General features: G+C 45.6%; 3 protein-coding genes and 2 long non-coding RNA genes across 7 annotated transcripts; 1 reads left to right on the top strand and 4 right to left on the bottom strand.

Annotated features, from left to right (window-relative positions):
- Nucleotides 1–11,306: 11,306 nt before the first annotated feature.
- On the bottom strand, nt 11,307–16,982 carry LOC119266951 (receptor-like protein kinase FERONIA). Of its 2 annotated transcripts, XM_037548236.1 has the most exons (6): nt 16,672–16,982; nt 16,330–16,537; nt 15,475–16,215; nt 14,274–14,685; nt 11,961–14,123; nt 11,307–11,806 (listed from the first exon to the last, which is right to left on the bottom strand). In XM_037548236.1, the coding sequence occupies exons 4-5, from the start codon at nt 14,491–14,493 to the stop codon at nt 11,974–11,976; spliced, it is 2,370 nt and encodes a 789-aa protein (XP_037404133.1). In that variant the 5' UTR covers nt 14,494–14,685; nt 15,475–16,215; nt 16,330–16,537; nt 16,672–16,982; the 3' UTR covers nt 11,307–11,806; nt 11,961–11,973. The 2 variants fall into 2 exon arrangements, with proteins under 2 accessions (XP_037404133.1, XP_037404132.1); XM_037548235.1 differs by having other exon boundaries at nt 11,961–14,685.
- Nucleotides 16,983–19,587: 2,605 nt separating this feature from the next.
- Nucleotides 19,588–25,845, bottom strand: LOC119266950 (E3 ubiquitin-protein ligase PRT6-like). Its single transcript, XM_037548234.1, has 8 exons — nt 25,630–25,845; nt 24,167–25,225; nt 22,521–23,644; nt 22,303–22,443; nt 21,967–22,210; nt 21,141–21,875; nt 20,665–20,850; nt 19,588–20,127 (listed from the first exon to the last, which is right to left on the bottom strand). Exons 1-8 carry the CDS (start codon nt 25,684–25,686, stop codon nt 19,792–19,794), a joined length of 3,882 nt encoding a protein of 1,293 aa, XP_037404131.1. The 5' UTR covers nt 25,687–25,845; the 3' UTR covers nt 19,588–19,791.
- Nucleotides 25,846–37,044: 11,199 nt separating this feature from the next.
- LOC119271148 (probable LRR receptor-like serine/threonine-protein kinase At3g47570) lies at nt 37,045–41,009 on the bottom strand. Its single transcript, XM_037553079.1, has 2 exons — nt 37,759–41,009; nt 37,045–37,634 (listed from the first exon to the last, which is right to left on the bottom strand). Exons 1-2 carry the CDS (start codon nt 40,691–40,693, stop codon nt 37,258–37,260), a joined length of 3,312 nt encoding a protein of 1,103 aa, XP_037408976.1. The 5' UTR covers nt 40,694–41,009; the 3' UTR covers nt 37,045–37,257.
- A 5,028-nt stretch (nt 41,010–46,037) lies between these two features.
- LOC119266948 lies at nt 46,038–47,658 on the top strand. Its single transcript, XR_005132239.1, has 3 exons — nt 46,038–46,461; nt 46,541–46,669; nt 47,388–47,658. It is a non-coding gene; the product is annotated as an uncharacterized LOC119266948 (long non-coding RNA).
- A 45-nt stretch (nt 47,659–47,703) lies between these two features.
- On the bottom strand, nt 47,704–55,624 carry LOC119266949. Of its 2 annotated transcripts, none has more exons than XR_005132241.1 (4): nt 55,506–55,624; nt 55,243–55,396; nt 54,867–54,957; nt 47,704–48,060 (listed from the first exon to the last, which is right to left on the bottom strand). It is a non-coding gene; the product is annotated as an uncharacterized LOC119266949 (long non-coding RNA). The 2 variants fall into 2 exon arrangements; XR_005132240.1 differs by lacking the exon at nt 47,704–48,060 and adding an exon at nt 52,085–52,335.
- Nucleotides 55,625–71,171: the final 15,547 nt, after the last annotated feature.

The following is a 71,171-nucleotide window of genomic DNA, read 5'->3' as shown; positions in this document are numbered from 1 at the left end:
GGGGGGGAATCCTACTCCCAGAGGGAGTAGGACTCTCCTGGCGCGCCCCCCTTGGCCGGCCAGCCCCTCCCCTTGGATCCTTTATATACGGAGGCAGGGGACACCCCTAGACACACAAGTTGATCCTTGAGATCGTTCCTTAGCCGTGTGCGGTGCCCCCTGCCACCATATTCCACCTCGATCATATTGTAGCGGTGCTTAGGCAAAGCCCTGTGACAGTAGAACATCAAGATCGTCACCACGCCGTCGTGCTGACGGAACTCCTCCCCGATGCTTTGCTGGATCGGAGCCCGGGAATCGTCATCGAGCTGTACATGTGCTAAGAACTCGGAGGTGCCGGAGTAACGGTGCTTGGATCGGTCGGATCGGGAAGACGTACGACTACTTCCTCTACGTTGCGTCAACGCTTCCGCAGTCGGTCTGCGTGGGTACGTAGACTACACTCTCCCCTCTCGTTGCTATGCATCACCATGATCTTGCGTGTGCATAGGAAATTTTTTGAAATTACTGCGTTCCCCAACAGTGGCATCCGAGCCTAGGTTTTATGGTTTGATGTTATATGCACGAGTAGAACACAAGTGAGTTGTGGGCGATATAAGTCATACTGCCTACCAGGATGTCATACTTTGGTTCGGCGGTATTGTTGGACGAGACGACCCGGACCGACATTACGCGTACGCTTACGCGAGACCGGTTCTCCCGACGTGCTTTGCACATAGGTGGCTTGCGGGCGACTGTCTCTCCAACTTTAGTTGAACCAAGTGTGGCTACGCCCGGTCCTTGCGAAGGTTAAAACGGAGTCTATTTGACAAACTATCATTGTGGTTTTGATGCGTAGGTGAGATTGGTTCTTGCTTAAGCCCGTAGCAGCCACGTAAAACTTGCAACAACAAAGTAGAGGATGTCTAACTTGTTTTTGCAGGGCATGTTGTGATGTGATATGGTCAAGGCATGATGCTGAATTTTATTGTATGAGATGATCATGTTTTGTAACCGAGTTATCGGCAACTGGCAGGAGCCATATGGTTGTCGCTTTATTGTATGCAATGCAATCGCGATGTAATGCTTTACTTTATCACTAAGCGGTAGTGATAGTCGTGGAAGCATAAGATTGGCGAGACGACAACGATGCTACGATGGAGATCAAGGTGTCGTGCCGGTGACGATGGTGATCATGACGGTGCTTCGGAGATGGAGATCACAGGCACAAGATGATGATGGCCATATCATATCACTTATATTGATTGCATGTGATGTTTATCTTTTATGCATCTTATCTTGCTTTGATTGACGGTAGCATTATAAGATGATCTCTCACTAAATTATCAAGAAGTCTTCTCCCTGAGTATGCACCATTGCGAAAGTTCTTCGTGCTGAGACACCACGTGATGATCGGGTGTGATAGGCTCTACGTTCAAATACAACGGGTGCAAAACAGTTGCACACGCGGAATACTCAGGTTATACTTGACGAGCCAAGCATATACAGATATGGCCTCGGAACACGGAGACCGAAAGGTCGAGCGTGAATCATATAGTAGATATGATCAACATAGTGATGTTCACCAATGAAACTACTCCATCTCACGTGATGATCGGACATGGTTTAGTTGATTTGGATCACGTGATCACTTAGAGGATTAGAGGGATGTCTATCTAAGTGGGAGTTCTTAAGTAATATGATTAATTGAACTTAAATTTATCATGAACATAGTCCCTGATAGTATCTTGCTTGTTTATGTTGATTGTAGATAGATGGCTCGTGATGTTGTTCCGTTGAATTTTAATGCGTTCCTTGAGAAAGCAAAGTTGAAAGATGATGGTAGCAATTACGCGGACTGGGTCCGTAACTTGAGGATTATCCTCATTGCTGCACAGAAGAATTACGTCCTGGAAGCACCACTGGGTGCCAGGCCTGCTGCTGGAGCAACACCAGATGTTATGAACGTCTGGCAGAGCAAAGCTGATGACTACTCGATAGTTCAGTGTGCCATGCTTTACGGCTTAGAATCGGGACTTCAACGACGTTTTGAACGTCATGGAGCATATGAGATGTTTCAGGAGTTGAAGTTAATATTTCAAGCAAATGCCCGAATTGAGAGATATGAAGTCTCCAATAAGTTCTATAGCTGCAAGATGGAGGAGAATAGTTCTGTCAGTGAGCATATACTCAAAATGTCTAGGTATAATAATCACTTGATTCAGATGGGAGTTAATCTTCCAGATGATTGCGTCATTGACAGAATTCTCCAATCACTGCCACCAAGCTACAAGAGCTTCGTGATGAACTATAATATGCAAGGGATGAACAAGACTATTCCTGAGCTCTTCGCAATGCTGAAAGCTGCGGAGGTAGAAATCAAAAAGGAGCATCAAGTGTTGATGGTCAACAAGACCACTAGTTTCAAGAAAAAGGGCAAAGGGAAGAAGAAGGGGAACTTCAAAAAGAATAGCAAACAAGTTGCTGCTCAAGAGAAGAAACCCAAGTCTGGACCTAAGCCTGAAACTGAGTGCTTCTACTGCAAGCAGACTGGTCACTGGAAGCGGAACTGCCCCAAGTATTTGGCGGATAAGAAGGATGGCAAGGTGAACAAAGGTATATGTGATATACATGTTATTGATGTGTACCTTACTAATGCTCGCAGTAGCACCTGGGTATTTGATATTGGTTATGTTGCTAATATTTGCAACTTGAAACAGGGACTACGGATTAAGCGAAGATTGGCTAAGGACGAGGTGACGATGCGCGTGGGAAACGGTTCCAAAGTCGATGTGATCGCGGTCGGCACGCTACCTCTACATCTACCTTCGGGATTAGTATTAGACCTAAATAATTGTTATTTGGTGCCAGCGTTGAGCATGAACATTATATCTGGATCTTGTTTAATGCGAGACGGTTATTCATTTAAATCAGAGAATAATGGTTGTTCTATTTATATGAGTAATATCTTTTATGGTCATGCACCCTTGAAGAGTGGTCTATTCTTATTGAATCTCGATAGTAGTAATACACATATTCATAATGTTGAAGCCAAAAGATGCAGAGTTGATAATGATAGTGCAACTTATTTGTGGCACTGCCGTTTAGGTCATATCGGTGTAAAGCGCATGAAGAAACTCCATACTGATGGACTTTTGGAACCACTTGATTATGAATCACTTGGTACTTGCGAACCGTGCCTCTTGGGCAAGATGACTAAAACACCGTTCTCCGGTACTATGGAGAGAGCAACAGATTTGTTGGAAATCATACATACAGATGTATGTGGTTCGATGAATATTGAGGCTCGTGGCGGATATCGTTATTTTCTCACCTTCACAGATGACTTAAGCAGATATGGGTATATCTACTTAATGAAACATAAGTCTGAAACATTTGAAAAGTTCAAAGAATTTCAGAGTGAAGTTGAAAATCATCGTAACAAGACAATAAAGTTTCTGCGATCTGATCGTGGAGGAGAATATTTGAGTTACGAGTTTGGTGTACATTTGAAAAATTGTGGAATAGTTTCGCAACTCACGCCACCCAGAACACCACAACGTAATGGTGTTTCCGAACGTCGTAATCATACTTTACTAGATATGGTGCGATCTATGATGTCTCTTACTGATTTACCGCTATCGTTTTGGGGTTATGCTTTAGAGACGGCCGCATTCACGTTAAATAGGGCACCATCAAAATCCGTTGAGACGACGCCTTATGAACTGTGGTTTGGCAAGAAACCGAAGTTGTCGTTTCTTAAAGTTTGGGGCTGCGATGCTTATGTGAAAAAGCTTCAACCTGATAAGCTCGAACCCAAATCGGAGAAATGTGTCTTCATAGGATACCCAAAGGAGACTGTTGGGTACACCTTCTATCACAGATCCGAAGGCAAGACATTCGTTGCTAAGAATGGATCCTTTCTAGAGAAGGAGTTTCTCTCGAAAGAAGTGAGTGGGAGGAAAGTAGAACTTGACGAGGTAACTGTACCTGCTCCCTTACTGGAAAGTAGTACATCACAGAAAACTGTTTCTGCGACACCTATACCAATTAGTGAGGAAGCTAATGATGATGATCATGAAACTTCAGGAGAAGATACTACTGAACCTGGTAGATCAACCAGAGCGAGATCCGCACCAGAGTGGTACGGTAATCCTGTTCTGGAAATCATGCTGCTAGATCATGATGAACCTACGAACTATGAAGAAGCGATGGTGAGCCCAGATTCCGAAAAGTGGCTTGAAGCCATGAAATCTGAGATGGGATCCATGTATGAGAACAAAGTATGGACTTTGGTTGACTTGCCCGCTGATCGGCAAGCAATTGAGAATAAATGGATCTTCAAGAAGAAGACTGACGCTGACGGTAATATTACTGTCTACAAAGCTCGACTTATCGCAAAAGGTTTTCGGCAAGTTCAAGGGATTGACTATGATGAGACCTTCTCACCCGTAGCGATGCTTAAGTCTGTCCGAATCATGTTAGCAATTGCCGCATTTTATGATTATGAAATTTGGCAGATGGATGTCAAAACTGCATTCCTGAATGGATTTCTAGAAGAAGAGTTGTATATGATGCAACCAGAAGGTTTTGTCAATCCAAAGGGAGCTAACAAAGTGTGCAAGCTCCAGCGATCCATTTATGGACTGGTGCAAGCCTCTCGGAGTTGGAATAAACGCTTTGATAGTGTGATCAAAGCATTTGGTTTTATACAGACTTTTGGAGAAGCCTGTATTTACAAGAAAGTGAGTGGGAGCTCTGTAGCATTTCTGATATTATATGTGGATGACATATTACTGATTGGAAATGATATAGAATTTCTGGATAGCATAAAGGGATACTTGAATAAAAGTTTTTCAATGAAAGACCTCGATGAAGCTGCTTACATATTAGGCATTAAGATCTCCCACGGCGAACTGCTTGTCTGTCCTGTGCTTATCTGCCTGCTTCTTCATCTTGTCTTGAGCCTGTTTCAGATGTTGCTGTAGCAGCTCGTGCATAACCTCCCTCTCCTTCAGCCATGCTGCTAGGTCCAGCACCGTGCATTCCTCAACTTGGATCACACCAAATTCCCGAGGCAGGTGCCCATAGATCACTTCGAACGGCGTATGCCCCAGTGCCGAGTGGAAACAAGTGTTATACTAGTATTCAGCCAGAAAGAGCCATTTGAACCAGTTTTTCGGACACGCGTGCACTGCACACCTGAGATAGGTCTCCACACATTGGTTGACCCGCTCTGTCTGTCCATCCGTCTGGGGGTGATACGATGAGCTGAGGCGCAACTGTGTTTGTGAGAGTTTGAAGAGTTCTTGCCAAATGTTGCTTGTGAAGATGCGGTCACGGTCAGAGATGATGGCCATGGGTAAGCCATGCAGCTTGTATATGTCCCGCATGAACACTGTTGCGACTTGCAAGGCTGTGAACAGGTGCTTGAGCGGCAGGAAGTGTGCGTACTTCGAGAACTTGTCGACGACGACCAAGATCACATCGAAGGCACCCGACGCTGGCAATCCTTCGATGAAATCCAGTGATATGACTGCCCACGGTTTCTTAGGAATGGGTAAGGGCTGTAGTAGTCCTGCCGGCGATTTGCGCTCTGTCTTGGCTTGTTGGCAAATGAAGCAAGAGCGGACGAAGGTCTTGATCATCTCTTTCATCCCTTTCCATGAGAAGAGTCGTCGGATTCGATTGTATGTAGCGTGGAATCCCGAGTGCCCCCCCCCCACTGCACTGTCGTGCAGCGATTTCATGATAGACTGCTGTGTGTCTTTGTCCTCAGCAATCCACACGCGGTCATGCTCGCGAATCACACCTTCCTGCAAGGTGAAACCACTCTCGACCTCCGGATTTATTGCTAGCTGTGCTAGTTTCTGCCGCGCAATTGGATCTTTCTGATAGCCGGCAACAATAGCGTCCAGCCACACTGGTCTGCACACTGACACGACATTCAGCTCTGAATGTTGCTCATGTTGACGTCTCGATAATGCATCTGCGGCTCGGTTCAGGGGTCCTGCCTTGTACTAAATACGAAATTGTAGCCCCACCAATTTGGTAAACGCGCGCTGTTGAATTGGGGTATTCAAGCGCTGATCAGTGAGATTGACCAGGCTCTTTTGATCGGTGCGGATCAGAAACTCTAGTGTTGGAGGTATGGTCGCCAATGGTCGATTGCCAACAGCAGTGCCAAACATTCCTTCTTGTATGCTGAGAGGCCCAGGTTCTGCGGACAGAGTGCCTTACTCAAGTAAGCGACGGGATGTGCTTCTTGCATTAGGACTGCCCCCACTCCGGTAGCACTTGCGTCAGTCTCCACCACAAACTGCTTCGAGAAGTCCGGTAATGCCAGCACCGGGGCTTGGATGAGAGCGCGTTTGAGTTCTTGGAATGCTTCTCGGTGACGTTCGTCCAGGCGAACAGTGAGTTCTTGCGGAGAAGATCTGTGAGAGGCCGGCTGATGATGCCAAAGTTTCGCACAAATTTACGATAGTACCCGGCTAACTCCGGGAACCCGCGCAACTCCTTTACTGATGCTGGCTGCAGCCAAGTTGTCACTGCCTGAATCTTGTCAGGGAGTGTTGAGACTCCTGTTGGGGAACGTAACAGAAATTCAAAATTTTCTACGCATCACCAAGATCAATCTATGGAGAAGTCTAGCAACGAGGGAAGGAGAGTGCATCTACATACCCTTGTAGATCGCTAAGCGGAAGCGTTCAAGTGAACGGGGTTGATGGAGCCGTACTCGTCGTGATCCAAATCACCGATGATCCTAGTGCCGAACGGACGGCACCTCCGTGTTCAACACACATACATCCCGGTGACGTCTCCTATGCCTTGATCCAGCAAGGGGAGAAGGAGAGGTTGGGGAAGACTCCATCCAGCAGCAGCACGACGGCGTGGTGGTGGAGGAGGAGCGCGGGACTCTAGCAGGGCTTCGCTAAGCACTACGAGAGACGAGGAGGGAGAGGGGTAGGGCTGCGCCAACAGGGAGAGCAAATCGCGTGTTGGGCAGCCCCCATACCTCAAGTATATATAGGGGGAGGGGAGGGGCTGCGCCCCCACCTAGGGTTCCCTCCCTAGGGGTGGCGGCAGCCCCTAGATCCCATCTGGGAGGCGGCCACAAGGGGGAGAGGGGGAGGCGCACCTAGGGTGGGCCTTAGGGCTCATCTGCCCTAGGGTTTGCCCCCTTCCCCTCTTGGAGGCGCCTTGGGCCTTGGTGGGAGGCGCCCCAGCCACCTAGGGGCTGGTCCATTCCCACTATTGGCCCATGTAGGCCTCCGGGGCTGGTGGCCCCACCTAGTGGACCCCCGGACCCCTCCGGTGGTCCCGGTACACTACCGGTGATGCCCGGAACACTTCCGGTGACCAAAACCATACTTCCTATATATAAATCTTTACCTCTGGACCATTCTGGAACTCCTCGTGACGTCCGGGATCTCATCCGAGACTCCGAACAACATTCGGTAACCGCGTACATACTTTCCCTATAACCCTAGCGTCATCGAACCTTAAGTGTGTAGACCCTACAGGTTCGGGAATCATGCAGACATGACCGAGACGTTCTCCGGTCAATAACCAACAGCGGGATCTGGATACCCATGTTGGCTCCCACATGCTTCACGATGATCTCATCAGATGAACCACGATGTCAAGGACTAAATCAATCCCGTATACAATTCCCTTTGTCTAGCGGTACGATACTTGCCCGAGATTCGATCGTCAGTATCCCGATACCTGGTTCAATCTCGTTACCGGCAAGTCTCTTTTACTCGTTCCGTAACACATCATCCCATGATCAACTCCTTGATCACATTGTGCACATTATGATGATGTCCTACCGAGTGGGCCCAGAGATACCTCTCCGTTTACACGGAGTGACAAATCCCAGTCTCGATTCATGCCAACCCAACAGACACTTTCGGAGATACCTGTAGTGTACCTTTATAGCCACCCAGTTACGTTGTGACGTTTGGCACACCCAAAGCACTCCTACGGTATCCGGGAGTTGCACAATCTCATGGTCTAAGGAAATGATACTTGACATTAGAAAAGCTTTAGCATACGAACTACATGATCTTGTGCTAGGCTTAGGATTGGGTCTTGTCCATCACATCATTCTCCTAATGATGTGATCCCGTTATCAACGACATCCAATGTCCATGGTCAGGAAACCGTAACCATCTATTGATCAACGAGCTAGTCAACTAGAGGCTTACTAGGGACATGGTGTTGTCTATGTATCCACACATGTATCTGAGTTTCCTATCAATACAATTCTAGCATGGATAATAAACGATTATCATGAACAAGGAAATATAATAATAACCAATTTATTATTGCCTCTAGGGCATATTTCCAACAACTCCTGCCTCGCTAATCTGGTGCCCCAAGTATGAGATACTGTTCTGTGCGAATGTGCATTTGGAGAGTTTGGCTCGTAGGTCATTTGCCTTCAGTATGGAGAGCACTTGGCGCAACAGCAGAAGATGGCCAGAGAAGGTGGCTGAGTGCATCAGGATATCGTCCATGAAAACTAAAACCCCCTTGCGCAGCAGTGGTCCAAACATTGTGTTCATGCCTCCTTGAAACGTGGTTGGTCCACCTGTCACTCCGTAAGGAAGCACACGGAACTGAAAGTGCCCTTGATGCGTTTTAAACGCTGTCTTTTCTTCATCTTCAGGTTGCAGTCTGATCTGGTGGTATCCTGCTCGCAGGTCCAGCTTCGAGAACCACTTGGATCCTACTAGCTCGTCGAGCAATGCGTCGATTATTGGCAAGGGATATGTGTTCTTGACTGTAATGGCATTTAGATGTCTAAAATCAACGCAGAACCACCGGGTCAAATCTTTCTTCTTGACTAATAGCACTGGCGATGAGAAGGGACTGATGCTTGGGGTGATTAATCCAGCCTTCAACATTTCTTTAACCTGGGTTTCGATCTTTGTCTTCTGCTCCGGAGTGTAATGGTATGGCCGGATGTTAACTGGTTTGGCCCCTGGCAACAGTGTGATAGAGTGATCCCAATCCCGATGCTGAGGAAGCCATGTTGGTTCTGTAAAGATCACTTGAAAGTCATCGAGCACTGCCTATACTTCAGTTGGAAGTTTTCCCTTGTCGATCTCCTCTTGCGCCATTGCACACAAAGTCACGAAATGGAGAATATCGCCTTCAGCTTCCGTAGCTCTGAGCTGAGCAGGTGACACCTCGGGAACTGACTGCAGTCAAGATTGAATCCCTGTTAACAACACCTCTTTGCCCTCATGGATGAACTGCAGTGTTTTGTTAGTCCAGTCCACCCACATAGGTCCACATTGCTCTAACCAATCCATTCCAAGGACCATGTCATAGCACCCTAGAGATAGCACTCGCAGATCAGACTGAAAAACTTGCCCCTGTGTCTTCCACTTGCATCGCGGCAGTATGCCTGTGCATGATAGTGTGCCCCCATCGGCTATCTTCACCGGTACTGGAGCCAGCGGCTGCACTGCAGCTTGCATTCTCGCAGCGCTTTGCTCACTTAGGAAGCTATGCGAGCTGCCTGAGTCGACGAGAATCAGCACCTCAACGCCCTCGATTCGCCCCAGCAACCGCACTGTGCATGGTGTGGTTTGACCTGTCGTGGCCAGCTTGGAGATAGACATCAACACCTCCTCCTGGCCTTCGTCGTCATGCTGCTGCTCTGGGTACTCTACTTGTAGTAGCTCCAAGAGCTCTTCGGCGACGTGGAGCTGGACTGTGGGCGCACATTGGTGGCCTTGCCCCTACCGCTCGCCGCACTTGAAGCAGAGCCCGCGGGCGCGGCGATAATTCCTGAGCGCCGCCACACGATCGTCTCCGCGGCCTGCCCGCTCTGGAGCATTTGCTGCTTCCTGGCCCTGGCGATCCTCTGCGGCCACCGGCACGCCTGGTGGTTGCTGGCGTGGCTGCGGCACGTCGACGACCCCGATGGGACGAGGTGATATGCGCGGCCCCCCGCCCTCTTGTCGCCGATGATCTCGACGGGGAATCGCTTCCAGCACCTCCTCCTACAAGGAAGCCAACAAGAAGGCGGAGTCCAAGTCCTTTGGCTAATGTAATAACACACCCACACGAATCTCATGTTTAAGCCCTTCTAAGAATTATGTGGTAAAAAACACAGGATCAAAAGCAGGGTTATGCGCCAACAAGTGATGCATGATTTCCTCAAATTGCAACATGTACTCGTGCATTGTGCCAGTTTGTTTCAGCAGATGGAACTGCCGAAGGTGCACCTGATACTGCTCTCTCCCAAATTCCGTGCCTAAGGCTGCACAGAGTTCATCCCAGTGCATCGATCCACTCCTAGACTCCTGAAGTTGCAGCCAGCGTAGCACTACCCGTGAAGTGTAAGGTAGCGACGCGGACCCACAGATCTGGCTGCACACCATACACATCAAAGTATTTCTCGCATCTGGTCCTCCAGAATTGCGGATTTTCCCCGTCAAACGCCGAAAAATCAAGTTTAGGCAACGACCGGTTGGGGAAATGTGGCATGGGCGGGTCGATCTGATGCAGTATGGGCGAATCAGATGCACGAACAACAACTAGAGCATGGGGATCGGCCAAGGACTTACCCTTGACCGGAGGCGGCAACCGGGTGGTGACCACCCCGTGTGTCACGCCCCCAGTGGTGTCGATCTCGTCGTGGCCTAAAGGCCCGTGGTGCTCGGCGGTGTCGGACGCCGAAGCTGGTCGCACCACCGCGTCGCCCTCCGGGATCGGATCCGGAGGCGCCGCCAGGATCGGGTGTAGCGCGATGCGCCCCACTTGCGTGCGCAGCTCGTCGACTTGTTGCTGAAGATGAGTGACTGCAGGCTTCCACAACTCCAACGACTGCTGGATCGCGTCGAGGCGGGCCTCGTTGGCCAACCGCCCGTCGTGGACGGCCTTGGCGAGGGCCGCAATTTGCTCCTCCATCGCCGCCGCTTGCTGCGCCTGCTTCGTATGGTAACGTGGCTTGGGGTAGGCGGTCTCCAGATCGACGGGCTGGACCTCTGATACCAGATGTAAGGGAACCGATCTAGGCTACGGATCTGAGGAGGGGAGCGAGCAGGGGAGGTAGATGAGACGAGGAAGAGGAAGGGGATAAGGAGGAGGAAGATCAGCTTCTCTCCGTTCAGTTCGATTAACTCATATCATGCCTTACAACTGGCCACACTTGGCCCTTAAGTACACCCACACGACTCGACTACTCCTCCTGGCTCGGTCCCGCCTCGGCTGGTTCGACTCCTGTCTGGTCTGGGTCGCTGACCATGGACCCCACCGTTACACCGGGTCACATGAATAAAATCCTAACGATAAAGAAGAACACGTGAACATGAAATGTTTGGTTGAATGTGAAAAGTTCTGAGTGTAGGTGGGCATTCAATTCAACAATTCTTAGGAATTTTGTGGGATAAGCATACTATCTAAAAGAACGTATGCCTAGCTTTCACTCTGTAATTATGGCCCCACTAGCTCCATATATCTGGCGTCCCGTTGCATCGATGAGGCTGCGGGTGCCTCCGTGGCGTCATCGACTTCTGGTCCATGCCATCACAATCGCGGCCTCTGAAAAACCTGGATAAGACGCTAAGAATCACAATGGATGACACTGGATATCCACTGGGCACCCTCCTAACCCCAATTAGATTGATTACACTGTTGGTGAGTTCTTCATTGACTCGGAGAAGGGAGAATGCTTAAAAATCAGGTAATATGTCTAATTCAGATCCCCCGTTTATCCTTGATAGCTTGGTATAATATTGCATCAAGATTACTGAAGCACCAGACAACCTTGGCGATCACATATGTAGAAAAATATCAAAGCAACCTGGGACGTATTTTGAGATGTCACTATTCAGTGGCCAGTAGAGAAATCTAATATGAGGAAACTAAATTATCTGATAGTATTGTGCATGGTCACCAGCTAACAGAATAGCAGTTGTAAGGTAACTACAAAAAGATCATACAAAAAAAATACTGACCTGTGTTTTGCTTTTATCGGCCTTCTGGATGTGCAATATCTGAAAATATGGCTTCCTGTGCTGCAACGCTAATTGTTGAGTTGGTTGATGGTTTGCCTGAATGCACTCCGCTGATCTGAAGAGATGATGCACCCTCAGCACAGCTGGTGTTGTAGCTTGCACTATCCTGAAGCTGGAGTGCGACCTCAAGGTTCCAAAGTACATCACCCATTGATGGCCTATCTATGCTACGATCAGCAACACATTTCTCCGCTATCTCTGCAAATATCCTGAAGCACTCAAGGGTGATTTCCTCCTTAACACAGGGGTCAACAATCTCCTCGAGTACACCTTTCTTTCGGCAAGATACCACCCAGTCACGCAAGCTCACTTGCTCATAAGGGAGCTCAGTATTTATCACAGGGCGCGCACACAGGGTCTCAAACAACACAACCCCGAAGGAGTACACATCTGATTTTTTGGTGAGACGCTGCTGCCGGAAGTACTCCGGATCAAGATATCCAAAGGTGCCCTTAACAGCAGTGCTCATGTGGGTGTTGCCAATGTCTGGACTAGCCTTAAACAAACCGAAGTCGGAAACCTTTGCCATTAACCTATCATCCAGTAGGATGTTGGTGGTCTTGACGTCACAGTGGATGATTCCTTGCTCTACGCCGGTGTGGAGGTAATGCAGTCCTCGGGCTGCACCGATGCAAATCTCAAGGCGCTGCTGCCACGGCAGTGGTGGGTTCCTGGTGTTGTACAAATGCTCACGCAGTGTTCCATGAGCCATGTAGTCATACACCAGAATCATCTCATTCTTCTCCTCACAATAGCCAATCAGAGACACAAGGTGGCGATGGCGGAAATTGCACAGCATCTCGATTTCAGTCTGGAACTCATGAAAGCCTTGTTGGGATTTCTGGTCACATCGCTTGATCGCCACCTTTGTCCCTCCATCTATATCGCCGATGTAGACATTCCCGAAACCGCCTCTGCCGATGATAAGTGCTTCATCAAAGTCTTTGGTGGCAACTTGAATTTTAGCAAATGAGAAATGACGTACAAGATCACATGTAGACTTTATGCATTTAGTTGGATGCTTCACATGTCCATAGTCGGTCTTGCCGGGACTCTTCGCTGCCTTCTTCCGTCTGTAGATAACACACATGCTGAAAAGGGCAATCAACAATAAAGCAAAACCACCAGCAGTACCACCGATGGTTGCTTGTATGCCACCTTTGGTTTTTCTTTCACCGCTAGATAGCCTATTAGGATTCACATCAGGCTTTTGCGGAAGTGGAGGATTGAGCCCAGCAAGATTGCTCGGTCCGTAATTCTGTAGCTTGAAGACCTCGAGACCATTCAGTATTGCATCAGAATACTGTGGTTTACTTGAAAGATCAGGGTGAAGTGCAATCCACATGTCCACCTGACCAGAACCAATAGCCATGATAACATATTCAGTGTACGTTGGTCTACCGATTCCTCCGCTCCGGAAGATGACATCCATTTGCTCCTGCGCTGTCTGGTTGTTGATGTAGATGAAGAACGACCTCTGATTCACCTTGGTAATAGGATACTTAATCTCACAGAAATGAAACCTTAGGAGGTAAAAGAAACCCGCATCAACCGGTAAAATCCATGTAAGGTTGTAGTTCAGGTTGATCTGTGCAGTTGGCCCCATGGACCGAGCTGTACCATAGACATCAACTGGGGCGGTGTAATTCGGCACTCTAGATGTATAACTGATAGTCAAATTATCATTTTTCCAAAAGGTCAACCCAAAGCCACCAAGTATGTATGGGGCATCATTGGCCCATGAGCGGTAAAAGCCCGAGTCACCTTTCGGGGAAATGGCTGGGCCCCTGACATTGAGCCGGTACATAGTCTGGAGGCTCATGTCAGCGTCGAATGTGAATGGAGATGTGTTATCACCGCTGACAAATCTTATGTCAGGTGTTGCAAAGATGTCAGGCGTGGGCACAATCTCAATGCCATTCACAAATGCATAAGACCCATACTGATGTGCTGATGGTGCAAAGGTGAGGTCCAAGCTGCCTGAAGAAACATTCACCGAGAATTCACGCACAAGGTAGGCAGAAGTGATCGCCTGAGCTGTTTGCAAAGCATTGAAGTCTTTTAAGAGGACAAGATTCCGTGCCGTGACTCCGAAGACGGCATCTGAGACAGCATAGTATTCGTAAGCAGTTGAAAGGAAGTATAGGCGTAAGAACATTCGGCCTGGACTGACAGGGAAGGAATAGGTGTAATTTGAAGTAAAGATGCGTGCAGTTGTATAAGGAACCCTGGGGGTGAGTGAAGGGGGTTGACCTAAAGCAATGGCTGCATCTCCTTTCATTGATGGCGCGAATATGGAGCCGGTGTCCCCATCCCAAGAACGACCACCATCATCATCGTCTTGGGTAGATTCTCCGCAATTTAGGAGGATGAGGCCAGAGGTTGTGGAGTTGTTATCAGCCGCCTTGGCAATCGACAAGAGGGCTAACAGTGTGAGGAATGTGAGGGTAACCGGTAAGGTTGGGAGCACCATTGCGGTGATTGGTGTACCAGGATAAAATAATTGGGGACTCCCTTACATCAATGTGCTACAGGGGGGCAGTTGTATAGAGCAAGAACATTGTTATTTTCTTGGACTTTGGGGTAAGGAAACATCGGGAAAATTGAGGATCTTAGGATCGTGCTATTGTTTAATGAAGAAGGCACACCTAGAGAGCCACAAAACCTGAAATGGCAGCAAAAAAGAAGTTGATAATTCAGTAAACTGAATCATGCAATTTGAACAAAAGCTCATTGATAGAAGGCAGAACATCCATGTGTCTGAGTAAGAGAACACCACTAACAATTGCAAGAACTTTAGTAAAGTGAAGTTCCTGGCATCACCGAAAGTTGAGAACAGTACCAGAAGACAGATATAGACAAAGCCGGCTCAATAATTTCTTTCCAATAGTAGTGCAAATAAGAAGAAGAAGAAAAGAGTGCGAGAATTTAGCTCAATAGAAGTAGCCAATATATATCTCACAGGGGAAGATCCAGAACGTACAAACAGAACGTTTAGGAAAGAAATCAAGTAAACATTAGTATACATTTGTGCTTGACAAATTCACACCAAGAGGAAACACATGGAGCAACAGTCCAATTTTTTGACCTGTGGAGCAACAGTCCTGAATGATGATTCCACATCTACAAAAGAAATTGGTGGACAACTTGCCTTTTATTTTGATGTTTCCCCTAAAAAGTGGTCTACTCTTCTCACTAGGTTCGAAATCATACTTTTTAAAAGTCTAAAAACAAAACAATCCAAGCAGGAAAACCTCAATTGCTGTCACTCGAAAACACACAGTATGGTGATTGTGGATGAAAAAACTGACTTCAGGGGAACCCCTTGGCAAAATTTGGGGCAGAAGCTAAGCCTTAAAAGATTCAAGCCCAAGAATGGACACACAGAGCATATCCAACCGAATCAACTAGATAAAGGAGATCGAAAAGAAGAGAAGGGGGGATGCATGGTTACCTCAACAGGAAGGCCGAGCTCATGTGGGAAGAGAAATCAAAGCCATGGGCGAGATGAAGGCCCGAGCAGCAGCAGTTATGGCGCTTTTGGTGGGCACAAGTGATGAGAGATTGAGCATGCACTCGCCGAGTGCTTTAGTGGACGAAAATATGTGACATGCCACCCCCGGGAGTAATGCTAATCGCAAAATAAACAGCACACGAAACAACTCAGGGCAAAGGATAGTCAAAGAATGAAAGTTGAACGGTCGCTGGTTCAAAGCAATCATAAATCTCTCAACTTAAAGATGTAGTATCCACCGGAAAGTTATAGTTCCACGAAAGCATAGGGTTTGTTTATGCTATGTAGCAAGTGGAGCAATCTGTGACCAACCAACCAATTAATAGAATAGAGAGCTACTGCCACTGCCAGGATAAGGAAATTGTTTTGTGCCACCATGCCTTGGATGGGAGTAGCTCAAGGACTAGCGGAGATGTGTCCTAACAAACACCAGGAGACTATCTTGGTGTGAGATCCAAGGGGTATCTTTCAGACCTCGGTGGTCAATGGCTGGACAGCATCTCCGTCTATCTCATCCACCAACGTACATCATCAAGCCATTACGACAGGTGATGAAATTTCAGTGCTTTACTTCAGAAACTTCAGAATCTGGCGATGCATAAACTTGCCCTTCAACTAGCCGCTCTTTGAAACACATTTTTATCTCTGTGTGTGATGTATATTGGCTTGCATGGTTTGTCCCTGCAAGTGAAAGGCCGAAAGAAGAATCAGCATGTTGAGAAGACCAAAATATAAGGGTGCTAACTGGACAATTCTGTTTGGTGTCAAGGTTCAGGCAGGGAATGTGTCAGTCACCTTATCATCGATCGAAAAATATCGAGGCTGAACAACGTGTGGCCATGATTTGGATTGAAGGTTCCCCACATCAGTGGGAGACGCACCCGGCCCTGAACTCTGTACCTCTGCTTTGAAGCTGCTAACTGAGAGATACAGTGGGGTGAACTGAACCTCAGCTGCATCCATTTTGGCCTTAACGGCTTGAAACTTAAGGTCTGCATACCATCTGGACACAAAATGAAATAAATACAGTTTGACTAATCCTTTGTGGTCTCTACATATATATGTCAAGCCCAACAATTGTGCAAAAAAAACTTAGGAATGTGCAGCAATATTTTTCACCATGAAGCTGAAAGAAACCTGAATGAGATGCGAGGTAGCCGCTGTCGCGCTCGAGCCCACCCGACCCCACCCACTGCCGTCCATCTCCGCCCGCCTCCACCACCACTAGGCGACAGGCGTGCCCGCTGGCACTGGCCCAACCGCCGTTTCCGGCCACCCGCGGCCGGCGTCGCCAGCCCGACCATCCCTCTAAACACCCCGCACAACGGCATCTTCTCCGACGCCGGCGAGCCCACACGCCCACAACCCTAACCTACTCAGGCAGTCTCCGTCTCCGGCGGAGACAGCCGCGTCGGGCTCCGGCTTGGCCGCTTCGCCCCCGCTCCGCGGGCTTATTGGGCCGGGCCCATTGACGATTGGCCATCAGCAGCAACCTGCCAACCTCCCTGTGCGTTGGCAGGACGAAAAGACTACAATGCCCTTTGAGCTGAATATATAATCAGATTTGTGAGGGGGAGCGTGTGTAGAATTGTACTATAGCGAGGACATTCTCGATGATGTGCAATAATCAGTTGCATATGTTATTTGGATTTAATTACTTTTAGTTATCTTATCTGAATTTGTAATCGTGTAGTGCTCTCTGCGTTTTAAAATAATTGAAGTTTTAGGATTGTCACTTTCACTGAGTCTATAAATATATTAACATCTGTAAAACCAAACTTAATTTATTAGATTCATTATAAAATATGTTTTTAATTACATCCTTGCCTCCAAATTATAAGACGCTCTACTTTTTTCCTTGAATCAAATGTATGCAATGTGTTTTACACCGTGTCGTCGAAAGGCTACATGGATAAAGGAGAGCGGGACACCTGTTAAAGCTACCAATTAAAGGAATGCGGGTGGATTAGATCGACTTTAGGGCGAGTCCTATCTAGCTTATTCTAAAAGTCCAACCAAATTTTTTTTAGAAGCCTACTAGTCAACTCTTAATTAGTAGGCTTTCTAAATAAATAAATTTGATTCATCGTCAAGAATAAGCTGGATAGGAGGTAGCATATTTCAGCTTATTTTAGAAGCCAGCAAAATAACCGGCCCTTACTTAGGTGAGGTTACCCAACCTCCTACACTACCCTGGTTAGTACAGTGTCTATCCATCTCCTATCCGTTGCCCGGATATTTTACAAACTAGGCAACAGTATGCTTTGCTCATATTCTCTTCATCTGAAAATACTTATCGGAGAAATGGCGGGAGTATAATTTAGCGACGTTTTGTATATATCTATTCCTTCTCTTTTTTGCCATGGTAGTTTGACAAATAATCTCAGTACAAAATCCGATTATTACACTAAATATTACTCCCTCCGTCCTATAATATAAGACGTTTTTTGACTTTAATGTAGTGTCAAAAAATATCTTACATTATGCATGGGACAGAGGGAGTAGCACATATTTATTTTAGGTCATTACAACTGAACTCCATCCTATGCGTTGCAGTTGAGCTGCGCTCAGGAGATCTGCAGCAGCTGTGCACCGATGGGGTATGCTGTGGCATCCCAACGGTGTCGTGTCATGGTGTCCTCGTCGGCGCAATGGAGGATGAGAAGCACACATTGGGGATTTTGCCTTGGTTCTGGAAGTCTGGATAGAACGAGGACGAGGAGTGAGATGAGTGGATGGGAAACAAGATAAAGGCAGCAGCACATGGTGGCCATATGCGTGTTTGCTGCGTGCAACCTTTTTTTTAAGAAAAGAAGGATGACCTTCGGCCTCTGCATGCATTTAGAAAATGTATGTGGCTATTTTATTGATTATTCTTGAAGACCTTATAAAATAGTACAATAATATGTCTGAATCCGTCGTCTTGGCAATATCTGCCGTTACTCCAATCCATATAATGAAGGGGTGCAAGCTGGGCCAAATATCCAGACCTCTCACCTAAGCCTAACATCTAAAGCCGGAGGCCCTAACCGAGCCACATACCGGGTTCGGGGCACAAACCGGTCCGACGCACTCACATGTGTCGTTGCCGCCATCTTCCACTGGTCCATCTTTAGAGCAGATTGAGGTGCCAACCTTGGCAGGTGCCTCCGCCATCGACGCCACCATGACGCCAAACGACGACCTCCACCTATGCGAGTCCATCTCCAAGCAACGGACGCGTATCCATGCTAGGATAGGGCCACACCACCACCCACAAGCGCCACCCAGCCCAAGGTTTTCAAAGCGGCGGCTTCAAGAAGGGAATGGCGTCCTTGAGCGCCGTCGCCGCCCAACAAAGTTAGGGCTTTTGCCCGGAGACCTAGGGGAAGGGGGAGTGAGGGGATCAGTCCATACCGATGCCTCCAAGGAGGGAACGACGCCGTGAGCGTCGTCGCCGCCCAACAAAGTTAGGGCTTTCGCCCGAAAGACCTAAGGGAAGGGGAAGTGAGGGGATCAGTCCATACCAACGCCTCCAAGGAGGGGAACGGCGCCCTCGAGCGTCGCCGTCGACGCGGCCTGGCCGACCAGGGATTTCGCCTGAAATAGATCCCCGCCACCAGCAGTGCCTCCTGTACAAAACCGGCGACCCGAGAAAGCGTGGCCCGACCAGGCTGGCCCGCACGCCGAACAAGGGAGGAGGGGAGGCGCCAGATCGCCCGCACCGGCTACCGCAGAAGCCGCCGCCGGCCACCAACAACCACCAAATCCTGCCGCCCCGCGCGGGCGGGACGCCAGATCCACTGCCCGCACAGCTGCTAGCCAGCCGTGCCTTGCCAATGAAGCCACTGCTCCAGATCCGAGGTTCCCCACGCATAGGCGGGGCAACCGAGGCCCCGCCGCCACCATCCTTGGCGCCCCGGGCTTGCCCGACGGCTGCCTCAGGCGGCGGCGAGGAAGGGAAGAGGGAGGGGGGTGAGAAGGAGGGGTGGCTAGGGTTGGGAGGGAGGGGCCTTGCTGCATGCAGCTGATCAGCTGGGAGCTCCACACAGGAGCGTGGAAGCAACATCGATCGACCAAATGGCAATCAGAAGCATCATGCATTGCATAGCCCAATACAATAGTACAGTACATCCCAATACTGAATGTCACATACATCCAGCATTCAACTCACGTTTTATTCAAGATATACACAAAATACGAAGTGGTTCACACAACGAGTTCAAATAAGTTCGACATACACTGATATACCCAGTAGAACCACAGTCTCAACAGAGACTAAGAAGTGGGGTTACCCTGAGATCTGCGTAACAGAAGCTGAAGAATCTGGTCAGTCTCGGCTTGCTTCTTCCTGACTTCCTTCATCTCCTGTTGGGTTTTGGCGATGACTGCATCAACCCTTTCTGCTTGCTTCTTCAGGGCACCGATTTCTTCCCGGAGTGCAGATGCACCCCGTCTTTCCGCCTCGAGTTTATCCTCAAGAACTTGAACAGCCGGCAACTTCAGCGAGCTTGTGGAACTGACATGGGAGAGTACCTTGGAAGCAAACTCTGCAACTGATCTTGGTGTCTGACCATCTTCAACAGTCTCTGCCATCATAGTTTCCATGGCACTCTGAAAAGTTTCGGTCAGTAGAGTAGGAGAGAAGTTGCATCAGTGAGCCATCAAGCAGAACAACTTGTACATGTTTTATTGCACATGCACTATTTTGAGTCCCAAAGTTGACTTGGTAAGCTACATTTATGAAACCGACAGATTTTGTAAAGTGTATCCAGTTGGGAAAACATGAAATGTGTCATTTCCATGCTGTAACAAAGGAAGGTTCTATGGTGTATCCCTGACAAATAGAAGACCTAGCACCCTGAGGAATCAATTGATTTTCCCTCCTCTGATGGACGGATTTACCATCTCAACAAAAGCTGCAAGCTCGGATTTCTGTATCATAGAACAAGCAAGAATACTATACCACCAACATATAATACATAAAAATATATTCTAGCTAGTCCTATTGGCATGCTATTGAACATGAGATAGACAAAGGTACTTTAAGTAGTCAAAATACTGCACAAGGAGAATCACCAGTTCATGTTGATATTGCCATAGAGCATCACTGGATAAAGTAAGCCATTGTCAAGACAAGAAGATTATCACCTGAAGACGAATCAAACAGCAGAGTGGACTTTTGGAATCCGAATCCTGGCACAGAGAGCAAACTGGCCGCGTCTCAACGGCAGTTGATTTGGGCGCATCTGGCTCAAATGTTGGAACGTCATGCCATTCATTTCCTGAGGACTTCATACTTTCAGCAGGTTTTGACTGCTCTGCTCCCATTTTTGCCTAAGACATGCAGATTCAGATAAGAAACTAGCACATAATCCAGTATTGAGAAAAGGTCAGAATTAACAAGCAAGTAGGAAGGGCAAACTGTAGATGAATTAACAAATTCCAAAACGCAAATTCAATAGCTAATCGAGGAAACTATACACCTAGCGTTTCTATCCTAGAAAAAAATTATGTTGTGAGCACATCCAAACAAAGACCCTGTTTTTGAATTTTAACTGAAGCTGGAATTCAAGATGGCTTGAAAATATAATTAGACTAGTAAACTTGTTAAGTTAAACTCTTACCATGATTGCAGCTTCGCATTGGTGTTTTCCCGTCGAATCTGGAGATCCTAAATTCTGTTTGGCGCTGGCATGATCTGGAATGGATGGGAGTACTTGTGGTGCCAGTTGTCTTACTGCAGACATGCACTGCTTACTTAACTTGGCAAATCTCTTTAACAAGGTCTCAACTAGAGAAGGAATATTGCATCCAGAAAAGGTGCTGTCATTCTTTTCCTTGTGCATCAGTGAAACAAGCAAGGTTAGCATGCTATCCTTCTTTAGTTTGTCAGTCTCTGGGGAGACTAGTTCTGTAGAGTAGGTCAATATGGGAAAAGCCTCTTTTTCATCCGATGACAGAACAACCCACGATTCATCATCATGCTGCACTATGTCCATCCCGTACTGGTCCGCCGAAATTTGACTCTCTGATTCACATATGTCAAGTGCCAACGAAAGCAGGTGCAGACCAGTCACAAGAACATTGTTAGGGGCACGTGATACTGATGATGCGTCGGTGTAAACAGCATAAAAGAGAACAGCACGAACAATTTGAAGGACAGCTTTGGAGGTGGCAATCTTAGAAATACTCCGCAGAGGGCTAAGAACATTAGTCCATTGAGGTAGTTGAGCGCCAAGAGTAGAAACTTTGCAAAAACGGCAATATCTCTCCTTAGCAACCTGTAATTCCCTGGAACTCCAACGCGGGTGATACAAGTCCAATTCCTTCCAGAATGCTTCGCGAAGCACATACTTGCCCTGTGATATAATCTTTCTTATTAGTCACGTATTCATTCAAACATAAAAAGCAAGTTGCAGAAGCATGTAGTATAATTTCAAGGATTAAAACCTTTTTCTTTCCAGATGGATCAGAATAAACTGCGACTGAATCTAGAACATCTTGAAGTTGTTCGCTTGACGAAAGGTCACGGGGAAGAGACCTCACAATCTGGCTATGGGTGGCATCTCCAACAGCCAATTTATAAATCAATTCTCTCTTCAAGTTGTCTGCTGTGGAACACCCACAAAATCTGTGTTCTTTGACTAGTTGCACAATCAAGGTTAGCATTTCTTGTATAAGAACCGGCTCATACCTGAAAAAGCATAAGAAAATTGTTCAACATTTAAACAAAAATATTCAGGCAAAACAAGTCGATACGCCATAATAAAACAACTTGGGGCTTACTCATTCTGTTGAGTGAGATCCAGAGATGTATAATCTGACAGACCAAATCTTTCTTGAATGGTCCTCACAAAGAACTCTGGAGAAGATAATGCACCACAGCATTGAAGCAGAAACAAATCCGACTCCAAGCCCTGTTCAAACCTGGAAAGACGGGTAATCAGTACAACTTCAGGACTGTAAGTTGAATAGAAAATCATTCGAGTTCACCAAGAGATTACCATTGCACAGAGCGGTACCACTCAGCACTTAGTGTAGGTGCATCACCATTCTTACGCCACATTCCGGCACGCACTTGTGCGCAAAACACTCTAACTCTTAATGGATGCTCCATCACAACTGAAGCAAACCCATGAGGCTCACAACCTCCAAGTACCTGAGAGAAGAACTCATTGGACCGCACAACCGAACATTCCTCTGTTTTGGCATCCTCTCCGGAACATTTCTTCATTGCTTCCCGCAATAGTAATGAAAGCATACGGTGTAAAGGGATATGAAAAGACGTTTCTTGTGAACTGACATCAGAGACAACATGATGCCAGCCTGTCTTGCTGAGTATACCTTGTTGTTCATCAGTTCCTGAATCTGGGTGAGCATATAGAAGGTTGCCACCAGTCAGAGTAGCGGCAATGGCATTTTCAGTGTGCAACTGTACATCCGGTGCACTGCTAGTTTCTTGCATCTTTCCCTTTCCTGTGATGTTACCAACTTGAGGCATCCCCCCTTGACCTATCAGCAACATGTTGTCGGACTCTTGAATAGGAGGACCAATCACTTCATAATAATCTGAAACATTATCTAGTTGGGATCCTTCATTTACCTTCACGCTCACCTCACCAATCTGTTCCAGCCAGCTACCAATAGCTTTCAAGCACTGACGAATTAAACAGGCAGCAGGGGCCAGTAATTCCCTGTTCAAAGAACTCTCTCTGGTACTCAAATTGAATACCGAGTTCTCCTGGGAGACCCTTCCAACTTTTGCAAGCCGCCGGTTCTCAACACTTTCGATGCCTTTTATCGTAGTGGAGCATATGGTAACACTTGTTGACTCTTGTTGCCCAAGAGAAGAAAATACTCCCGTCATCAAAAGACTCTGAATGACCCCAAGATAGTGACCTAGCACGAAAGGCGCAGACAGATTCTCATTCTCATCTTCAACATGAATACTCGTCACTCTCTTCTGAGGATCCATTCCTTGCACAAGTAACAACAGCTTAACCCATGAACTTGTCAGATCAGGCCTCTCAGAAGCAACATACATGGAAACCTCCTCATGTCTCAGGACATAGCGCGCATCTTCCAATAATCTAAAAGAAGCATCATACAAATTTACCCATTTGCTCGTCTGCAAATAACAAAGTAGAAACATTTCTGTGACCATATGAAATCACATTACTCTGTACAAATCACAATATATTAAGTTGTTATATACATCGCTGCAGAATACCCAAGAGAAACCAAACTATGCTTCCTAAGTTGCCTATCACTCTAAAATCTTCCTGGGATCTTTCAACATATATACTGACCACACATTTATCAGAAATCCAAGTACGTGGAAATGTTATTTATCTTGTGGTCTCTTGTGCATAGTTATTTTTTGGGAGTTCTCTTGTCAATAGTCGAAGAGATGCTAGGCGTGTTAATGTTTGATGACAAGCCCACATTCAGGGCCTATGCTCTGTTTTTTACCTGTTGTTGTTACCATTAACGGGTAAGAGAAATATGTTCACCGCGAATTGTACCAGCAGCTTTGACAGAATATAGCAATTATGCTCGAAAAGTAACAATATCCCATCAGTGCAGTGGCTAGATAATAAGGCATAAGCATCAAACTTTTTGAGCGACAGAAAGAGGAAGCTAAACATACCTGTAAACGACCATCCTCACCAACGCAAGAAAGAAACAGAGCTGTCAAACATTCAAGGAGAGTACCCAACAAATTGTGCTCGCGCACAAGCCTTGTAGTCAGCGCAGGCACAGTAAATATTTGGACAGAAAAGGCTGGTATCAGTGGATACTCCTCCAGCACATAGTCGTTGCCCCCTTTAATAACTTCAGAAAATGCAACAGGGTAGTACTGTATGAAAACTTTGGCAAACTCATACTTAAAAGCCGGTTCAGCGATAAGCTTCAAAAGCAACTCATGCAATTTGATCACAACTTTCTTGTCCAGTATCCTCTCTGCCCTCATCAATGCATCCAAGAGACCAGGGGACTCATGGATCCTTTGGCACACAAAACTTAGAAGGCTTTCACTACATGCGCAGAAGCGAAGCAGCATGTCAGCGACAGAAACCGTCAACTCTTGGGCAACCCTCTTGCAATAATCATCAGCCTTTGCACGAGGCACGCATATCCTCTCCTTCCAGAACAGCAACAGCTCGTCCAACACAGGCCCTACGGAACTCGCAAGCTCCTCGGTAAGAGGCTTAATTTGTTCGGCCCCCTTATGCCTCGAGCAGAACCCTTCAGGCTTCCAAGCAGTAGCATCCCCACAATCACAACACCCACCACCTGTTTCAAGGATGGAGTAATCATGATCCTTGTGATTACCATTCTGGAAGCACGGAACACAAATCACGCATGTGGGGTCACTTTCGCAGGTCCGGCAGCGGTAAGCAACGCCATTCTGCCCCCAGACAGTCCCGCAGACAGCACGGTTATCCTCAGAGCTAAGCTCCATGTCATGAAGCATTGCATCTGGGTTTCTGCGGAACATCATCCACTGCAACCACAACAGGCTCTCACTGTAAGCATTGCTGCTGCTGCTGCTGTCTTCATCCTTCTTTGATGACTCCATTAAATCAGTGCCTGCTGACAAGATGGCCGCCGTGATCTCGGAAACCTTATCCTTGCGCTCCTCCAAATACATGAGCAAGCCTTCTTGATGTTGCTGCTCTTCTGGAACTCCACATATTATCAGCTTCTGCAGAGGGACAAGTGCCAGTACATTAGCAGAGTAAAAAGATTTTTTGTTTTTGCAAATGGTACTTATATCCTACTGAATCGTTGCAACTTTTCATCATGTAGATCCCCAATCATAGCATCGCGAAAGCTGAATGAGAAAAAACGTTCTTGGCTAAAAAAATAATAATCTTTCGGTGGTGATCAGGTCCGGAAGAGGAAAGGGTCAAAAGAGTACTATTACAGTAATTAATTTTTAGATGAACTTATGGATACACAAATCGATTCCAGTTCCACCAAGGCGAATCGCGAGCGCTACCAGCGATTCTAAGAACAAATCCCACACAGGCATGCAGCAGAAGCCAGAAGGCAGGCAATCGCCGCCACGGGTGGGCAGATCGATCAGAGGAGACGAGGAAGACGCACCTGCACCAGCTGCGCGGCGGCGGCGGCGGCGGCCCCGCCGTCGTCGATCCCGGCCATGGCAAGCAGAAGCAGCCGGTTGGCGCAGGTCCAGCCTCGCCTCGCCGGATCAAAGCCCGCAGGTATCCTCCCCGTAGCTCACACAGGAACACCAACAAATTCCCCAAGTGTAGGCGACGACTGACTTACTGAGCACGTAGAGCGGAGCTGATCGAGCCAGCCAAGTAAACTAGTACTCCCAAAGCCTGCCACGTCATCCTCCCCACCACGCACTCGGTCGCCTCCGGAACAAAAGTCCTTTGCTACCCAAGTTTTTCCATTTTTTAGCTTTTCTTTTGAGAAGATTTTTCCTCTTTTTAGCTTTCCTGCACATTCTTTTGCCGCCACTAAAAGGACTTTTTGACCCAATCCTAGCCGCCGCCGCCTCAACTTCCCTACACGCGGCCGCCTCGGCCCCCTCCTCTTCCCGGTCCGGCAGCCTCGTCGCCGGCAAAAGAGGTGGGGACAAAGGCGGAGCTGGGCGCACGGCTCCGGCCGGGGTGTAGAGTTTTTGACTATACTCTAAAACATATCTATATACATTCATATGTAGTCTGCATTAAAATCTATAGAAACACCGATATTTAGAAATGAAAGGAGTATTAACTATATACTCTTTCCATTTCTAAGGGCGCGTTCGGTGGCCCTCCGCTCCGCTCCGCTCTGCTCCTAGAGCGGACGGAGCTGGAGTTATAATCCCTGGAGCGAGCTAACAGCTGCTCCATAGATTCTTGGATTTGAAGGAGCGGTGGAGTATCGAACGCGGCCTAAATATAAGTCTTTTTAGAGATTTCAATAAGGACTCATTTTGTTTCATATATAGTTTATACTGAAATCTCTAAAATGATCGCATATAGTCTATATTGAAATATCTAAAAAGACCGTATATAATTCGTATTGAAATTTCTAAAAAAAACTTATATTTAGAAACGGTATTTTGATATGAGCCCAGGGTTCAGCCCGTCCTTTATTTTTGAGTCGAGGGCTCAGCCCATCCAGGAACTGGGATCAGCACCGGCCACAACCAAAATGTCCTACCAATCCTCTGATCAGTGAACGTCGTCCCACACTGCCCCCCATCTTCCGCGATGTCGTCTTGTGCTGCTGCAAGTCCGCCGTCGTCCATCGACACCGAGCTCCTGGCCTCCATAGTCCAGGGCACGAGCGGCGAGCCCAACCGCCATTGCGCCCCGGTTGTGCTCCTGCGGTCCTACCGGTTGCTAGCTGGGTAAATTTTTGATCAAAACTCTATTTGTAGTGCATATATACTGAATAACAGAAGTATTTAATACTAAACTTTTTGTAGATCGTATTTAACACTGGGACTGCATTGAACTGAAATTCAATTCAAAAAAAAATTGTGTGAAGTCTTACATGCATTGTTGAACTGTAATTTAATTGAAAAAATGTAGCATCTAGAAGTGCTAAAGTTTTATTAGAACGCTTACACGGTTATTTTGGGTAGTAAATGCGAAAGTTTTTCCATGTCGTCAAAAGAAAATTGGCCTGGGGTTTCCTTAAATCATGGCTCCACCACTCAGTGGGGATCCGACCATCTCATTTTCTTTAATTTAGGTTTTTGTTTCCCTGGTGACATCGACAAGGTTGTGGCGGTGATGGAGGGTTGAAATAAGATCTTTCCGGTCCCTCCCTACGTCAACGATGCTAGATCCGATGCCGATGAAGGACTTGTGAGATTTTGTGTCCACATATATGTTGGTTCCCTTTAGATCTTGATAGTTGGTATTCTTTCAAGGAGAGCTATTGACTGACCATTAGTTTTGATATCTTCTTCCATGTTGTTCTGCGGTATGGTTTGGTTTCTCCAATCCTCTAAATCGGTTTCTGCAAGCATGTAACACGTGGGATGATGCTTCAACCGATGTTGCTTCAGCAATGTTTAGATCTCTTCTCAAGGGCGAGCGACTATTGCCGCCTTCAAAACCTACTATGGCAATGGCATTTGCAGATGTCCCTTTTCTTTACCGTTGCATCACTAAAATTTCCAATCTCCAGCGGGTGGCATACAATCGGAGGAAGAAGAAGGCTAGTACAAGTTTCAATGGAATTTTATTTTTACTGATCTTTTTGTGTAAAGTTGTCTATCCATTGCACTGATTTATGTTTTCCTTGATATTGATCAGATCTAAGATGCCCTTTAGGTGCCTTTATTAAGAAAACCTCTGGATTGTAGGATTTTGGTAGTAATTTAGATGATTGAATCCTAAGGATTTCCGAAATCCATTTTGATCACATGATTGGGGATACTAAATTCTTGTGGAATCCACTACCATGCCTCCCACTCCATAGGGAATTCCAACATGAGCTGAAACCTCCTTTTCTTTTTGCTTTGAGAAGCTCAATGCACATTCACTCTATCTCTCTACCGTGTCTCCTCAATCTCTACAATTTCCGTGTGTTTTTAGTGTGCAACATCCAAAATCACTTATTGTAGGATTCTTGTATATTGAAATCCTCTAGGATCTCATGCTATGTGATATCCAATTCCTGCATTTTCCCTATTCCATCATTTCCATATTCATATGATCCAAAGTGGCCCTAAAGTCCTTTTGTCTTGCAATGATGATGGCCATGAGCAGGGTCAAGACAATGGCGACCTAGGACCTCAGGTATGGGGGTACCACTATTCAATTTTGTGAAAATTTACCCTATAGGTAGCATAATCTGGTGTAAGCATCATCATAGTTCCAACATCAGTCCTGAAATGGCATTAAGTTGTTGGAAAATTGGTATTAAGGATATAGTACAAATTATTTGCATTTTTAGAGACGATGCTATGGAACCTCCTAGATCCTCCCTGGGGGATCACGTTGTGGGTTTAGGTAGTCTGACTAACCGGTGGTTTAGGTAGTTTGCTTTGTCATTGTGTCCAATGGACAATTTCATGCTTGTCATTTGTCGTGGAGTTGGAGCTAAACCTTAGAGGAGCCTCAGTGGTGATGATGATACGTGTACGGTGATTGGTTGTAGGAGTTTCGATCGACGCAAACCCACATTTCTTTCTTGAAGCTTGTCGCCATACTTAGAGTTGTATGTCGTTCCGTCATTCACGGGTGTGGTCAACTATTTAGCATGGTTCCTTAAGTTGGAGTCACTGGATTGAGAGCAATGGGAGATGATAATGGCCCTTGTAGCCAACCATGAAGGATACTCTCTACTTGTCGGTGTATTTGGGTCCACAGGGTAGCCAAGTTAGCTAGCGACATGAATGTGTTGTCATGTTCCTTGAAGATGGGTCACAATGTGGGTTTAGGTAGTCTGCCCTTCTAGTGGTTTAAGTAGCTTTGCTAGTGTGTCCGACGGAAATTTTATGCTTTCAGTTTGTTGTGGAGTTGGGGTACTATGGATGAGTCTCAGTGGTGATCATGAGGCGGGTAGGGTGGATGATTGTAGGTGAAAGTGTGTTATATCGACTAAAGGGGGGGTGAATAGGCGATTTTTATGAAAGTCTTCAAAACGTGGAAGTTATGAAGACAAACGATAGAAATAAACCCTGCAGCGGAAGGTAGACTACACTAGGCAAGCCATAGTCATGTATTCAATAGAGTGAAAGCACAATGACTAATAGCAGCAATGTAGTAAGGATCAGGTAGGAAGATATTGTGAAGCCACACAGAACACGCAGTCACTCAGTGAAGACAAAAGATAGTGCGAACATACAATGACTTCATAAGGAGTACCAGTAAGTAAAGGGAAGGGAAGATGAAACCAGTGACTCGCTGAAGACAATGATTTGTTGGACCAGTTCCAGTTGTTGTGACAACTGTACGTCTGGTTAGGGCGGCTAGGTATTTAAACCTTAGGACACACAGTCCCGGACACCCAGTCCTGAACACGCAGCTCAGGACACCCAGTCCTCACCGTATTTCCCTTGAGCTAAGGTCACACAGACCTCGCCCAATCACTCTGGTAAGTCTTCAAGGTAGACTCCCAAACCTTCATAGACTTCGTTCACCGGCAATCCACAATGTCTCTTGGATGCTCAGAATGCGACGCCTAACCGGCTGGAGGATGCACAGTCCTCAAGTGTAATAAGTCTTCAGATCACACAGACAAGAAGACTTAAGTGATGCCTAATTCTCTTTGGCTCTGGGTGGTTACGGCTTTATCCTCGCAAGGAATTCTCTCTCAAAGGCTTCGAGATGGGTTGCTCTCAAATGACAAAAGCCGTACTCTGAATCTGAGCAGCCGACCGTTTATGGTTGTAGGGGGTGGGCTATTTATAGCCACTTGGCAACCCGACCTGATTTGTCCGAAATGACCCTGGGTCACTAAGGAACTGACACGTGTTCCAATGGTCAGATTTCAAACTCACACGACAACTTTACTTGGGCTTCAAGCAAAGCTGACTTGCCCGATTCTGGACAAGATTCGCTCTCAAAGTCTTCACTCGAAGACATAGGTTTTGTTTAAGCATCACTTCAGTCATTCTGACTGGTTCTCTTGGACCCCACTTAACAGTACGGTGGTTCCTATGACTCAACACAGAAAAAAGAGAACTACGAAAGATCTAAGTCTTCGAGCTCCATAGGCTTCATGTGGTGTCTTCTCCTGTCATAGTCTTCAATGTGAATATCTTCATATACCACCTTTGACTTCAATGTCTTCATACATTTTTAGGGATCATCTCTGGTAGAAAAACCGAATCAATGAGGACTTCTACCTGTGTTATCCTGCAATTCTCACAAACACATTAGTCCCTCAACTAGGTTTGTCGTCAATACTCCAAAACCATCTAGGGGTGGCACTAGATGCACTTACAGTAGGAGCCTCGGTCGACGCAAGTCCATATTTCTCTCCCAAAGCTTGTTGTCATAGTCAGAGTTTTCTATTGTTTTGTCATTCACGTGGGTGGTCGAGGACTAGCTCACTAAGTAGGAGGAGTACGTAGAGCGGAGATGATTGAGAGAGCCCGCTAAACTACAAGAAACCTGTTAATGCGTGACGGATTTCTATTGACAGTTTTGAAAACCGTCATGAACGGCACAGTATAGCTCCGCAAGCCCGCAAAAAGCCCGCCTAAAGCCCTAAAATTTTCCCCATATAAAAGCTAACCCTAACACACTTCCCCATCCCCAGTCTCTTTCTCCATCCGCCGCCACCACACGTTGCCTCTCCTCATCCCTGCCCTCCGCCGCCACGCCTCTCATCTCCTCATCCCCATCCACGTCCTCCACCTCCCCACCTCCAACCGATGATGGCGGCCCGAGATCCATGGCGACGGCGGTTGCAGCGGCCCCATGGAAGCGGCGGCCAACCATGGATCTCACCTGGGGCTTCCCTCCTCTGTCTCCCAAGCCGCGGAGCTGCCTCACCATCCGGAGATTCGGATCAACAAGCGTCAGACTAGCAGAGGACGACGACCGTGACCCGCGGGAGGCCTGAGCTCGACCTCGCCGGCGACCATGATGCCCTCCACAAGGTCCCTCCCTACTTTCCCTCCTCGTCTCATCACTCCTTCATTCCTTCATTCTCTCTCCCATCCCCAATCGATTTTTGTTGCTTCGATTCAGATGAACAAGAGCTCTCCGCCTCTCCAGTTCCATGGATGGCGACTATTGGGATCCCACGCTCTAGCCCGATGAGCTGGGCGAGCTGGACAGTGAGGTCGTCCACGCCGCCCACCATGATTCCGCACATAACAAGAAGGTCAACCCTCTCGCTCTGTTTTTCATTTCTTTCCAAGTGATGGCTGCTCTCCTCTAGCATAGTTCCCTAGGGGCTCTCAGATTTTCTTGGACTGAACCTGATGCAGAAAACATGGTCACGTCCTTTCCTGATACTCGCATGTTACAGCCAACGGTATACTAGCAGTGCTGGCTATTTTATTTTTCTTCTCTCACCGTGCGAGTCTAGCAGTGTAAAATTTGTGAGATCTGCTAGTTAGCTAAGCAACTACTTTAATAAGATGCTCCTGTTGGTTCTTTGGAATTTTCTTGTTTATGGGGGGAAAGTAACTCATTTATCTCACTGAATCCATTGACCAAGAGTACATTGTTTGTTAACTAGGCCTGCTATTACATTGCTTCTCTGTTATGTGGTGAAAATAGCCATCATATTGATTTCCACACAATCTAGTTGATAAATTTATGCCACATGAATTTTCATGCTATTGTACCGAGATGATGGTGGTGCTCGTTGCCATGGAATGCTTGGTTGATCACATTTGTTATCTGCAAATATACATGTTGTATTTTTGTATCTTTTGTTATGAAAGACACGTTGTCCCTTTGGAAGAAAAACACTACTTGAAGAAAAAAGGGAAGCCAAAATAGCTGATGACTATGTATTCTGGTGTTTGTTTTGTTTTGAGCCAAAGTTGTCCTTACTGCTAGCATCCCCATGTATTATGCTCGGCTGTTACATGAGCCAAAAAATTAATTAGCTAGCCCGTATGCTTACATCTCCATGGATCGTATCGATCCAGCCGGCTAGTACGTGTGTGTTTGACTCGGCAAACGCGCGTGCATGCTGCTTCATTGAACCTTTTTCCGCCTTTTTTCTGTTTGGTCATTATCATTTATTGGCTCCTTATATAAACATTTCAGTTAGGACCTCAAATGCTCATTTGCTAAAGAAAAAGAAAAAAAGACATCAGATACCGATATGTGGCATGTTAATTGGCCAGAAACCAAAAAGAGACCCAACCATTTTGCCCAAAAATTGGTAGATGCTACGGCTATAATCCAAACAACACTATCACACCAAAATTTTGGTCATGCCCTTGCTTTGGCTATGCCAAAATTTTGGCAGGGCATCTTGGGGCACAAACGAAACGGCCCCCTGATTTCTCGGTTATTGTTAACATCAAAATCTGGTACAAGTCACTCTTGATTGTTCCTGGATTTATGCCAAGCTTCTTATACAATCGTTGATATTGTTTTTTATATGTAGAAGTAGCTGGTGTCATTTTACTTTATCAGCTTACATAATTGATGCCTACAAGTAGCTTCAGTTTTTGCTCAAATATAATATATATCACAATGATGAAATTCTTATTCCCAGTACATGTCACCATGTTCAGGATGTTACGTACGTTGTAAACATAAACTTTTTGCCGCCCTTTACTCTGTCTTATTTATTTGTAATAGAAAGTGGTGTAGAGTTAGATACATGTAGTGCTTGAAGATTTCTCCTCTATAAACCTGGCAAAGCTAACCCTTAACTATATGGCCTCAACTACTACTGCTATAGTAATCAGTTATGTGTTGTATGTTTTGTTACTTTGCCATTTGACACACTTTTATTTGGATTAATTTTAAGAAACCTCATGTTTACTCTTGTTTTATGGTGGATGTTAATCTCATTTCTAGGCACTGTAAGATTTAAGAATTTTGGACATTTAATTCATTTTTTATATTTGCTGCAATTATATTATTACTACTATCTATTCATATCTGTTTAAAAAATCTAAGGTTCTTGTAAATATGCAGGTAAGATTGGGAAGCTGGCTACTTGATGCTGCCCATCACAATTAGCCATGACATGATCGCTGCCGTCAGGAGGGATGATAGCAAGAACCTAAATGATGACCTCGATAGTTTCTATGTTTTGTTGATGCAAAATGAATTGTACTCGTTCCTAACTGTGATGTGTGATTTTTTTTTTGATCTATGTTGTAAGTTATCATTTTGTAGAGGACTTTGTAAACTGCTACGTTGTAAATAAATACAAATGGCTGCATATTGGTTGAACTGTGTAATGTTATACACTTTGCAAATACTTGTTATTGGGCCACGCATTATGCTAAAAACGTATCGAGTAAAAATTGGACTGAAAGAAATGCGTTAATGTGCAGACCATGACGAATTTTGTGACGGAAAGTAGTATCCACGTAGGCAGCCATGTCATCTGAATTGGACAATGAAAAATCCTACGTGGTGTTAATCGATGATGGCTTGTTCCGTCACAATGGATTGGGCCTTGGCGGGCCTCGGGCAGATCCATGACGGACAAGTACCGTCATGTAAGGTGCGATGTCAAATTATGACGCGATATACATGACGGATTGCAAGTCCGTCATGGACGGGTACCGATGACAGTTTTCCACTGATCTGTGACGGAGCAGGTCTGTCATGTATTAACAGATTTCTTGTAGTGTTGCTCTCATACCAATTGAAAGTGCGTTATATCGACTAGAGGGGGGTGAATAGGCGATTTTTATGAAAGTCTTCAAAACATGGAAGTTATGAAGACAAACGATAGAAATAAACCTATTACCCTGCAGCGGAAGGTAGACTACACTAGGCAAGCCATAGTCAAGTATTCAATAGAGTGAAAGCATAATGACTAATAGCAGCAATGTAGTAAGGATCAGGTAGGAAGATATTGTGAAGCCACACAGAACACGCAGTCACTCAGTGAAGACAAAAGATAGTGCGAACATACAATGACTTCACAAGGAGTAACAGTAAGTAAAGGAAAGGGAAGATGAAACCAGTGACTTGCTGAAGACAATGATTTGTTGGACCAGTTCCAGTTGCTGTGACAACTGTACGTCTGGTTAGGGCGGCTAGGTATTTAAACCTTAGGACACACAGTCCCGGATACCCAGTCCTGAACACGCAGCTCAGGACACCCAGTCCTCACCGTATTCCCCTTGAGTTAAGGTCACACAGACCTCGCCCAATCACTCTGGTAAGTCTTCAAGGTAGACTCCCAAACCTTCACAGACTTTGTTCACCGGCAATCCACAATGTCTCTTGGATGCTCAGAATGCGACGCCTAACCGGCTGGAGGATGCACAGTCCTCAAGTGTAATAAGTCTTCAGATCACACAGACAAGAAGACTTAAGTGATGCCTAATTCTCTTTGGCTCTGGGTGGTTACGGCTTTATCCTCGCAAGGAATTCTCTCTCAAAGGCTTCGAGGTGGGTTGCTCTCAAACGACAAAAGCCGTACTCTGAATCTGAGAAGCCGACCGTTTATGGTTGTAGGGGGTGGGCTATTTATAGCCACTTGGCAACCCGACCTGATTTGTCCGAAATGACCCTGGGTCACTAAGGAACTGACACGTGTTCCAACGGTCAGATTTCAAACTCACACGGCAACTTTACTTGGGCTTCAAGCAAAGCTGACTTGCCTGACTCTGGACAAGATTCGCTCTCAAAGTCTTCACTCGAAGACATAGGTTTTGTTTAAGCATCACTTCAGTCATTCTGACTGGTTCTCTTGGACCCCACTTAACAGTACGGTGGTTCCTATGACTCAACACAGAAGAAAGAGAACTACGAAAGATCTAAGTCTTCGAGCTCCATAGGCTTCATGTGGTGTCTTCTCTTGTCATAGTCTTCAATGTGAATATCTTCATATACCACCTTTGACTTCAATGTCTTCATACATTTTTAGGGGTCATCTCTGGTAGGAAAACCGAATCAATGAGGGACTTCTACCTGTGTTATCCTGCAATTCTCACAAACACATTAGTCCCTCAACTAGGTTTGTCGTCAATACTCCAAAACCAACTAGGGGTGGCACTAGATGCACTTACAGTAGGAGCCTCGGTCGACGCAAGTCCATATTTCTCTCCCAAAGCTTGTTGTCATAGTCAGAGTTTTCTATTGTTTTGTCATCCACGTGGGTGGTCGAGGACTAGCTCACTAAGTAGGAGGAGTACGTAGAGCAGAGATGATTGAGAGAGCCCACTAAACTACTCCCAAAGCATCGGGGACTGGCTGACTTAGAGTCACTGACATGTGGGGCCGCAAACCTGATGGGCCATATATCAGTGATCCTAAGTTACCTAACTTTAAGTCAGCCAATCTCAGTGCCTCCCAAAGTCTGCCACCTCATCCCCCCACCACAGACTCATTCTCCTCTGAAATAAAAGTTCTTTTTTTGCTACCACTAAAGTTTTTTATTAGCTTAGCTGCATATTATTTTTCCGCCACTAATAAAGTTCTTTTGTTTGGCATTGATGATGGCCATGGGCGGAGATGGATCACACCGACGGCAAACCTAGGATCTCAGCAGTGGGTACCATAATTCAAATTTTATGAATATTTTACACTATATATAGTATAATTAGGTCTAAGCATCACCATGTGAGTACCCAAGTTAGCTATTTCCATGTATGTGTTATCATGTTCCTTAATGGTGGAAGTTTGTGTGGGTGTATGCAATGGTGTTTCTATTCATTTTTTCTTCTACTATCTAGGCATCAAATATTCCTTACAACATCTCCAACACACTTCCTAAACATATTTTGGGACCTCAAGCAAAAAAACTCACTCCAGTAGATCCACTACTCAAGACCATTTTAGGTAGGCCCCTCCAAAACATCCAGAGAGCACCCAATACTAGTCTCTCTCTCTCTCTCTCTCTCTCTCTCTCTCTCTCTCTAACCCCTATTGTTGGTTGTTGAAGTAGTGGACAATTTCAGAGCACCACTGACCTCCTTCTCCTCCGCCGCAATGTCGCCACTACTTTGTAACCTCCCGAGTTGCTTCACCGACAGCCCTCCATCCCCTTTTGAGTTATGTCACTGCCTTCCAAACCCCGCCAACCCCTCCTAGCTCCGCCGCTTACTGACTTGCTGCCATTAAGCTCCGGCACTAAATGACCGAGGAAAGATGGAGGACAAAAAAATAGAATACAAAAAAAATGAAAGAGTCATTAATGGGCTGGTCCTATATGTCATAAGAAAATGGGGTTGCGAATTAGGAGTCATTATTGGTGCCATTTCTAGGGCTTCAAAAATTGGGCCATCTCCCATTTGACTATTTCGGAGCTTTATTTTTTGGGTTGTGATTGGACATGCTCTATCACTGAGACGGGGCAATGCTTCTGCTTGCGTTTTCTTAAATGAGGACTTCATACGAAAGCATCAAGAAGTGAAGTCTGCCTGTCTTTAATAAAGTTATAAAAAAGGTTAAAATGTTCAATCCATCGACAAAATTAGTATTTGAGAAATGAGTCAACACTGTCAAAGATGGCAAGTTTGGTTGTTGCAAAAAACGTAGTACATCTATGTTGGAAGACAGTCAAGTATTGTGCCTCTATGGCCTTTCTTTTCAAGATAAGGCATGCCTGAGAAAATAGAAAAAAGGGTGAAGCTTGAATGTGTTCTCGGACTGGACTATTTGTTACTCCTTCCATTCTTAAATATAAGTCTTTTAAGATATTTCAATACAGACTACATACATATGTATATAGACATATGTTAGAGTGTAGATTCACTCATTTTGCTTCGTATGTAATACATATTGGAAACTCTAAAAAGACTATATTTAGGATGGAGGCAGTATATGGCACTTGACTCGGTATATCATAGGGATATAATCTATTTTCACACATTGTGGTCAAAGCGTTAGGCGCACTGGTCTTGTTCATATATACTCCGTATTTCGGAAAGGGTTCAATTGATAGAAAGGAAACAAGAATGTTACGTACTCACGCAACCGGAGAAAAGAAAAGCTGACCAAACGGTTGTACATGCCAAATACTCACATTCATTCGTGCCCACTCTAGTAGGGAAGTGGCTGCTCTTAGTGCAAAAGAAGCGAAACAAATACACCCACGCATAGTTGCAGTCTTACAGATGACATAGTATCAGGCTAAAAGGGAGCTCGATCATTGTGTTGCACTACGTGATGTTGTTGCTGTCTGTTTGATGTATTCAGCTTTGATCTTCTTCAACGTCACGACCACATCACGCATCGTTGTTCTTTGGTCAGGCGAGTCGCTGCAACAGAGCAAACCCAACTCGAGCACAGATGCAAGAGAGCCATTTTCCAAACTGCAGCTAGAAAGAGGGGAGCCTTGCAGTAGCTGACCATCGATGATTTGGACAAGCTCCGCAGGAAATGCCTGACAAACCCATTGCCTAAAGGTTAGCTGTGCATCAAACATGGCGTCAGTTGGCTTCCTTCTAGTAAAGACTTCAAGAAGCATAATCCCGTAACTAAACACGTCGCTCTTCCGTGATGCTTTTCCGAGTGAACCGTACTCTGCTCAAGGAAACAATGAGTGGAAATTAAAGCATAAGTCCTCAATCATATTTGTTTTTCTTGGAGACACTATTTATAATTGCCTTAAAAACCAGTTTGTAATAAGACGTAGCTAATTATGTACCTGGTGCCATGTATCCAACCGTTCCGGGCATGCTCGTACATATCATAGAGGTGTCATCACCGAGAAGCCACCTTGCAATGCCGAAGTCTGCCACATGTGCAGTCATCTCCTCATCAAACAACACATTGCTAGGCTTCAAGTCACAGTGCAGGATCAGCTCATAGTGATCATGGTGCAGATACTCAAGTGCCATTGACACGTCGAGCATGATGTCCAGTCTCTCTAGGAACCCCACATGTCGTGTACCCTCAGACCGGTGTAGGAGTGTCTCTAAGCTGCCATTTGGCATGTATTGAAGCACCAGTGCTCTAAAGTCAAGGTTAGAGCACGTGTTGAGTATCTTGATCAGGTTACGGTGCCGCGCCATGCGAAGTACTCGACACTCAACATCAAAACTTCGAATGGCCTGCTCGAGCTGCATGTCAAGAACTTTTATCGCAACCACCAAACCACTGCTCAGTCTTCCCATGAAGACTTTCCCAAAGCTTCCGGAACCCAAAATGTTATCTTCACTGAAATTATTGGTGGCGCGAATGAGCTCATGATAGGAGATTATCTCGTGACCCGGAACATTGCTTGTATCAACAGAAGCATTGTTCTTTTCCTTCTTTAGTTTTTTTCCAAACCATAGATACAAGCAAATGACAATGGCACTAGAGGCTAATATGAGTGTTGGGAGTAGAATTTTTAGCAAGTGTTTGTTACTTGATCTAGATCTATCAAGGCATGGCGACACTCCTAGACGTTGAGCACCACATAGCCCAGCATTCCCAATCAAAGATTGCAAGGTGATGTTTGAGAAAACACCCCCCTCGGGTATTTGGCCTTCTAACCTATTGAATGAGAGGTTCAAGGTAGTCAAGAAGGTAAAGTTGGCAAGGAACATGGGAATGATACCAGAGAGATTGTTGAATGAAAGGTCTAATGATGCTAAGCTTCCTAGTTTTCTCAGTGGGTCGGGAATTGAGCCTTTGAAGGAGTTATGAGATAGATTTACGTATGTTAGCATATCAAGTTGTCCAAATGATTCTGGGATGCTTCCTACCAAGAAGTTCGAAGAGAGATCAATTTGATCAATCTGTCTTAGACCAGAAACATCATCTGGTAGTGCACCATCAATGGAATTGTGAGAAACATCCAATGTGATAAGTTTATTTAGGCGGAAAAGGCTTGGGGGTATCGTTGACCCCAACTTGTTATTAGACAAGTCGATGTTTTGTAAGAAACTAAGATTACCAAAGGTGCTTGGTATGGATCCTGAGAATTTGTTTGCTTCAAGGAGTAACTGTCCTAGACTCCGAAGCATACCCATTTGTGCTGGGATAGGGCCTAACATGTCATTGTGTGAGAGATCAAGATCTACAAGATTCTCTAACATAGCGATGGAATCGGGAATCGGCTCAGTGAATAGGTTGTCACGAAGATCTATCAGTTCAAGGCTGCTAATGTTTGAAATTGCTGCAGGAATTCCACCTGTTAATTTGTTATAACCTGCTCGAAAAATGGTCAACCGTGAAGTGAGGTTTCCCACATGGCCATGGAGGACTCCTCTGAAAGAATTATTATGTATACCGAGGAACCAGAGTTGCCTGCACTGGGAAAGACTCGAAAGGAAGTCTAGATTCCCCTCTAAATTGTTACTTGACAATTCAAGCACGGTCAAAGCTGCAAGTTTCCCTAATGTTGCTGGTACTTGTCCCGACAATTGATTACCTGGCAAAGTTAGGACAGACAATTTGGATAAGTTGCCAAGCGAAGCTGGAATATTACCTACCAATTGATTGCGTGTAAGAGACAGAAACGAGAGTTCCCGCATAAGACCTAATTCTGGTGGAATCTCTCCTTTTAGACTGCAGTTGGAGAGATCGAGACGAGTAAGACTGGTGAGATTGCTAAGAGCAGCCGGGATTGGGCCAAGAATGTTGTTAGATTGTAAGTTAAGCCAGGTGAGTCGTGATAATTTGGCTAACCATATTGGCACAACGTCCACAAAAAAATTGTCACCCAAATCAAGCACCTCTAGGTACCGGCATGATTCAAGCGCTGATGGAAACTGGCCAGCGAAATTGTTTCTATATAGTGAAATAAAGCGCAACAGTGGGAGGTTAAAACTTTGATTGCTCAGAAATATTCCAGCTAGGTTACCGTTATATGCAAATGCCATGATTTGTAGCCTGGACATGTTGTATATGGCTTGCGGTACTAGGCCGGAGAGTTGATTACGCTCCATGTCCAATATCTCAAGCATGGATAATCGTGCAACGACGTGTGGTATAGGACCTGACAGGCTGTTATTTCCAAAACTGATGACCTTCAAGAAAGGCGTGTTGTTGAACAAATGTGGTGGTATTTGGCCACTCAGATCATTGCTGAACAAATTAATTACCATAAGGTTGTGCATACGTAGCAGCATCTCAACGGGAATCTGGCCTGAGAGTTGGTTGAAACCTAGGTCAAGGGACTTGAGCCTTGTGAGGTTCCCTAGGGTAGTAGGTATGGTGTTTGACAGGCTATTTCTTGCAAGACCAAGATATGTAAGACGATGTAGCCTGCCAAGTTCGGGTGGAATTGGGCCTGTGAGGTTGGTGAGAGTGAGGTTGAGAACAGAAAGGAAAGAGAGGTTACCGACATGAGGTGCCACGGATCCAACGAGAGGTGCGTGCGGCAACGATAGAGCAGTGACACGTTGCCTATGTCGGCTGCACGAGATGCCGACCCAACGACAGAAAGGAGTGCCGGTGGTCCAGTTGCCGGCAAGGATGCGGAGAGGGTCGGCGAGCTGGGCTTTGAAAGCCAGCAGCGCGGCAAGATCGGTGTCACTGCCATTGCCGCTGGTCAGACGGGAAGAAGAAGAAGCAGCAGCAGCGGAGACGGTGGAGAGTAGTAGTACCAGTATAAAGATGAGAATACGGGAAGGTGATGAGAGAGCGGCCATTGATTGAATCTTGGCTGTTTGGTTGTGTGGAGTGAGTAGGGAGAGTGGGCGGTGGATTTATGATCATGATTCTGGCGCCGCGTGCACGGCACGGCGAGCATACGTTTTTCCAAGGCAGTCAAATTTGTCCAGGGTCCAGCCATCGCCTTGCCGTGCCATGGAGTGTACGTGCTAGTCAAAGATGAGTTTTTGGCGTGGGTGAAGCGGCCATTGTGCTGATGCACTGAGCAGCGAGAGTTTTTTTTTCTGATAAAGGGCGTTTTTTATTGACTCGTAATGTAGTATCGAAGGATACAATCACAATAAGCATACCCGGTCTCTGCATAATTAGGATGCACACAACCAACACTAACACGCGCACACATGCATCATCGTCACCTAATTTGACCATTGAAAGTCAGATCGTGAATTTTCACCCTGGAGATCAAGTCAAGCAAACTCCAAGCAATGTCTTCAACGGGGTAACGATGCAAAAAACACCGACATTGCCAAATATAATCAACTAGGGTATCACATAAGGTTTTCACCCCGGAGTTCAAGACCGGGTAATCGAAAGACACCACCCAATCGAAGTCATCATATGTTATCTCTTCACTTTCTATGATTCCAACAGCATAAGACGACGTGGACTTTGACAAGGGAAGGTCACATGCACCACCAAAATATCGATCGCTGGACCCAGTCATGAATTCGTGATCAGCTGGACCCAGTCATCGCCCTGCCGGCCGGCCGGCGTTGGTGAGAATATATTTACGTCCAGACATGACTGGGAAAGGCCGGGCTGCCCGTTTCGACTTTTGATAAAGAGCTCTTTTACGGTGATTGAAAAGTTACGACTTGTAATTTCACGTAACTCCATCTATGAATTTTTCTGGCCGTTAGATCTGGAAACTCGTTAAAGTATTTTTTTTGTAATCTACTATTAAAGGAGGATCAAACGTCGTGATGGTTTCACCTTCTTCGATGGTTCGACTTCCCTCGTACGACCCCGCAACAAAAAATAGCAGAGAGAAAACCCACGTTTGACAGCGGAAAAAATTGAAACAACACATGTTTTCCGCCTCCTCCCCTGAACTGCCGATCTGTATCCTCCCTCCCCCAAAACACAAACCACCCGCACCCCATCCCCACGACCACCCACCTCGGACGCCACCCTCTCGGATGACCACCGAACGGCCCCTTCTTCCTTGATTGCGCCTCCCTCTACCACCATCGGTGATATGCCGCCCCACCCATGAAACTTTCGCCATGGCCGCCTCCTTGGCCATGCCCGCATGGAAGCCATGGTCGGGATCGACACCGGCCCTAGAAGAAGTGGTATGACCATGGACCGTGCGATGGAGGGGAGGGAGTTTGTGGTGGTCAGCCATGACGGTGGAAGCGGCGACGGAGTTCTAGGAGAGTTACGCGAGCTGTGGTGGTGGAGGTGGCGGCGGACATTGAGCCTCATCACCCCTGTATCGTCGGTTCTTCCTCTCTCTCTCTCTCTCTCTCTCTCTCTCTCTCTCTCTAATCCCTTCCCAATCGAGCTCGACCCACCCAATCCCCAATTCCACCTCGCTCCCGCCCTACCCAGGCCCTAACCCCAACCGTTTATCGTGGTGGCAGGCAACGATGCCGAGAGCAGCTTCAAGTTGGGTTGCCAAGGACATTGGTCTCACAACGATCCATCAGCAACCAGTCTAGCCCCAACCCAATCCCCTACCCCACCGGCGGCACCTCTCCACTAGAGACAGTCACCGAAGTCAACTAAAATGCCTGAGATGGAGGATGTTTGAAGGCGGCAAGAAGAACATGAGGGAGAGGAGATGCGGCCCAAGCTCTAGACAACAGCCTGGTCTTAGTCCTCTGCTACCTCTCAAAGACGTTCATGCCCGGTGCCCTACCCATCCACGAGGTACCCACCTACAATAACTCCAACTAAAGGTAGATGTGAATTGTGGTGCCCCTTGTTGCGCTACCTCTCCCCGTTATTGATATAGTACTTCAGCCTTCAAATTTAGTGCTTTTGTGATATTTGTTTCTTTGTTTAAATGTGCCTTGGGTACTTGATGACATGGTAAATCGTTCTGGATTGCCTGGCTAATATGTAGAAGTGAATTGGAATTTGTAACTAGATCGTTGGTGCAAACCAACTGTTACTGTATGGTGGTCCATTAGAGATTTTGAGTTGTAATTGAGTTTCATTGTTTCAAGTTTATGGCAAAGCAGATTCTGCTTGTTCTGATGCTTAATTGGTACTCCCTCCGTTTTTATTTAGTTCGCATATTAGCTTTGGTCAAAGTCAAGCTTTACAAACTTTGACCTAGTTTATATACAAAAATATTAAGATATACAATAACAAATCAACAACATTAGATTTATTATTAAATGTACTTTCACATCGTATAGATTTATTATGATAAATGTCTATATTGTTTTCTATAAACTTGGTCAAACTTTACAAAGTTTGACTTCAGTCAACTCTAATATGCAGAGTAAATAAAAACGGAGGGAGTAATTGATAGTCCTGGGATGGCGCCCTGAGGTTACAACTTGTTTCAGTGTAATCTTTACACACATTTTTTTAAACTGACACATTTTTCTTAAACTGGAGTATTCTCTTGCTTAGAGGTTTTGACATTGATATGGTGTTACCTTTTTATGAAGATGGGAATGAGATAGATATTGATAGTGCAGCGTCAGCAGTTTGAGTTACAATCAAAGCATGACTTCTGATATAGAGAGCGGAAGACCTGGACTTCAGAGATGGTGAGGGAATTTTACTGCCTTATAACTATTTCGATCTTATTTCCCAGTCCGGATAATTATGCATTGAAGTGTAAATTGCGTCTTCCAGTTGCTTGTTCAACTGTAGCTTACTCTAAATGTATGGAATATTCGAATTTCTATAATCACATTAAGATTTAAATTACAGATTTTGCAGGTTATGAGGGGTATCCCAATAGATAGGATGCCCGCTGGTACCAGTTAGCGTGAGCTGGTGTGTCACGAATATCGGAATGGGGATGCGGTGTTGTTGTACCGTTGCACATGTCTATGACCGCTGCATGGCGGTGGCTTATAGCTCAGGGCTAGCGGCACGCAAGCGAGAAATGATGCTTCAGGTTGCGGGGTCGAGCAAGCACACAAGTGGTACGCATCCAATTTTCACAGTCATGTTTTAAGTGATCCGACCAGTTCGCCGCCATTTGTATTTACATTACAAAAATCATATATTCATGGTTTCACCCTATTTTCATGGCCTAGCGGAAGTGGAGGGAATACCATCATGTAACCAATTTTGAAAAATTATGTTTGATCTTGAACAAGGAAAAGTTTACCAACAAAGACATCAAGGGACTTATATTTAGGGAGATATTTTAATACCACCCTCAGCCTCAGAAGGATTACATGAACGACTCTTGAAAAAAAAAGCTTTCTATATGCTAGGTTTCTGTGATATATCCTTTTTCTCCGTATAATTTTGTCTATCTTGCAACATTCACAACTGATGCTCTTGAGTCTTGATTATTCTGTTATGCAGTGTAGTTGACCATTTCTAGAGGCACTTTCCTAACCTACAGGAAAATACTGATGTGCGCAGAAGTCAACATGAAGGTTGTTTCTCTCACAAGGTAACTTACATTATCACATGTTTCCTTGTTGTATCTGTTATATATCGGGTTCACAATGATTTGCGCCGCCATACACAGCTTATGTTAAAATATATTAGAAGTTTCAAAATGTAATAGGCTTTTTTACAAAGCAGGCTCGTCATATTTCAAAGCTCTATTTATGTATAATATGAATTATTGTGATGCATCACAGATTTTGAAAATTGATGATTTTGACTTTGAGGTGACATAAATTCTGGAATTTGCTATATGGACCTTTGGTCGGCTACTTGCATGACTACAAGTTTAAAAAAACACTTGCCGAACTAAAACAATTCACTCGACTCCAATTCCTCGAACAAATGGTCCTCCCAGTTCATCCCATGTTCCTCGAAGGATTCCAACATGTATTTATTAGCTATTTGTCATACACCGACGTGGTTTTCTTATTTTCCATTTAATTTCAAACAACATCAATCTAACATATTTCACCTTTGCTACACTCGCAGCTAGACACACAGAGTGATACGTCAGCGACACCAATCAAGAGTGCAAGTGCACCGATTGACACATTGGACGAATAGTAGCAAGGGACCGGAAGGCGGATGACTCTAACAGGCAGGAGAACCTACAGGGAATACATCATCATTTCTCGGATACCAAGGTCGCGTCAGACATCGACATGATGTCCTTTCCCTACTACACTCCATTTAGCGGCATGGCCGCAATTACATGTTGATACAGCAAGGTTAGTATGGCTACAAAGATGCACTAGAGAAAAGGTCAGGCAAGCTCGCAAGGTCGAGCGGCAAGGTCGAGCGTGGGAAGGCAGCCGGAGAACGGCAATGGTTGATATTCCGGTTAGAGGTTCAGGGTGTGGGGGGCATGGTCAAATTCCTCCCTTCTTTTGAAATTCATAGGAGACGGGAAACAAGGGCTCTCTTATATATATATATGACAACACTTGGTCCTCTCTATTCTGGTTTTTGAAAGTGGTGATGCTCAAGCTTGTGCTAACAGATAGTTTTATCGGAGGGGAAATCAACTCTGTTCGAAATGAACTTGTAAGTTGTGGACTTTCCATGCATTTTTTTTATTTTGTTTTATTTTTTAGTTGTAGCCAGCTGGATGTAATCTTGCAATTGCCTTTTTATATTGTTGAAATAAAGCCATATTTCAGATAAAGAGTTTGTGTACTAGTGACTCATTTTGTTGCGTGATCTTTGTTGCATATCACTTAGATTAATCCTCATTAGACAATTTTCTTGTATTTGATGTACATGATACAAAGAGAACAACTACAGGTAAGTAATGTATTTCTTTTTTTTTTTTGCTCGAGTGGAATGTATTACGAAAGATAGATATGTGGTTTGAGTAACAGGGAAGAACCCAAGCATGATTTCCATATTTTGTTTATCATGGCCACTGCTACCAACCGGCAGATGTTGCCGCTGGATGTCTAACCCTTCATTATCCATGTTAATGTGAGGTTCTTAGTACATGACCATATTGTTTGTCTCCTAACTCAATACTCGCTTGGGAGCCGAGTTTAAGAGGAGATGGCACATGATGCGTGTAGCCGGAGATGCATTGAGCATTTACTATTGTTGTAATTTGATCGCTTATTGCCTTTATAAATGTTTCTGTCCCGTGGCAACGTGCATCCAACTAGTAAGGGTATAATAGTCCTATCTGTCCCGCGTTTGACGCAACAAGGTGCGCAGGCCCAGGGAGGCCCAAGACAGAGCCACACATTCCATCTCTCATTCCTCTTACCCTCTTTCGTGGGCGATGCTAACCCTAGCGCCACCGGCGGCCGCCGCCACATCGCCTGCCACCAGCTCCGACCATGAATTCCAGTTTCTCCCACCATCAGCGCTCCTTCCCCAGGAGGTCTCATCCTTGGCTCTCGGATTAATCTCCGCTCCCACTCCGGCCGGGTCCCTCGTGACTCGTGAGACGGCTCCGAGGCTGCATCCACCGCCGTGCATGCCGCCCGCTGGAGGTTCCTCGGGCTCGGGAACGTGGAGGAGCACATGGTTGAGTACAACGGCAAGGGCGGGGTGGAAGGAGACTCCCTGCGCATGGAATGACCCTACTGGTTCATCTGCAACATAACTCCGGCCGCCAGAGCCTCAAGTTTGGTCTTCTCTTCTAAATCGATCCGTTTAGGTATTGCGCTTCTGGTTTTAGTAAAGAAATTATATTGTTTGCATCTGCCGTCTCTATATCATATCAATACTCTCTGCAGATCCCAAGTTCCCAACTAATCAAGAGATATGAGGACATGCAGGATGAAGGATGAAGGAGCCGCAGTTGTCAGTGCTGCGGTGGGCGAGCAAAGATGCAACTGGACATTAGTCAGGGACTGCAACATATGGTTAGCTTAATGACACACACTATGTCTTCATGCACATGCTTTGGGAGCAACAGGATCTGGACCTCCCCGCAACTGACTTCCACAAGGATGAGGTTGACCTGAAATTACCCTAATTTGTCAGACTGTCCAGCCAATAGAAAACTATGCACAGTTTATCTTTTATCTGCCCAGTTAAAATACTTTCGAAACAGCTTCACGCACGATACTTGTGCCCGACCTATGCACGACAAGCAAATCCAGTGGCTATTGTTGTTCTCAGTCATATGCATGTCCGGCTGGATTCCATCGTCGTCTACCTATCGTGCAAATTTGTCGTGTGTATAGCACAGCACCTCTCAAATACTTTAGTTTCCCCTTCGCCTGGCTCCTCAGTCCTAACTTTCCAGGGCTTTCCACTCTAACATAAGGAATTTTCAAGAATATTTAACTACTGGTATTTTTTATAAAGCAACTATTAATACCATAAAACAAGAAAAGGATCTTATTGTTTCTGGATAGGGCTATTGCGCAAATAAGTTGTGCATGAGTTCGCTATTATGTGATTCATTGTCTTCTCTACCTGATTTTAGTTGTTACACTTTACCATCGACATGATTGAAATTCAGCAAAAGAGAGTTCATTTTTAATCCACCACATGATTGACTCCAATTTATTTATTTGTATGTTATATGCAGAAAGACATAGTCGATCGATCCTAATTATCCTCTGTCCTTTGCAGGTCATGACGATGTTCTCCGAACTCTGATCTCTCTTCCGTGTTTTCAGACAACAATGACCAGTAGTAGTCCTTTGCACAATTTTACTTCTCTGTGTGCAGTTTAAAGCTAGGGGAAAAATGGGGGCATGAATACCCACATTGCTCTCATATCATCTCCATGGATGGAAAAGAGTACATATTGCAATCATTGTTCACCCTCTCCCTTTGTCGCGTGCGTTGTCTGAATCAACTTAAACTTAGCTGACAAAAAGGCTTCATGTCTCGATTTTCACCAGCCTTCACCTCTCTGCAGTTTTCTTGGCAAGAAAAGCCAACAAATAACTTAAACTTAGCTGACAAAAAGGCTTCATGTCTCGATTTTCACCAGCCTTTACCTCTCTGCAGTTTTCTTGGCAAGAAAAGCCAACAAATGTATGTGTTGATGGAATCTGGAGGTCTAGAAAAGGAAGCTATATTACCAACTTCTATTTATATTTTTGTGAGCCATGAGTACATGCACGCGATTGGTGGTCTAGCACAGAACTGGTTTGCTACTTCATGATGAGCAGGAAATGATTTACTGCTTCGTGATGAGCAGATTGAGTGGACCGACGATCTGCAGGATGTTTAAGGTTCAGGTTACTTCGGTGTGTGCTTCGGTCCTATCCTGACAGACTTGAGAGAGAACGGCTAGCTGCACAAAGGAACAGGTGTGGAGTTAATTGGTAACGATCGTCAGTAGAAGTTTTACTAAATTACCGTCATACTTCCAACCTATAGTTTACTAAAACTAACACTATCATATCAGGAAAAAAAAACTACAGTTTAATGTAAAATCACTGTTGGAGACGCGCATGTTCCAGTATAGTGTAAATGACATGTTTGTGCAAGCAGCACTATTTTTACGAGGAAATTTGAAGAGAAAACCAGTACTCACAAATGGTTCAGTTCAAGAGAAGGTTGGAACTGAAGATATATTGGAAATTATAATCCGATGATATGAAACATAGATAAAAATAATTATCACATCATTCCATCCTTTGGATAACAAAACTTGAAGTGAATGTCACTAAGGATACCTTTCATCCCGACCCGCGCGAAGATGGAAGACAAAAGGCCTACTAACGAACCATTCAACATCATCCTCGTTCTTAAGTTCTCGCTGCGTGCAGAATGATCATACTCGCTCAGGCTCACTAGTACCGATCTTAGTCGTCTGGGTTCACAAGAACAGATCTTAGTTCTTCAGGCCCACAAGCATTGCTCTTAGTATTTCGGGTCCACGAGTACTGGTCTTACTCATACGACCCCACAAGTACCACTCTTAGTCATTCATGCCCACAAGCACCACACTTACTCGTTCGCGCTCACAAGTATCAATCATAGTGTGTCGAGACTACCTGTTAAGGTAGTTGTGGTTTTAGATGGAGAGAAGTGCATTTTTCAATCCCGAACTCTTGCCCTAGTCTAATTTACAACCCCGAACTTCAATACCATCTAAATTACAACCCTCAACTCTCAAATCCGGTCAGGATTCAACCCTCCCCTCCTTGTTGACTGGTTTTGACCAGGGCGACCTGTTTTGACCAGTCAACGGGTCCAATCAGCATGCCACATTAGAAAAAAATTCAAAATTTCAAGAAAATATAATTAAAAATATGTAAGATCGAGAAAAAATCCGAAATAAAATTTCCCGGGGAAAAAGTTTGCGAAAAAAATTCAAGAACTTTTTCCTGTAATTTTCGGGAAAAAAATAAAAATAATATATTTTTTGGAAATTACTTTTTCTAGAAATTTTAACTTTTTTATTTTACATTTTTAAATATTTTTCTTGGGAATTTGAAAATTTTCACTGGAGTTTTTTTTATTTCAAGTATTCTTTGGTTTTTCATGGAAATATTGATAATTTTGTTTTTCGGAAATTCGTTTTTTTTTTCCCTGATTTTTTCCTGAAAATTTGAAAAATTTTATTTCTTTTCCTGGATTTTTTTGATTTTACAGATTTAAATTTTTTTGCTGACGTGGCATGCTGACTGGACCTGTTGAATGGTCAAAACCGGTCAACGGAGAGGAGAGGGTTGAATCCTAGCCGGTTTTGAGAGTTGGGGGTTGTAATTTAGACGGCATTGGAGTTTGGGGTTGTAAATTAGACCAGGGCAAGAGTTCGGGGTTGAAATATGCACTTCTCTCTTTTAGATGACTGGTAATGCTACTTGTGGGTCCGGACAACCCATACTTGTAGTTCTTCGTTAGGAGGACCCATAGTGCTAGTAGTGGGATAGGGCGACCCATAGTGTTAGTTGTGGGACCGGACGACTCATACTGGTGATTGTTGACTCAGACGATACATACTTGTAGTTTTGGGTTCAGACGACCCATATGATGTTACTTGTGGGATTGAAAGACTCATAGTGTTAGTAGTGGGATTGAGAGCATCTCCAGCCGCGCCCCCAAGGACCCCCAGGCGTATTTTCGTCCGCCGTCGCCAAAAAATCAGCTCAGTCGCGCCCCCAAGAGCCCAGTTTTCGCCGGCTCGGGCCGAAATTGGCGCCGGCGGACCCAACCCGAACCCGGTGTGCTGGGGGTCGCTCGGGGGCGCCGGACGAATCCTTTTTGGCACGAAGAGCCGCGGGCCCGCCGCGTCAGCGACTCTACTTTCTTCTCGCCCCTTCGTCGTCCTCATCGCCTCGTTTCCCGCGGCGAATCAATGCCAAAGCTGCCGCGCGCTGCCGCGCCGGTCAGCCTCCATTGATGCCTGACGGGCGGCGCAGTGAAGGCTGGGCGACGCGTCCCTCGGCCGCCACGCAATCACGCCACGCGTAACGGGCTCCGCCTATAAAAGCCGACTGCAAGCGCGCCGGAGTGACTCACCCCGATCATCCACCGACGACGCGCTCATTTCTCCCCCTTTCCTCCTCTCGCCGTCACCAGTTGAGAAAGCATGGCCGAGCGTTTCCCAGGCGCCGTCATCTGCACGAGGACGAGGCTCGCCTCCTTTTCGAGGCCGAGTACCCGGTCCCGCCGGACATGCGGGTGCCCGGGGCGTGGAGGATCAGCGCCGGCGGCGTGCCGGTGCCCCCGGTACCCACCGGCCGGCGCGGCGTGCGGAGATCGCACGCATCCGCTCGTCCCTGCCGCGTGCGGCGAGGGAGGGGCCCCGGTACGTCCCCGACAGCCCAATCTGGGAGCCGTACTTCTGCCGCCGGCACGACGAGCAGCTCAAGGCCACCAACGGCGTCGTGCCCTCCGGCAGGTTCAACGCCGACGACCGGCGTCGGTGGTGGGGCGTGCCCAGGCGCATGTTGGAGTCCGTCCTCGAGTACATCGAGGGCGGCAACATGTCGTGCCTCGAGTACCTCGCTCCCCCGTCCTTCTCACGCCGCCGGGGAAGCTCCTGGACGCCGAGGCACATGGAGACCGGGGTGTCCTCCTCCTCGTCCGGCGGCTCTCCCTGCCTCCACCTCCGCCCCGTCAAGCCGGAGCCCCAGGACACGCCTGTCAGCGCGCGTACCCGCAGCTCCGGCGCCCTCGTCGAGCCCAAGGTGGAGTCCAGCCTCCCCCCGAAGTACGAGGAGATAGCCCGGCGCGGCTTCTCCGACGAGGACGCCATGCGGTGGTCGCACGACGACTACCTGCGCGAGGAGATGGTCCGGCAGCGCCGGGCCCTGGAGGAGATCGCCGCCCGCAAACGTGGGTGCGAGGACGAGGACGGTGTCGTCGTCCTCGATAGCGACGACGACGACGCCCCTGGACCGTCCAACCCGTCGCGCCAACCGGGGGAGGGATGCAGCAGGGACGGCGGAGGCGTAGGCGGGGGCGACGATGACGGCGGCGGTGACTACACGCGGTTCTACAGCCTCCTCGGCATGTAGAACCGCGTGGGGGGGCGGCGAGGCGGGCGGCGAGGAAGACGGCGGGGTAGCCCGCGCTAGTTTTTTTCTTTTTTTTGTAAAAATATGTTTAAATTTGAATGAACTCGCCCGTGTTTGCGTTGTGTTTGCGCCGAATTTAAATATTTTAAAAACCCGTGGGGGGCCGCGACTGGGGGGCATCACGCCCCCAGTGCGCGGTTTAGCGCTGGTGCGCCCTCAGGGGGCGATTTTTTGCCCCTCCTGAGGGGCCAATGGCTGGAAATGCCTTGAAACGACCCATAGTTCTAGTTGTGTGCCTACAAATACCATTATGGCTCGTCCGGGCCATCAATACCATCCCGTGCCCCTCTACGGCATCCGGGACACCAATACCATCTCGTGCCCCTCTACGGCATCCGGGACACCAATACCATACCGTGCCCCTCTACGGCATCCGAGACACCAATACCACTACTAGTCACTCTGAGTCGCCAAGCTCACAAGTACCGGTCGTAGTTATCCGAGGTCAAAGTACTGCCCTTAGTCGTCCGGACTCACAAGTACAGCTCTACATCGTCCAGGGTTGCAAGTACCGCTTTGAGGCATTCGGGCTCACAAGTACGAATATTACTCGTTCGGGCTCACAAGTATCAGTCTCAATAGTCTTAGTCATCCGGGCCCATAAGTGTCGATAATACCACCTTGAGTTGTCGTACCTATTTTAGGTGATTTCATACATTATTTACGCCCCACAAGTTGCCACTGCATCACAAGTGTTCTCCAAGTATTTGAAAAAAGAACTTCAGCCTCTCTCTGAACTAGGAACCGATGGATAGTTATCAACAAAAATATGGACTACAGTATAGATTAAAGAATTGATGGAAGAACCAGTTGCTGGTTCCAGCTCATGACAAATCATATATATCAAGTTTCCTTGTTTAGCTACAGAATACTGATAGGGAAATGCATATGTACAATAACTTTTTCTAGACAAAATATAGTAACTGCAAAGTAGACGAGTCTTTTCCTTGCCAATCCATCTCTCTCCATTATTCAGATATTATTCCCAGAAGCTCAGTTCCAGGAAAGGAAGCACACCATAGGGCCTTCAGTTCGTCCTGATAGAGCAAAAAATAAGATGACACCTAATTAATTAGATCCAATTTATGAAGTGGCATCTTGTATCAAAGCTTGCAAAAAAAAGCACACCAACTTGATTAAAAAAAAGAGTCAATTACACTGTTGGTGCTACAACTTGGCATAAACGGTCACTTTGGTGCTAGAAGTTATGGCGTACATCGAAGTGGTGCAAAAACTTGACATTGACGTGCAATTGTCTTTTAGTTTTCGCCTCTTAGGTTACAGGCAGACCCACTTCTCATATTGAGGTTACAAAATTTCCATGTCAATTGGTATTTTTTAAAAGAAAATAATATTTCGAGGGTGTTTTTGAAAAAATCAGCCCACACGTCCCTTTTCTCTAGTCTAGTCGCTGACAGCTGGCCCCACGCGTCTGGTCAGCACCGACTCCGTATATAAACGAGATAAACACCGTATTTGCACGTCAATGCCAAGTTTTTGCACCACTTCGATGTACGCCACAACTTCTAGCACCAAAGTGACCGTTTATGCCAAGTTGTAGCACCAACAATGTAATTGACTCTTTTTTTTAATCAAGTTGATGTGCTATTTTTTGCAAGCTTTGATACAAGATGCCACTTCATAAATTGGATCTAATTAATTAGGTGTCATCTTATTTTTTGCTCTATCAGGACGAACTGAAGGCCCTATGGTGTGCTTCCTTTCCTGGAACTGAGCTTCTGGGAATAATATCTGAACAATGGAGAGAGATGGGTTGGCAAGGAAAAGACTCGTCTACTTTGCAGTTACTATATTTTGTCTAAAAAAAGTTACTGTACATATGCATTTCCCTATCAGTATTCTGTAGCTAAACGAGGAAACTTGATATATATGATTTGTCATGAGCCGGAACCAGCAACTGGTTCTTCCATCAATTCTTTAATCTGTACTATAATCCATATTTTTGTTGATAACTATCCATCGGTTCCTAGTTCAGAGAGAGGCTGAAGTTCTTTTTTCAAATACTAGGAGAACACTTGACCAGAGAAAAGGGACGTGTGGGCTGATTTTTTCAAAAACACCCTCGAAATATTATTTTCTTTAAAAAAATACCAATTGACGTGGAAATTTTGTAAACTCAATATGAGAAGTGGGTCCGCCTGTAACCTAAGAGGCGAAAACTAAAAGACAATTGCAGCGCCAAGTCTCAAACACAACACCTCGACCAGGAACTGGAGCCGGCAAACCACTCCAAACATAATGTTCTATCGGCACAAACCGGATAACAACATTTTATGTATTTGACCTCGGTGCTGGAGGAGGTTAAATGGGCTGCAGATCTTCCGGCCCAGTTGGCACCTATTAGTTAAAAATAACTGTAGAAAGTATCTAAATTATATTTGCCTTAAAATTCCAAATTATAATCTCAGTAATAAAAATAATAAATTATTTTAAAACATTGTTCACCTATTAAGTTAAAATACTCATAATAATAATTTACTAATTATATAAATGTTTGCATAATTTATAATAAAAAGATAAATTACAATTTCAAAATATTATTTTAGTTATTCAACATTTTCAATAATTATATTAAAAAATTGTATATTTTAAATATAAGACTCGATTGTGTAATATTATGTATTCATTAAACATTTTAATTTTTATTAAATGTCTATATTAACTAAATACTTTTTATATCATACACGGATGTATATTTAAATGCTACCTCTCCCACGTCTGTGTATCATACATATAATTTTTATTAATTACATTTTACAAATATTTTTTAAAAAAAGAACAGGTGCATAATGGGCCGAACTATCTGCGGCCCATATAAGCTCCGCATGCAGCCAAGTTAATTATATATACAAGCTTTTTTTTTGCGGGTGAATTATATATACAAGCTTGTTACCCGTGCTAAACAAGCCAACGTAAAGGTGTGTTGGTTAGCTGTATTGATTTAACAGATTTGTTCTAGGGTTCGATACCTGCCATCCTTAGTTTTAATTTAGTTTAATTTTCAATCTCTGATGACAGGCGGGACCCACTGGTCGGTGAGAAAAAGGCCACCTCTACAACGTCAACAGGGGCTCTTTTGTGAATTTTTTATCTCGAGGGTGTTTCTCAAAAAAATCAGGCCATAAGCCCCTTCTCTCTGGTCTAGTGGCTGACAGCGGGCCCCATATGCCTAGTCAGCAATGACTAGGTATACAAACGAGATAAGCATTGTATTTGCATGCCAATGTCAAGTTTTTGCACCACTTCAATGTACCCCGCAACTTCTAGCACCAAAGTGATCGTTTATGCCAAGTTGTAGCACCACTAGTGTAATTGACTCTAAAAAAAACATGAAAACAGCACTACCAAACTTCAGTAACGATGTCAATATTCTGAAGTGTCAGTGTGTCAACTACTCTCCTTGTACTGAAAGATTAGTTGAGGAAATTTTTTTTGTACCAAGAAATAGCAAACACCATCTTCACAACAGAACAAATATGGGATATCAAATTTCTAAACTACACTCCGTGTGAACAGTTCGGTAGTAATATTAAGCAAAAACAAGTACCTGATGCTCTCTGTATGAACTCTCATAATGAACTCTCTGTATGAACTATCATAATGAACTTCTATCCAGTTCTGTAACCTCAGTAGGCACTCTTCATGGAATAGACAAAAAATAAAAAATATTACGGAGGGAGTACTTCACAACACTATCATGTATTAGTAAGCTTAAGAAAACAAAAAATTTAGGCGAGGAAGAATTAATTATATTCACAATAGCATTTAGCCAATTAATTGATGCAATGCAACACATACGCAACAAGTGTATATGCGAGATCGACATGCGGATCAGGAATCCCGAGATGAACCTCGGGTACACTAAGCAAAAAACAAGCTAACCAAGAGAATTAGTTCAGGCAGACCAATCTCAACACACTTACCTGCGTATTTGTAGTTCAAGCATAAGGAGTATGTATGCGTACACAAATATCCAGTGCAGACAAAATGCTCAAATCATATCGATGGAAAACCCCGTTCATAAAGTCCAAAGCCAACTACCCTGTCAAAGGAGCAGCTGACAATGGACTCAGATACCTGAAACAAAAGCAGTAGTAAAATAAAACTTCGTGAGTGATTGCAAGTTAAATCACTATTTCTGCTAGATCTCTTCTTGCTTCAGTAACTCTGGATCATCTCTTCCTACCTGGCAACATTACGCCAAAGGCTGCTGAAACCAACTATGATCTGTAGTGAGAAGCAATAATCAAAGGACCTTGTGTTCCACGCATGATTCAGAGGATACAAAATCTGAATCTCCTACACCTGATGCAGAGAGAAAAAGGGTCAAGAACTCCACGATTCAAACCAGGCTGGGAAATCGCAAGGAGGGATGCGCTCGCCTGATGGACGACTAGGGGCGACATTTGGACGATGGACGCTGCAGCAATGAGGAAGAGGATTGGGCGCTGCGACGGGGAGGAACATGGCCGGAGCGCTGCGGGAGGTAGCCGGGGAGGTTGCTGGAGGGGAGTATTCCAGGCGGGGAGCCATCGTATCTTCAACCTGCCGCTGGGACGGCCTTGCCGGAGCGGCCGCCGAACCGGCGCTGTATGAGAACCAGGGATGCCTCGGCGGTCAACTGCCTCTTGGACGCCCACCGGTCCACCATCGCGCGACCTCCTCAGCCTTCATGGGGCCACCGGTGGCCTTTCTCTCCCTCTCCTCCATTCCACGGCCGCCGAACCGGCGCAGGGTGCTCCTCCTCTTCCTCTGGACGGCTACCGCCGACGTGCGCTCGATCTAGTTCTTGACGGCGAGGAACCACGACCGCATCAGACGTCGGTCCTCGAGCCCCCTGGGACCCCTCCGCCGCCGCCACCGCCGGGGTCATCGGCTCCACCTCCTCGCCCCAGCGGCCATCCTCGCCGACCGCCTCTGCCGCCGCCACCGTCGGGGTCATCGGCAACTCCTATCCTACCCTGATGCTTCGGACAGATAGGGGAACAGTCGATCAGCATTGACTGACATTGGACGGATCTACCCTTTTAGAAAATGACTAGCCCCACCATAATTTTGTAATGGTCCCACTATTATTTGTAATTTCATGTAATTTTAGTCTCGTAACTTTTATTTCTGCACCGTTTGATCGTAGTGAATGGACGGTCCCTAAAATTGCCAATCACTGTAACAGTTTTATTTGATAAAACACAACATGTGGGCGCTGCTTTCAATCATTCACAGAAAAATCCCAGAAACAGAAGTTCGAGGTACAGAAAATATAATAAAAGTCTAAACTATTCCGAAAAGAAAGAGGACAAGGTGATCAGCTATACATGGAAAGAAAATGCACTTACAAAGGTAGCGCAGCGTATGCATCATGGAAAGAAGATTTTCTGTCCGTGCCTCAACAAAACGAATGACGCAATGACAAATCAAACGTCAGATTTTTTTTGACCATGAAAAATCAAACATTTTCCATGGCAATTATAGTGAATCAGCAATTGACAAGTCAGACATGAAAAACATGAAATTATTTACCCTGGTTAAAAATCCGGTGTCACAGAGATGTGGTCCATATTCTCATACGCTTTGCGTGATCATATATATAGCTAGCATGATATTTATATATGACATATCCATTTTTCTCCATTTTCATATAGTTTTTTTTTATCATTTGATTCATTGAGTTATGAGTACATTCAAAAGTGTGTTGATCATTCATGTACGGTGTTGCTCTTACCAAAAAAGTAATAGGAAAAAAGAGAGATCAAACACAAAAGACACCATGAAGGTGTCCAAAAAAAGGATGAGAGGGAGCAACACCATGATCCGTTTTAGTATGCACTAAGTGCTTCAAAGTAGTACCAATTCTTAGTAAAAGTTCTAAAGTGCTCCATTGTACCATTATTGCATTATAATAAAAAAAATCATGATCTTCATGTTTTATATACTAGGGGGACTTTACATTATAAAATTTGGCTTATATATTGCAGTGATGGGCTTCCTAAAATGCTTTCGGCCTTCATGATCAAGCAAGTTGGATGCACCCGTAGTGTCTTGCAAGTGCATGGCTTTATCTATTTTAAAGTAAGAGTATCGATCCCATGATGAGATGAGGAAATGATCTTTTGCCTCTTGTAGAGGTTTTGTCGGAATGTGCGTACATTTTTTTAGATACCAAGCAAAAGCAATGCGGAAGTCGAAGTATTGCAAGAGTGTGTGAACAAGAATTACAGTGTGCCAAAATATATAGTAACTTGGAACAAAAGAGTAATGGAAATGATGGAAATTGCAATAGGGCTATCAAGATTCAACACTAGTTCTTATGTTACTTAATTGTACGAAAACACAATTCTTGGTTCTCGTATGTAATCCTTATTAAATGTGTATCGTGTTTGTGGAGCCAATGACCAGATACCTGCATATTGTTGCATCTCCATGTCGTGCACGCCACCACCACGCCTGGATCGCTGGTGATGTTGCTTCTACGAGCGAGTCAGTTGTCTTCTCCTGCGAAAAAGCGGGTCATTAGAGCGGTAAGGGCTGTCATGGACTTTGGTTTTTCTTGACCGAGGCGGCGGGTGAGCCACTCATCCCGGACGTTGTGTTTGAAGGCCGCGAGAGCTTCGGCGTCCGGACAATCGACAATTTGGTTCTTCTTAATTAGGAATCTAGTCCAGAGCTTCCTGGCTGACTCTCCGGGCTGCTGGATGATGTGACTTAAGTCATATGTATCTGGTGGCCGGACATATGTACCTTGGAAGTTATCGCGAAAGGCGTCTTCCAGGTCTTCCCAGCTGCCAACGGAGTTCTCTGGAAGGCTGTTGAGCCAGATGTCCAATATTTTGGTCTGTGAATATTTTTAGTTGGTCCAGTAATATTCCGTAATATATTCAGATGTCAAATATTTAGGTGTGTGAATATTTTTAGTTTGTCATGCTGCACGCCTCGCGCGTCTGGTTGCGGCCACAGATATCTCTACACGCCTCGCCATTGACGCATCTTTGCTCACGTGCTTAGTGGACCGATGGAGGCCCGAGACCCACATGTTTCACTTCCGTTGAGGAGAGATGGCAACTACTCTAGAGGACGTGTCACTTTTGTTGGGACTCCCCTTGGCGGGTCATGCCATAGGACCGTTGGAGGCACCGGCTGCTTGGGAGCAGGAAATTGCACAACGTTTCCGAGATGTTTACCCTGATGCTCCGGCCTTAGTCTCGGAGCCTTACGGACCTAAGTTTGACTGGTTGCTCCATTTCTAGGTTAGTTCACCAGCCTCATATTTTTATTTGTCATGCATCTGGTTCTACATATGCCTTCTCTATTTACTAACTGTCTCTATTTACTTACTGACTACAGATCTAGAAGTTCCCGGGGTATCCACAAGTCCCCTTGACTGCGACACAGATCACTCGAAGCCTGGAGACATACCTACTGTGGCTTATTGATAACCCACAAGTATAGGGGATCGCAACAGTTTTCGAGGGTAGAGTATTCAACCCTAATTTATTGATTCGACACATGGGGAGCCAAACAATATTTGTGAGTATTAGCAGTTGAGTTGCCAATTCAACCACACCTGGAAACTTAATATCTGCATCAGAGTGATCAGTGGCACGGTAATATGATGGTCTGATAGCAGTAGCAAACAATAGCATCAGTAGTAACAATGACAACAGTGATTTTGTAGCAGTTGTAACGGCAGCAGCAACAGTAGTAACTTAGCACAGATCAATATAGGAAAAACTCGTAGGCATTGGACCGGTGACATATGGTGGATGACATTTATCATGTAACAGTTATAACCTAGGGCGACACAAAACTAGCTCCAGTTCATCGATGTAATGTAGGCATGTATTTCGTATATAGTCATACATGCTTGCGATAAGAATTTGCATGGCATCTTTTATCCTACCCTCCCGTGGCAGCGGGTCCATACGGAAACTAAGGGATATTAAGGCCTCCTTTTAATAGAGAACCAAAACAAAGCATTAACACATAGTGAATACATGAACTCCTCAAACTACGGTAATCACCGGAAAGAATCCCGATTATTGTCACTTTGGGGTATGCGGATCATAACACGTAATAGGTGACTATAACTTGCAAGATCAGATCAAGAACATAGATATAATCATGAAAACATAAACGGTTCAGATCTGAAATCATGGCACCCGGGCCCTAGTGACAAGCATTAAGCATAGCAAAGTCATAGCAACATCAATCTCAGAACATAGTGGATACTAGGGATCAAATCCTAACAAAACTAACTTGATTACATAATAGATATCATCCAACCCATCATCGTCTAGCAAGCCTACGAAGGAATTTACTCACGCCCGGTGGTGAGCATCATGAGATTGGCGATGAAGAAGGGTTGATGATGACGACGGCGACGAATCCCCCTCTCCGGAGCCCCGAACGGACTCTAGATCAGGCCTCCCGATGAAGAACAGGAGGTGGCGGCGGCTGTGTCTCGTGAAACGCAGTGAAACTTTCTCTCTTATTTTTTCTCCGGAAATAGGAATTTATAGTCCAGGAATTAGGGTCGGCGGAGCCACGAGGGCCCCACAAGCCACCAGGGCGCGCCTGGCACCTGGGGCGCGCCCTGGTGTCTTGTGGACCCAGGGTGGCCCCTCTCTGGTGGTTCTTCGCTCCAGTATTTTTATATATTATATAAAAATTCTCCCGAAAGTTTCGTCCAATTCTGAGAATTTTTATTTCTGCACAAAAACAACATCATCGCAATTCTGCTGAAAACAACGTCAGTCTGGATTAGTTCAATTCAAATCATGCAAATTAGGGGCCAAAACAATGGCAAAAGTGTTTGGAAAATTAGATACGTTGGAGTATCACTTCTCGGGAAGGTGATGTTCACAGAGAATGGAGGGAAAGGGTTGGCGGGAAAGAATGACGACAAAGGGTTGGCGGGAAGGATAATGCCGGAACATATGGAGGGAAAGGTTGCGGGAAATTGCGGTTAACTAGGGAAAGGGTGGCGGGATAAAATTATGGTCAAAATATGGTTCCATGTAGCCGTCGGTTGAAAATTTTGGTCTCATGCAGCTGTCGAGTTTGCCTAAGCCGATTTGAACTAATCGGTTTCGGCGAAGCTGATTACTACTAATTGGTTTCGGCTAAACCGATTAGTAGTAACCAGCTTCGGCTGACTGATGCTTATTAGCATTAAAATTAATAGGTTAATTAAAGAGATAATCCTCCCATTGTAATCTGTACGTCGGTTGCATTTGATGAAGCTATGTACCTAGGGTAGGATCATGGACCTGTTCTAACTGCCCTACCCAAGGACATCTCTAGAAGAAACCACCTTTCAATCGACTTGGAGGTGTTCCACTCGACAGACTCGAAGACGCTCGACCAAGAAGCAATCACTCGACCAAGATCCAACCACTCGACGGCCAGGAGACCTGAAGTCACTCCGCACGCTAACGGTCGGTCATTAAGTAGCTTTTATGGTCATCATAGCACTTTATTACTAGCGTTACCGGTAACGCCCTGCCTTAATGTACATTGAACCCTTTGTAACGTGGGCTAGCCGGGGTCCTCGCGCACTCTATATAAGCCACCCCCTCCTCCGAGACAAGGGTTCGCACCTCTGTAACCCATATTCATATAATCCAGTCGACCGCCTCTGGGCTCCGAGACGTAGGGCTATTACTTCCTCCGAGAAGGGCCTGAACTCGTAAACCTTGTGTGCTTACAACTTCTCCACAGCTAAGATCTTGCCTCTCTATACTTACCCCCTACACTACTGTCAGACTTAGAACCACGACAGTTGGCGCCCACCGTGGAGAAGTTGCGACTTTTTTCCGACCCGAATCATCATGGTTTTCGGCGGAGTTTCGGTGGAGGGCCGCGAGATCCGTCTCGGCGCGCTCACGTTCATCGTCGACGACTCTGCTTGGCTCCAGGAGGCTCCGCTCGACGTGGACGCACTCCCTGCTCGTGGGGCAACGCACTTTAGCGCGTGCGTCTGCGGCGTTCTCCTGCGGCAACCGTCGACCCCCTGTCGGTCGGCTCCTGTGTTGTCCTCACTCCCCGTTTCCCGTCGGCGCAAGCGTTCCGGTCGGTCTAGACTTCAGCGGTGGATGAGGCACGCGGTGGCGCGTCAGTCGGCCACTCCCCAGGTCGCGGCGATCGAGCCCGACGAATCCCTCTATGGCATGTTCGACCTGTCGACTGGCTCCGCAGAGACCGCATCTGAGTGCGACAGCAGCGATCCGGCGGTGGAGGTTCTTGTAGGATCAAAAGTATGTCTAGAGGGGGGTGATTAGACTACTTGACCAAATAAAAACTTAACCTTTTCCCAATTTTAGTTCTTGGCAGATTTTTGCTATTGTAGGACAAGTCAAGCAATCATCACACAATTCAAGCAAGCATGCAAAGAGTATATTGGCAGCGGAAAGTAAAGCATGCAACTTGAAAGAAAGTAAAGGGAAGGGTTTGGAGAATTCAAACGCAATTGGAGACACGGATGTTTTTCCCGTGGTTCGGATAGGTGGTGCTATCCTACATCCACGTTGATGAAGACTTCAACCCACAAAGGGTAACGGTTGCGCGAGTCCACGAAGGGCTCCACCCACAAAGGGTAACGGTTGCGCGAGTCCACGGAGGGCTCCACCCACGAAGGGTCCACGAAGAAGCAACCACCCACAAAGGGTCCACAAAGAAGCAACCTTGTCTATCCCACCATGGCCATCGCCCACAAAGGACTTGCCTCACTAGCGGTAGATCTTCACGAAGTAGGCGATCTCCTTGCCCTTACAAACTCCTTGGTTCAACTCCACAATCTTGTCGGAGGCTCCCAAGTGACACCTAGCCAATCTAGGAGACACCACTCTCCAAGAAGTAACAAATGGTGTGTAGGTAATGAACTCCTTGCTCTTGTGCTTCAAATGATAGTCTCCCCAACACTCAACTCTCTCTCATAGGATTTGGATTTTGTGGAAAGAAGATTTGAGTGGAAAGCAACTTGGGGAAGGCTAGAGATCAAGATTCATATGGTAGGAATGGAATATCTTGGTCTCAACACATGAGTAGGTGGTTCTCTCTCAGAACATATGAGTTGGAATTGTGTATGTGTTCTGATGGCTCTCTCTACGAATGAAGAGGAGGTGGAGGGGTATATATATAGCCTCCACACAAAATCCAACCGTTACATACAGTTTTCCAATCTCGGTGGGACCGAATCAACAAACTCGGTCGGATCGAAAATGTAAACCTAGTGACCGTTAGAGATTTTTGGTGGGACTGACATGCAACTCGGTAGGACCGATATGGTTAGGGTTTGGGCATAACGTAATCTCGGTGAGACCGATTACACAAACTCGGTGAGACCGAATTTGGTAATTAGCTAACCAGAGAGTTGGTCAGGCAAACTCGGTGGGACCGATTTGCTCTTTCGGTGAGACCGAAAAGTTACAGAAGGGAAACACTGAATTTACATTGCAATCTCGGTGGGACCGATTCGCTCTTTCGGTGAGACCGAAAAGTTACGAAAGGGAAACAGAGAGTTTGCAATCCCATCTCAGTGAGACCGAGATCCCTATCGGTAGAACCGAATTGCTAGGGTTTGGCAGTGGCTTATGACAAGTGAAAGTCGGTGGCGCCGGATAGGAAGAATCGGTAGGACCGAGTTTGGCTTAGGGTTTAGGTCATATGTGGATATGGGGAAAGTAGTTGAGGGTTTTGGAGCATATCACTAAGCACATGAAGCAAGAGGCTCATTAAGCAACACCTCATCCCTCCTTGATAGTATTGGCTTTTCCTAAAGACTCAATGTGATCTTGGATCACTAAAATATAAAATGAAGAGTCTTGAGCTTTTGAGCTTGAGCCAATCCTTTGTCCTTAGCATCTTGAGGGTTCCACTTTCACATCCATGCCATGCCAATCATTGAGCTTTCCTGAAATAATCATCTTGGAATAGCATTAGCTCAATGAGCTATATGTTGTTATGAATTACCAAAACCACCTAGGGATAGTTGCACTTTCAATCTCCCCCTTTTTGGTAATTGATGACAACATATAGATCAAAGCTTCGACAAATGATAATAAGCATGAAATATATCGTCGCTTTGAGAAGTATGTGATAAGTAAGAGCTCCCCCTAAATTTGTGCATATTTAAAATTTGCTTTGGACTGCAAATGCACAAGGAGTTAGAGTCATGGGTTACTCTTCCATGTCACATACATCTTGGTGGAGCGCTTAAAAAGATAAGAATGAAATACATGCACTCATCATCAAGAATAGTGAATGATCACATAAGATAGATAAGATAATAGCATTAAGCAAACATTAAGTGTAGCTTATGATCAAACACATGATCATCAATGTCTCACAGATAATGACATAGTATCTCAAGCACTCAAAAGCAAACAAAGTTCGAAAAACCACCAAATAAAGCAAGAGAGAAAAAAGCAACACACTCTCTCTCTCTCGAAGCCTATGATCTATACATGTTTCTCCCCCTTTGGCAACAAGTTACCAAAAAGTTCCTAGAAAATGCATAGTGCTAGATCGACGCTCAGGCTTGATCTTCAGGTGGTGGTGGAGCCCGGAGCACTCCAAGGACGAAGGCTTCTGTAGACGCTGAAGTAGACGCTGGAGTTAGAGCTGAAGTAGATGCTGGAGCTGGTGGAACTGAGGCTGTAGCTGGTGCATACGTGGTGGCTGTGGTGTCAGCAACTGGCACTGCAGACGACCTCAGACCTCGTGGCACTCTGGCAAAGGCATCAGTTGTAGTCCTGCCTCTCCTCTCCTGCATGTCATCTTGGAGCTGCTCCACTGCAGTCTGAATCTCTGTCGCCGGGTTCTGAGTTAGGGTGGCTAGTCCTTTCTCAATCCGCAGGGTGGATGCAATCAGGTAACCAAGCTGCTCTTGTTTGGTTTTCAAGAAGTACTCAGATGCCTCCTCTTGAGTTGGCATCTTGGCAGCTTTCTCCTTCCTTGCCTTCTCCTTCTTTGCTTGTGCTTGTGCAGACGATGGCTCATTCTCAGTCATCACAACTTGATTGTCCTCAAAATCTGGACGGATGGGCAGGTTTTCCTTGTCCAATAAGTATATGCCCGTGCCCATCTTGGAGTTAATGAGCTCCTGAATCTGTGGGGCATATCCACAGCTCCTCTTCTGATCAGCTACTGTCCTCTTGATAGTTTCCACTATGAGGCTCATGACTTTGAATTTCTGAGGTACATCAAATACATGAAGCAAATTGATTGCATGGCCTCTGATCATCTTGTGATCACCTGACTTGGGCATCAAGGTGTGCCTCAAAATCCAATTAATGGTTGGCAGCCCTGACAGAAGATAATGTACTGAGCCATATTGAAAGTTTCAAGAGCTTCATTGGGAATTTCCTTGTACATATTGGACATAGAGTTGTGGTCCATCTTCTTCTTGGCATAAATGTCCAAGTCATCTGCTTGCTCCTCTGGGGCATTGATCAACTTTGCCCATTCCTCAACAGTTGATTGGTACCTCGTACCTTCAGACATCCATGTGATCCTACCATCTGGATAGAAGTGTGTTGTGGAGTAGAATTGCATGATGAGCTCCTCGTTCCACTTTGTGAGCTTCTGCCCAACAAAGTCTGCAACTCCACAAGCATTGAAGCTGTCATACACTCCAGGGTAGTACTCTTCGTTGTCCTTGATGTACTCCCAATCAACCCATCTCATGTCACAGACTATTGGCTTCTTATCAAGCAAAACTGTCTCATAGAAGTCATGTTGTTCCTTGGTGTGAAATATGTAATCCACAGCAGTCCTTCTCCTTGAAGCATACGGATCTGCTTCTCTCCACTTCTTTAGCCCTAAGTCTCTCCTGAGCTTCATATCCTCAGCCACAGGATGAGCATCGTTGTGGTCTGGGATCTTGGGCTTGAGTTTTCTAAGAACATTCTCTTCCTCTTCTTCTGTAGCTTCAGGCACTGGGGCCTTGTTCTTCTCAGTAGCTGGGATGCTCCTTGCATTTCTCTTTGGTGCAGACTTGGGCTTGGAGGCAGCTTTGGGTGCTTCTTTGGGCTTGGATGCAGCAGCCCCTGTCCTGATAGCATCACCTATAAGCTTAGGTGCTTTAGGTGCTGGTGCAGCAACCTCTTCTTCTTCCTCTTCTTCCATGATGGAAGCCTTTCCAAGCACTCTGGCTATGGTCTTCTTGACCCTTTCCTTCCTCTTCTTGCCTTCAGCAGCAACTGGCTCTTTGGGTGTGGGCTTCTCAGTTGAAGCTCTGGCCTTTGACATAGGCTGCCTGCCTGCTGGCCTTTTGACTTTCATCCCTGGCTTTATGCCTTGAGCTGGCTCAACTCTCTTTGATGTGGCTTCCTCTTCTGCCACATAATCTTCATCCTCAGAATCTGAAGTTCTCTTCTTCCTCTGTCTGATGGCAGCTTTGGGCAAATTGCTAGGAGTACTTCTGCTGCCATCATCTGAAGAGCTTGAGGGACTAGTGCCCTCACTCATGTGCACTTGTTGTTCTGACACATTCTGGCTGTCACTCTGATCTGACATGTTGCAAAAGCTATCTGCTGACCCTGTGAATAGTTTATAGATGAGGTAGAGTGGATGAGCATCACAAACTGCAGAAATTTTTGCAAAAGAATGATCCAAAAACTTAGTTTTAGTTTCCCACTGAAATCATCTCGGATCTACCGATTTTTAAACTCGGTGATACCGAAGCAGTTTTGGAACCTAAACTAGTGAACTCGGTTGGACCGAGTCACAGTTCGGTGGCACCGAGACTGCTAGGGTTTCACAAAGTTCCAAAATCGGTCACACCGATAAGTAATTCTCGGTCAGACCGAGTCTCACTTGTGCAACGGCATAAGCCAAATCGGTGGGACCGAGTTTTTCAACTCGGTGGGTCCGAGATGGTTTCGGCGGAAACCTAACCCTAAAATTTTCGAATCAAACCTAATCTACGAGCGCATTGACTGGATAGGAGTGTTTCAATCGTGGCAAGAATCATAATGATCACAATGTGCTAAGAATCGGATTGGAGAATAGCACAAAGATCGAGTCCATACCCTAGTTCGGCGGAGACTCGCTACGGCGGCAACGGCGGGGTAGAATTCCGTTGACGGTGATGGAGACCAGCGACTGGAGGCGGCTGGCGGCGAGGAGACGATCCGGAGACCACGTTGGCAGAGCAGGCTATCGCGCGGGCGAAGGGGTTCGGAGAAATTTCCAAATTTTTGCCCGTGACTATATATAGCCCGACCCTGTCGGTGTGACCGAGTGGAACAACTCGGTGGCACCGAGATTCATAACTGCAAGCAGTTACTGAAACTCGGTGTGGCCGAAAGGTTCAAATCGGTTGCACCGAGATCGAAAACCTAGATCAACTTAATGATCTCGGTAGGACCGAAAGTGGGGTATCGGTTAGACCGAGAATCATAAAGAGGTTTTGGAAGTTTAAGTCTATGACGAATCGGGGACTCCGAGCGCTCCTCACACAGAGTGGTTCGAATCTGACTTGATCAAATTTTGTGATGTAGCATGAATAGAGTTTGAGACTAGAAAAGCATAGATAGCTAGAGGAGGTTCTTAGGCATTCTTGTCCATCCACTTGGCAAAAGGAAATAAAACCAAACAATCAAAACAACAAGTGGATGTCCTCGAATGAGTAAAATATGCAACCAGCATGCTCACACAATAAGATGGCAAATGAAATATGTGACAAGGCATGCACAACCAATTCTAGCATCTATCAAGCAATTTGCGATGACAAGGTCATCTATATATGAGTATATTGACTTAGGAGTCAGGTGAGAACACTTGATCATAGGTCATACTCATCGTTTAAGCTCAAGTGGGGTTACCACTTTTACATAAAGCATTGTTGTGTTCACATCTTTAGAGTTGCTTTGGCTCAAGTCTTAGAGTAAATCTCCCCCTAGATGTGATATCCCCCCTTAGAGGGATGAACTAACCTCGGGTTTTGTCGATGATGACTTCATGTAGATGTTGAAGATGTGGATGCTCAATGTTGATGTAGATCACTTGGAGCTATCCATTTGAGTGAATTGCACTTTCAATACCTACATGGGTTAGTCCCACAAGGAACAAACAAGGATATCCATAGACATAGAGTGATGCACACACAAGATGATGTCCATGAAAACTTTTAGGTTACCTTGTCCCTTGTCTTACCAACAAGAGGGTTTGTGACTCCTTGAACTAGTGCAAGATGTGGAAGTTGATTGCACTTGTTCTTGCCAAAATGATAAGAGTGAAGTATGTTGGCGGAGTCACCCTCAAGAACTCTCTAGTTCTTCTTCTTTTGGATCCACACCATCTTGATGGGAATCCTTGGAGTTGTAGTCGTACTTGATGAAGTGGAACTTGAAGTAGTCTTGGGAATCCACTTGACTAAGGTCTTAGGAGCTTCTTCAAATGCATCAATTTCCTCTTGAAGCTTGTCCTTGCCTTTTTGCTTGTAGTCTTGTGGTGGAAGATCATCTTGAGCTTGTGTCCCCTTGAAAGAAGTATCATACTTCTCTTGTTGAGGAACAAACTTTGTCTTGGGGTATTGATCTTCTTCCCACTCAACTCCATTGGCATTGAACTTTCATTCAAAACCAACACCTTGATTCTTCCGGTGCATTCCTTGCTTGCGCACAATTTCCTCGGATTGCTTACTCCCGACAAGGCTTTTGTACACTCCTTTCTCTATAATTCCCTTCAATAAGCTATTTTCTTTCTCAAGTGTAACTTGGCTAAGAGAATCATTAGTGGAATCAAGAGAACTACTAGAAGCAACAATATTGGATTTAGCATGATCATTGTTACTGCTATAGGAAGAATCTTTCTTGTTCTTGTTACTAGACTTGACTTGAGGCATGTAAGTGGATAAGAGTAAACGCTTGGCAATGTAAGAAGAACTTTTCTTGCGGAGATCATCATTGATTGCTTTTAAGAACTCATGCTCTTGCTCAAGATTGAGCTTTTCAAAGCGTAATTTCTCATGAGCTCTTAAAAGTTCTTGATGATCTTCGAAGATAGTTTCATGAGCTAACTTAAGAGTGTTTAGTTCTTTAGTTAGAGCCTCAGTCTTCTCCTTATCATTGTCATTCGTTTTATCTTGATTAGCATGATTAATTGACGTTTCATCATAGTATTCATCACTAGAGTTGTCAACAAGCAAATCATCACCTAACAAGTCATCTTCATCACTATTGAAATCAACATACTCGGGGTGTGTTACCTTAGGACCTTTGGCCATGAAGCATCTTCCAATTCCTTCATTTGGTGAGTCAAATATGTCATAGGAGTTGGTTGACACAAGTGCTAGACCGGCAACACCTTCATCTTGAGTATCTTCGGAGTCGGAGTGATAACTTCTCTCGGAGTGGCTGTCGGAGTCGGAGCCAGATACCCATTCACCAACATGAGCTTGATGTCTTCGTTTTGTGTAGCTCCTTGATGATTTTTCCTTCCTTTCCGAATCCTTGCTTCTCCGTGAGTATCTTCGTTCATAACGATCATCTCTACTCCTTCTCTCTCTTGGTGGTGATTCTTTGCTTCTTCTTTTTGGAGAATCTTCTCTTCTCTTGTAGGGAGCCGTACACTCATTGGAATAGTGTCCGGGTCTTCCACAACTGTAGCAGTTTCTCTCTCGACTAGAAGATCTTTTGTCATTGTAGGACCTTGACTTGAAGCTTCTATCTTTGCTTCTACTCTTGTAGAACTTGTTGAAGTTCTTCACCACTAAGCTCAATTCTTCATTGAAGTCTTGTTTCTCACTTGATGATGTAGGGGCTTCACATGAGGCTTTGTAGGCACCACTTGATTTGTTGTGAAGTTCCTCTTTATCCTTAAGTGACATCTCATGAGCAACAATTCTTCCAATCACCTCCGTTGGCTTGAGATCTTTGTAATTGGGCATCATTTGGATCAATGTGCACACGGTATCATATTTTCCATCCAAGGCTCTTAGAATCTTCTTGATGATGAATCTATCGGTCATCTCTTCGCTTCCTAAGCCGGCAATCTCATTTGTGATGAGAGCAAGCCTAGAGTACATTTCAGCGACACCTTCACCATCCTTCATTTTGAATTTGTCAAGTTGACTTTGAAGCACATCCAACTTGGATTCCTTGACAGAGTCGGTACCTTCATGCATATCAATCAAAGTGTCCCAAATTTCCTTTGCATTCTCAAGACGGCTGATTTTGTTGAATTCTTCGGGGCACAATCCGTTGAAGAGAATATCACAAGCTTGAGCATTGTATTGCAACATCTTCAACTCATCCGCGGTAGCTTCACGGTTTGGTTCTTTCCCATCAAAGAAGTCACCTTGCAAACCAACACACACAATAGCCCAAACAGCGGGGTTATGTCCAAGAATATGCATTTTCATTTTATGCTTCCAACTAGCAAAATTAGTACCATCAAAGTAAGGACCTCTACGGTGATAATTTCCCTCGCTAGACGCCATACTCTCCTAGGTTGTGAAACCAAGGCTATGACCACCAAAAGCTATGGAGATCAAAGCAAATGGAGACCAAAGCTCTGATACCACTTGTAGGATCGAAAGTATGTCTAGAGGGGGGGGGTGATTAGACTACTTGACCAAATAAAAACTTAACCTTTTCCCAATTTTAGTTCTTGGCAGATTTTAGCTATTGTAGGACAAGTCAAGCAATCATCACACAATTCAAGCAAGCATGCAAAGAGTATATTGGCAGCGGAAAGTAAAGCATGCAACTTGCAAGAAAGTAAAGGGAAGGGTTTGGAGAATTCAAACGCAATTGGAGACACGGATGTTTTTCCCGTGGTTCGGATAGGTGGTGCTATCCTACATCCACGTTGATGGAGACTTCAACCCACAAAGGGTAACGGTTGCGCGAGTCCACGAAGGGCTCCACCCACAAAGGGTAACGGTTGCGCGAGTCCACGGAGGGCTCCACCCACGAAGGGTCCACGAAGAAGCAGCCACCCACAAAGGGTCCACGAAGAAGCAACCTTGTCTATCCCACCATGGCCATCACCCACAAAGGACTTGCCTCACTAGCGGTAGATCTTCATGAAGTAGGCGATCTCCTTGCCCTTACAAACTCCTTGGTTCAACTCCACAATCTTGTCGGAGGCTCCCAAGTGACACCTAGCCAATCTAGGAGACACCACTCTCCAAGAAGTAACAAATGGTGTGTAGGTAATGAACTCCTTGCTCTTGTGCTTCAAATGATAGTCTCCCCAACACTCAACTCTCTCTCATAGGATTTGGATTTTGTGGAAAGAAGATTTGAGTGGAAAGCAACTTGGGGAAGGCTAGAGATCAAGATTCATATGGTAGGAATGGAATATCTTGGTCTCAACACATGAGTAGGTGGTTCTCTCTCAGAACATATGAGTTGGAATTGTGTATGTGTTCTGATGGCTCTCTCTACGAATGAAGAGGAGGTGGAGGGGTATATATATAGCCTCCACACAAAATCCAACCGTTACACACAGTTTTCCAATCTCGGTGGGACCGAATCAACAAACTCGGTCGGACCGAAAATGTAAACCTAGTGACCGTTAGAGATTTTCGGTGGGACTGACATGCAACTCGGTAGGACCGATATGGTTAGGGTTTGGGCATAACGTAATCTCGGTGAGACCGATTACACAAACTCGGTGAGACCGAATTTGGTAATTAGCTAACCAGAGAGTTGGTCAGGCAAACTCGGTGGGACCGATTTGCTCTTTCGGTGAGACCGAAAAGTTACAGAAGGGAAACACTGAATTTACATTGCAATCTTGGTGGGACCGATTCGCTCTTTCGGTGAGACCGAAAAGTTACAAAAGGGAAACAGAGAGTTTGCAATCCCATCTCGGTGAGACCGAGATCCCTATCGGTAGAACC

The sequence above is a fragment of the Triticum dicoccoides genome, chromosome 3A, assembly GCF_002162155.2.
Source record: "Triticum dicoccoides isolate Atlit2015 ecotype Zavitan chromosome 3A, WEW_v2.0, whole genome shotgun sequence".
Taxonomy (NCBI): domain Eukaryota; kingdom Viridiplantae; phylum Streptophyta; class Magnoliopsida; order Poales; family Poaceae; genus Triticum; species Triticum dicoccoides.
Note: the sequence above shows the minus strand (reverse complement) of the source record. Positions and strands in the feature narration are given on the sequence as shown.

Bases quoted from the DNA above. Each gene is read 5' to 3' on its own strand.
- LOC119266950 (XM_037548234.1), bottom strand. From the start codon at position 25,686: ATGGCCGGGATCGACGACGGCGGGGCCGCCGCCGCCGCCGCCGCGCAG. The intron at 20,851-21,140 runs GTAAGAGTTTAA...TGCATGTCTTAG, and splicing joins AATGCGAAGCTGCAATCATG to GCAAAAATGGGAGCAGAGCA. The intron at 20,128-20,664 runs GTGATAATCTTC...GAAACTTTTCAG, and splicing joins GCTGTTTGATTCGTCTTCAG to AGTGCCATGGAAACTATGAT.
- LOC119271148 (XM_037553079.1), bottom strand. From the start codon at position 40,693: ATGGCCGCTCTCTCATCACCTTCCCGTATTCTCATCTTTATACTGGTA. The intron at 37,635-37,758 runs GTACATAATTAG...TTCCTTGAGCAG, and splicing joins GGTTGGATACATGGCACCAG to AGTACGGTTCACTCGGAAAA.
- LOC119266951 (XM_037548235.1), bottom strand. From the start codon at position 14,493: ATGGTGCTCCCAACCTTACCGGTTACCCTCACATTCCTCACACTGTTA.